This window comes from Ceratosolen solmsi, unplaced genomic scaffold, assembly GCF_000503995.2.
Source record: "Ceratosolen solmsi marchali unplaced genomic scaffold, CerSol_1.0 scaffold75, whole genome shotgun sequence".
In the NCBI taxonomy this organism is placed as follows: domain Eukaryota; kingdom Metazoa; phylum Arthropoda; class Insecta; order Hymenoptera; family Agaonidae; genus Ceratosolen; species Ceratosolen solmsi.
Genome location: NW_011948457.1, coordinates 321,895 through 373,882, shown reverse-complemented (window position 1 = coordinate 373,882; position 51,988 = coordinate 321,895). Strand labels below are relative to the sequence as shown.

Sequence of the window (51,988 nt, the reverse complement as noted above, 5' to 3'; positions counted from 1 at the left end):
GCTAGCGAGCTTGAATGGTTTCGAAGTGTTCTTCGAAAGAGCGTGAGCGTGCCCTATCTCTGCTAGAGAACCTGAATGGTACCGAAGTGTTCTTCGGGAGAGGGTAAGCTTACCCTCTCTCTGCTAGCGGGCCTATATGGTTCCGAAGTGTTCTTCGAAATAGCGTAAGTTTCCCCGACTTGTTTTGTGCGAGATGTGACTAACTAATTTATTAATATAAAAAGATGTACCTTGTAAACTGCTGACAATGTGTGGTGATTGCTGCGTAATTAGTGTCCCCTTTGATTACTATTCCATTGGCTTCACTGTAATCACTATCTAATCTGCCGATTTCCTTTTAATAATGCACGCGTGTATTCTTAACTATGCTGCCGAATGTATGGCCATGTGTCGTCGTCACAGTATACTAAAACACTGAGCGGCAATTACACTTGAGTGAGCGCAAAGTGGTATTGCAATGAGCGTCGCCACATGGCGACCTCCTCTTAAATATGCATGCAGCGGATGCAACGCCGGCAACAGTGCCGCTGCGAGTCTTTTCCAGAAAATTCCTTGTGGCGTTAGAAAATGAAGCTTCTAGACGTTTCGTAGGCGTTTTTTCTTTGTGAGATCTGATAGTATATTAGATTTCATGTCGTAAAATTTGCTCGGACTTGTCGAGTTTTGTATATAAACATTCGCCCGAGTGCGCGTGCCGGTCTAGACGCGCAAGCCGTACGCCGCACAGCGCGTATGACCTACTTTTTCTGAAATTCATGGAACTGCATCAATCCCGAACACTGATACTCTTTCAGAATCTACGTCTTCTTGGCAGTGAACAACAAGAACGTTTAACTGCATCGAAAAATCATGAGCACGTTTTCAGGTAAGCTAGAATAAATAAATTAACTATTCACGAGTATTTTTCAGATGTATCGACCTTCTCGAATGTTCAACGACCGTGGGAAGTCGTGGCAAGAAAACTGTTCCTTTTATAATAAAAGATACTTTCCCTGTTGATGAGGTACTTGAATGCTTGGATAATTTGACAGCGTGTTCCCTATATGTGGCTCTGGTAATAGCGCCCACTTCGACGCGTGCTTCCTTTAACTATTCAAGCGATAGCTTGATTAGCTGTCAACAATGGATTGATGTTGCTATGCAGAGACCAGATAAACGTTGTAGGACGTTTGAAAGTAAAGCTTTAGAATGTTCAAGAATTCTCGAAATCAAATGTTACAAAAATTCAAAAGCTGTAAGGATTCTAAATTTCCGAGTGTTCAAAAAATAATTCCACTAATCTGACTCGTCAGCCAAACGTGCAAAATCAACTTAGAACAAAAAAAAACACTAGATGTTGTTTGGAAAATGCTGGACGAGTAAAGGGTTAATACACTGATTCGATAATTAACACATATCATTATTACTGCTATTTATTCTATTTATTTCACTTTATTTCCATGTTGGAATTATTAACCATGGTGAAATTACAAATGACCTTTATATTTCTTAATACACTTGTGGCGTTGAGATATATCCTTTAGTAGAGGATAATCAATTTCTTATTCTCTGCATATACTGATGAAATTGTGATTTACTGTAAAAAGATATAGGTTATAATCTATTGAATATTGTCACTTTGGAGGTTATGATCGTTGTAGTGCTCTGATCGAACACGACAATCTTGTTGTGATTCAACACAACACGTGTGCAGTTGCTTCTAAATAATGGGTCATGTAAGAGCCTAAAATAGAGGTTATGCTGAGCTGTGCGCCACCTGTGGTGTCAACAATTGATCGTTGCTGCGATGTGCTCTTACAGTGTGGCGCAAATTGCTGTTCGTTGGAGGAAATGAAAAGCCACTGTGGCGTCTATAGCTGGTCTTGTTTTTCGAGTATGCCTGGGAAGCTTCAGTAGTCGGACCTTTAGCCGTCTGTTTTCAAAGTAAAGCCGAGAGATCAAGAATCAGTACTAGCAGTAAAAACTTACTAGCAGTGTAGCGTGATTCTTCCACAGTACTAGCGGTAAGGACTTACTTGCAATGTATCGTGAATTTTCCAGTCTCTCTTCGTTGGCTTGATGTGAAGTTCTCTTTCAATAATTCCAGCTCTTAAGTTCCTTCCTTGTCTCCAAGTGAGATTACAAGTGGTCTGGTCCTATGCAATCTAACTTTGATGAGATCAATTTCAACTGAATACTAATTCACAATCCTAGAAAGAATTTCTATTAGACTCAGCTGACGACTTGTCTCTCTGGTCTTCCTCCGCGAGAGTAAGTCGTGACTTATCCTTCAATCATGAGAAGAATAGGAATAGAATAAGCATTGGTACATTACATTGCCCGTCTTAAATAGTTCACTGACCCAGTTCCACTTGGGATCTCTTCTTCTATCAATTATCCAATCAGGGGTTGACCTTGGGCAGCACAATGGATTATGCACGCCTTCATTTCCATTTCCTTCCGGGCTCAGTCCCGAATATGCTAATCGGGAAAGTGTCGGAAAGTGGGGAGCTTTTACTCCTGGTCGCCTCTCCCTTCTCTGGGACTTGGCTAGCCGAAGGGTCTTCCTGGGCGTGGTCGATCTTGCAATGCGATCGACTAGATGCGGCATAGTTAAGAACAAGGCAAGCATTATCTTAAAAAGCCGAGTGCGCACGTGCGGGGTTTTGGGTTACAGCGAAATTTAGGAAATGTTAGTACTCGATATTTTATATATATCTGATACTCTTTCAGAATCTACGTCTTCTTAGCAGTAAACAACATATTAGTTTTAATGCACCGAAAAAGCATGAGCACGTTTTTTAGATAAGCAAGAATAAATAAGCTAACTATTTACTAGAGTTTTCCAGATTTATTAACCGTCTCGAGTGTCCAGCAACCGTGGGAAGTTGTGGCAAGATAATGTTCTCGCATTCTCGAACACCGAGAGACAAAAATATTGTCAAATGTTACATTACAGAACAATTAGACATTACGTTCTTTATTTCATCTATCGGCATTCAATATTTTTAATAAAAACCGTGCTATTAAACAATAATTTATTAAAATTTATTTAAAAATAAAATTTTAAGTTATTTTTGTACTTATGAATTTAGTTTTTCATGTAATTTTATCAGTATTTGTATTTATATTTATATCTTTAAATTTAATACTAATTTATAATAAATAATAAATAAAATTTATTTAATCTACTAGATGTAATTATGTACTATACATTCTAATACGATTGATGTGAATTTTTTTTGGAATGAAAAGGTAAATAAATAATGCTGTTTGGAATTGGAGCAATTTTCCAAGACCTTCGATTTTCGGAAATTTTATAAGCCTTCTAGTTCTCGAAGTTGTAAACATTTAACTCCTGGAATTCTCGAACGTCCTACAATGTTCATGTAGTCTCCACATTGCAACGTCATTTGAATTCTTCAACCTTCCATAGCTTCGTTTCGCCGAATTCTCGAATGTTCTGCAAATCAGTCTAGAAATTTTCTGTTTCAATTTACTTATAAATTTGTTAAATAAATAAGAAATTATTTGTTATAATATTATCTAGTATAAATTTTTATTGCAATGAGAACATAAACGAGTAAATTATTTGACTTTCTTATAAATCATATATAAAAAGATATGTAGTGGTAAGAAAATCATTTCTTTATAATATTGTATTTTATTTAAGCTAAGTGTTCATTGATAAGTTTGTTGCGTTCCTTGATACATGTAACATATATCTTTAGTATAAATTATAAAAGATAAAGACTATTTAGTAAAAAAAATGGTATGCGGTATCTTAATATGTTTGACGGAATTAATAAAATGATTATGTAATTGATTTTACAAATATATATAACATTTACAAAATCACCGTCATTTTGTTTATTTAAATATTTTTAAACTTTATATTAATTATTTCCAGTATATGGTATTATTAAAATCATAAAGCTTTGAAATTTTTATTTATTTTTCATATTTTTTATACTTATTTACTTTTAGGAAAAAATCAGATTTTAGTATTGCCGGTGAAGCATATGTATATACATCAGCAACTTCCAAATCTTATAACAGTAACAAAAAAAAAAAGACGATATCAAAATCGACGAAGATAAACACAATTTCCGTATGTATTTACTCAAATCATTATTTTTATTTCATATAAAAATGGTGTTTAAATATGACCTACATGTTTTCATTAAATTATGTAACAAAAGCTTTTGGTTTTATTATGATGAAATTTCCATCGGGTATTGAAGATAAGTGCTGTGTGATGAACATAAGTAGTACTTTGCATTCAAAAATCAGTAAATATATAAACTAGAGGTACTTCTTAAAATGAATATTGTTTGGAATTCCAGCCACAGGATGGTCAGAAGACCAAGGTGGATAGATTACACCATACCACTGATTTAATGGTGGAGAAGTGGGATGAGTGAGAGGTTAATGCCTTACTTCAGTATATCTTAATTGGTTTTAGTGACTTTTATTTATGGTTATGTTACATTGGTTGTTATTGTTACCGGTGAGAATTATTGAGCTCGTCGTGATTTTCACAGTTGGCAATAACTGTAGGGCGTCGTCCGGGTGCGCAAGGCAAGACTGCTCTGTTTGTACTATAGCAATATGGATTGTGGGGAGCATCAAACAGTATCAGCGCCCTCTTCCGTGGTCTAATAAGATCAAAATCAAATAGCAAAGCCGTAAATAAATCATAAATAATGTAAACAAATACGTATACCTTACATGGATTCCCATGGACATACGTGTAGAACTTTAACTGTTGTGACTTGCACTATTTCACGTTGACTTACTCAACAAGACTTATTTGTTTCGACTTGCAGCGCTCTTTATATACAATTGTGGAGATTTTGTTTCTAGTATTAATACCGTTGGTATTACATTGTCGAAGCTATTTCGCGTATCGGTGTAGTTTCAATTCCTGGAAATTCTGTCAAATTCTCGAAAAGTAATTTTTAGTCGATTCGAGAATCTTCTATTGTTGCTATGCGGATAAGTTATAAGGCTTTAACGTTTACCAAGAATTTTCGTAGCGAATTTTTCTTATATTACAAATTAGAATGACTTTAAATTTCATGGAATAAATTTTTATTATTGGGTGCGTCAATCCTGAACAAATATAAATAAATAAAAGCAAACAAAATAATCTGTATTTCATGTATGAAAAATTTATTCAATTAGATCTAAATATATTTAAAATAGAAAAATATTGAAATATAATAACATTAAATAAATAATAAATCTGTTCGAAACTGTTTGATTTCTTGGATCGAACTGTCAATATTTCGATAGCTTTATAATAATTTGCCGCCAGCCCTAGCGGATGTTTGGGACATCGTTAATATATGGTTTATTAACAATCACATTATTGATGAGCTGAATTCACTTCTCATAGAAGAGTGTGAACTCTGTTTCTTCGCAATGATGCAATTGCTCCTTGGTAATGGTGATGATGTTATTGCTGATGTAAGATGTATAAGATGAAAGTCGTTCCGTGGCGGCTCTGTTGAGATATATCGACTATTCCATGGCGGTCCTGCTAAGGCAGACCGTGATCAGTGCCATGGCGTCTTCACTGAGAAAATTTCACTAAGAGAGCTAGGCTTGCAACGTGTGTCCTTTAAATATACGCACGACTGAATACTTATCAACAATGCATAGGTGTTGCCATGCCGAAAGTCTTGCATGACGTCAGAGTCCAAACTTTAGAACGTTCGAGAATTGTAGGAAAACAAGGCTTTACAAATTTTGTAGAATTCAAATGACGTTACTATGCAGAAACTAGATAAACATTACAGGAGGTTCGCAAGCAAAGGCTTTAATATCATTGAGAAATTTCTGAGTCAATGTTTACGATTTCGCGAGCTAGAACGATAACAATTTTCGGAATACTAAATTTCTTGTAAAGTGCTACAATCCTGAACAATAACCATTGGGGTTTTCTCAGAAATTATAACATATATATAAGAACAGTTCGCCACGAAATTCACTCACTGTATTTTTATCTAGCATCAACCATCAGTTATAACTCAGTATAATTTTAAATAATTGTTCAGATTTATTATTGCTCAATTAAAAGTCAGTCAATCAGCTATTAATTATTCACGTATCTACATACCAGATACTAATTATAATATACACATATAACGTGTCGACTACAACCTAATAATCTAATAAATTAACAGTGACGTCAAAAAATCATAGTCCTTTAAGTGTAATATTCAAAGAGCACGAGTGCAAGTGCAGTTTAAGAATGAAATTAACTAAAGTATAACACAAGCATTTATCAACATATATGTTACAACAGTGACGACTTCACGTACATATATTTAAACAGCTACTGCTTATAACAGCGACTGCTTAACATACATCTTAGAACAGCGACAGCTTTACGTACATTATAAACAGCTATAACTTACATAATATTTTAAACAAAAAACAAAATGTTCGCAAGGGTTTACGACAACCACAGATGATATTATTCATCTCAATTAAAGGAGCAATTGTTACAATGTCACTTACACGCGATACTGTTCAAAGAAGTACAGAGATTTACACCTCGTACTGCTGCAAGTAATAAAATTCATCATCACGTAAAAATCACTGAAGAAACTTCATAGACTTAAGTTACTTATAATCAACATTCATATATATCTATAACCATTAATTATAATCATATTATTGTATTTAATAAAGGGAAAACCAAGATACACTGTGTGCAGAATTGAATAATTGCGTCTGCCTCCTCCACTTGCGAGCAATCCCCCCTACCCAACATCATTGGGAGGTTTATAGTCTGATCCCAGACAATATTAAAAATCGAGTACATAATAACTTCTCGATTTGTGAATATTAAAAATTATTGGTTTGATTGATTGTAGACATGTCTAGGCACTTGGATATACAATTGTAGGCCATTATGGAACAGAAAATTAAAAAATGAAAAAAGTATAGCCTAAGAGTTATTCTAGATACGTGCTGATAAGTAAAATAAATATTTAAAATATCAGCCTTTTCTTTTTCTAGTATTTTTATTATCAAAAGATAAATGATAATTTACGCAGAAAGCAATACCATACGTCCTGAAACATATTCCAGTACTTTATAGGATATGTAAAAATATATAATTATATTTCAATAAAATTCTTTCATTAAGTTGGCGTTTTAAAACATTTAATGAAAAAATGTATACCTAGATAATTTATATTATGTATAAAAATATAAATCCATATAAAAATTAATTGAAATATACAATTACTAAGATTTATGAATAAAATTAAACACTTTTGGTTCCATATAGTAGATAATGCATAAATGAATATAGTTGATAAAGATTAATTTTTAAAATTTACATCATTCAATTTACCTGCCATTATTTCAAAACTCATTGTAGAATTATTAAATAAACATATATAATTATTATAGAGTCGCTTAAAAGCCATTTTTAATTAAATAAACTTGATTATTGACGATATGAGTTATGTCTCTAGTCTTACATAGATAAAATTATTTTTATAAAATCTGAAGATTATATGAAAAATTAATATATTTTCTTTTTTACAAAAAATAGCTAGCCGTTTTAATTAATTAAATGCAAACATTTTTAATTCTTCCAAATGAACATTGTAAATAGATATTGCTCTAAGGATGAAAATATTTCCTGTTCAAATTAGCACTTATTGAAAATTCTAATATAAAACATTATATAATATTTAATGTTTATATAGTATAGATAGGCTTTAATAATAGTAAAGAAGTTCTTGTGAATTTAATATACTTGTAAAAAATATATTATATAAACTTTCAGATATTGATCGTGATTATATGTTGAAAATACCTGATAAAACTAACATTTGTTTATCATGTCAACTAAATTTAATTAATATAAATTTATTTACTCAGATACGAAAATAATTTACAAAAGGGAACGCCAAAAAGAGAATACAATTACATAATTGTTAAAAATTTTTATTTTTATTATTAAAATGCATTAAAAATTAAAAAATTGAATATTTTTAAGCGAAAGAATTTGTATAATTAATCTAATGAATAGACAACAAATAATTAATATATAATTTGAATCATTATAATAGTATAAAAAGAATGAAAACAATTTATCATGATATATATTTGTAATATAAAATAAAAATACTGTTCATGTAGATATTAATTTAGATCTATATCTAAGATTTAACCGTAAAATCCAAAATAAAATTTAATATAATATGAACTAATATATATATATATATATATATATATATGGTTCGAATTTTAAATAAAACAGATATTTATCGAAGAATTTATGTAAGTAAAACTATAATGCCTTCTGTTAAAATTCCTAATTTTCTGTTCCTAATATAAAAATTTGTAATTATTATTTTTCAATTTTTATTTTACTTGATCTATATGCTCCTTTATATTGTTATCGATCATAAATTAAATATTATTAAATCATTAACTTTTAATATTGCAATACTTCCAATTCTTTGAATTAAGAGTTCAAGTATTATTTTCATACTTCTTATATAACATTTTTATTAAATATTATTTTCCAGTCAGATGCAAACAATTCACTGTCTTGTACTTTAATATCTGATGGCCATATGACACCTGAAGAAGTAGAAAGACATTTAGAGTCTCGCCAAAGTTATTTAGAACTGGTGCCTGAAAAAGCACCCCCTACTGTGCCAACAGAAATGTTCAGCAATGATGTATCATTAGATAAACTAGAGTAATCTCGTCAAATTTTAATAATGTATATTTTATGCATATAAAATTAATGTGTAACTGTTAGTTGTAGTTTTGGAAATAATAATAGTACCCTATCATTATTTATACACTTAATAAAACAATGATTATATTCAGTATTTTATAATATATCTTGAAAGTTTTCAAATTTCTTTAAAAATTAATGATGTAATATATATAAACAAGTTGTTATTCTATTAATGTAACTGATTTTTAATAACTAAATAATTTAAAATTTATGTTTTTGTGTGCTTTTTTATGCTTTGCAAAATTGCTATTATAGGTCAATATAGAATAGAATAATTGAAGATAAGAAACTTGCATTCAAGTCTAAAACAATCACTACTGGTAGACTGGCTGATATTTACTTTTGCAATACAATAGCTTCAAGCATTTGCACAAAACTAAAAAGAAACAATTTTCGATAAAGCACTGACAGTACAATTGTTTTTTTGTGCGAATATAAGGGATAGAATATTCTATGCAAAAAAATTCTATTAATTTAAAATAATTGATCTATTGCAAATAAAATAATTTGTATATAACATTTATTACTTTAAAATAGTAGTAAACAATTCCACAATGTTTTTACATGCTATTATAGTCATTTGTTGAAACTATATCAATAATTTCATATCAACAATATGAATCAGTAGATGAAAGTTCTTTCAGTGCCATTAATTGTTAAATTCTGTAGCCTCTGATATCATAACCCTCAATTCGATCATGAACACCTATGTATAAATATAATTGGATTTTAGTTTTATTAAATTTTTAAAAGATAAAAAATTATGCATTATATTTACAAATGTTTGAAATCAGATTATTAACATTATTTTAATATTAATACGCAGAAATTGAAAAGTTTATTTAAATTTGGTAATAACCAACAAAATCTAGATGAATTTTATAATGTTTTCAACGCTAAAACTTTAATTTTCAATAGTTTTAGGAGATATGATAAAAATCCTATTATAATAAATCTATATAATACGAAGAAATTTTAATAACATTAAAAAACAAAATTCTGGAATTGAAACTCAAAATAAAATACTTTAAGGATAAAATAATACAGAGTATAAGCCATTATTCTAATATGTCAGAAATAATTAATATGGGATAAAATAATCAACAAGAATTAAAAATGATATGATATAATGATATGAAAGAAACTACAATATGAATTGATATTCAGGCTTAAGTTTTTTAAAATCTTTAAAATATTAATTTTATAAATTTACAAAATAAATAACAAGTCTTAGCAAATTTTTTAAATTACCTTACATAGCCTTCGATTATTATATATAAAAGATTGTTCGCATATATAATTATTGGAGGAAAAATCTCATTCATGTATAATAATATTTACATGGATAACGTTTTATAATAAAATATCCTTATCAATTACTTATTAAATTGAAATTTTTTTAATTTGTACTGTAAATTGACGAATATTTGTAAATAAATCTGTATTATTAAATAATATATTTTGTTTTACAGTACAAAAAAAGAAGGAATAAAGTAAATTATTTACTTTCTTATAATGTAGATACTTAGTTTTTTTTCAAAATAAATAAGAAAGATTTTAAAACACTATGTTAATTATTATATATTTTTATTATAATCCAAACATGAAAAATTTATTTTATATACAATTATTAAAAGTTATACAAAAATTTATGTTCTCCGATATTAGTATTACAAATAAAATATTAATGTAAATATAATCATATTATTTATCTACTAATTGAAAATACGGTAATACTGATTGAAAATAAAATGCAATTACATTCATAAAAAATTTATACTTCATACCAAATCCAATATAATAAATACTAATCTTAACAATGGCGTAATTACAAGTTTGCATACATACCTAAGAACCGAAACGATTAAAGTCTAGAAGTTTTAATTTTAAATGATTTACTAATATTTTTATTTATTTTTAAGTTGCTCAACTAGAAAACTTTACTTATCCAATTAAATACCATAGGTTTGAATTTATAGTAAATTATATTTATTTTATTTTTTTTATAAATTTATAAGACCAAAATGTTTAAATGGAATTTTGTATACTTTAAAATATATTTTATAAACATAAAATTTTTAGCATTTATTTAAGAGTAAATGTATTATTAATAATATTAACGTATATTTATATTTCTTCTTGCATGATTTAAGAATTAATTTTTCTATTTGCTCCATTATAAAATTAAGTTAAAATAATTATAACACACTGTAATCAATGGATTTAAATATAAAAAATTAAGTATCAACAATATGCTCATGGACGATATCTTTCCATTAAAAATTTGTAAAAAGCATTTATCTGTTCATATTACTTTAATATCATTACCTAATAATCGAAAGTACAGTATTAAAAATATACTACAAAATTAAATGAAAATAAGATATAACATTAATAATAATATAATATTCAAAAAATATTTATATAAAAATGACAGTTAAGAAGTATTTATTTTCTAAAAATAAGAAAATGATTTTGAATAAAGTGAAAACTTAAATCTATTGAGTTTTAGGAATGATGCATAAAAATAGAGTAAATTAATTTTATAAATTATTAATAGATGAAGAGTTATAAAAAAGAATACTCAGTCAGTAAAGATTTATTGAATTTATGGACAATGAACTATACTTTTTTATGCTTTAGAAAATTATATATAAAAAAATTGAACTAATCTTTAAAGAATTCTAAAATATATATTATTACACAAGAGTATTAATAAAAACTTTAATCTGTTTCCTCCCTTATTTAAAATAGAATTTCTTATATCCAAATGTTATAGATAGTGCTTATCTTTTACGAAGATATATATTGATTTAAATATTATATTGTGGATTATAATAATTATAATAATTATAATAATGGATTATAATATATTATAATACATTGGCATAGTTAAAATATTAAAATAATTCGTCATTTCATGGCATACTAATTGTATTTTATTTGTTACGTATAATGTTTGTATTTCATCATTTTTTAATAAGATGTTATATTTTATGATATTTAAAATTGAAAAATAATATACTATTATTATTTTAAAAAATATTTTGCTTTATTTTACTTTGAATTCTTTAAAATTTATTATGATTTCGATAACGTTAAATTTTCTTATATTTCGCGCCTTTAGAAATCTCGATGAGATGGGATCTTTACACACTGCATAATGACAATGCAATAGTATTATTAATTACATGACAAAAAGTATAATTGTTATTATGTATGTGACAAGATGGAATGCATTACAGAAAATTCAATCAGGTATATTAAAAAAATATATTAAAAAAGAATGATTAAATAAAAACATAATGAATTATTCATTAATAAATTGATTTAATAATATATTAATATATAAAACAAACTATATTCTTACCCAAATTATTATTTTGTAAATTGTATTTTTAAGATTTTTAATTATGTAAAAATATAAATATGCCCTGTAAAATATAAATTTCATATTGCTAATGTTCATCAGTTAAATAGTTATAAGAAAACAAAAGGTAATTAATTTATAAAATTTTGATGAATTTCTTTAAATTTTTAAAAATATTATTTTGTATTTATATTTTGGAATTTTATGTGGTTTAGTTATAAATCTCCTATATAATACAATGTTATTTATTATACAATTTATACAATGCATTTTATACAATTTATATTTCTACAATTTATTCAATTTATTAATGTCACAATTTAACATATCAAAATTGATTTTTTAAAATGCTCGTATTTTATTAAAAAATAGTATTTTTAATATTGGTAGCTAACTTATTTCATTTTAATATACATATTAACATTAAACGTTAAATCGACTATAATGTATTATTTCTTGGACAAATTGATTTTTTTAGTTCTTAAGTATTTGTAAATTTTTGTTTAAAATAATGAAAACAGTTTATTCAAGAAATTTCATAAATAGATTTAATTTATAGTTAATTTATAATGGATTTGCAATGCAAATTGCAAGAAATTTCATATATCATAAAAATAAAATTAATTTAGTATTGAATATTGAACAATTTTTTAAAAATAAATGATTAAATTAAAGTATTAAATAATCATTAAATAGTTAGCCAAATATTGTTTTATTGTATATATTTGATTAAAATTATTTATTATTATAATTATTTTTATAATGACATATTAATTAAAATATATTTAGTAATTGAAAGTTTATTTTTATTCTTAATAGTGTTAAAAGTATGTTTTGTAAATAAATAAAATTGAGTATTATTGATATTTTTTTAAATTTTATATTTCTATAGAGTACAGATATGGAGAATATAAAGAAAATTAATTTATTTTTGAAAAATGAAATATATCTTAAAACTACTATTAACTGTTTAATAAATAAACTAGTTTTTGTTAAAAAATTAACTTTCCCATTTATAATATATTTAAAAATTTAAAATTGATTGTTAAATATACTTTAAATTATAATATTTTATTAAATTGGTAATTATTTAATTTTATATACAATGTGTATACTTTGTAGATGAATCCTTATTCTTTGAAAATAGTCATAGTAATCATTAAAATAAAGGCCAATAATTTTTTTTGATAAAAATATAATGGTTTCAATATCACAATAAATTAATATAAACTATATATATATACAAATTCTAATATTATTAATTGTATTTTATTTTTTTATAGTTATAAAAGAATAATACAATTTATTATGTTTATTTGATTTTTTATTGAGAACAATCTAAGATTTATATAATGAACAATTATAAATGTGTGTTTAATAATAATGCAAATTTTTAATGCAAATTGACCACATCCATGTTTACAATTTTTATTAGAATTTCATTCATTTCATTAATTCAGTGATATATGCGACTCTTGCAAGGCTATTAATATTCAGTGTATCCTGAAAATTATAAACTTTAAAATAAACTTTATAAAACACCAACCAGAGTTATATTGCATTGTTTAAATTTTCATTGTCAGAAACTAAAGTTTTTACTATTGTGTTATGGAATGTAATTTAAAACATTTTATGTATGAATCTATTAATTTGTGATGGTTATTTACATTATTTACATATTACATATTTACATTTACTAAAAATTGCAGTTATATCAATTAAAACCATAAAATACATTTATTTATATATAATCATCCATATATGTGCAGCTTATTACAATTTATAAGTTATTCTTCCTATTGGAAATAAAAAAATTTTCAAATTATTAATTATTGATCTAAGATTTTCCAAAATAAGAAATCTAATAGAGAAATTGAAAACACTGATGAATAACACATATAATACAAGAATCAGCTGTTTAGAATATTGATATGAATGAGAAAATTGAAGTAACGATAATTGAATTAGTTATATTAGTAAATAATTTTACATAAAAAAAATTATAAGACAGATTTTTATTAAAATTTAATGAAATGCTGAAGTTCATTGTTGAAGCTGAAATATTAGATGTAAGAAAACTTGCAATAACAGTAGTACCATACAAAAGTGAAACAATCTTATGATAGTTAATCTAGAATTTTACAATCTCATTTTCATTTAAATCTTATGTTCAAGAGCCATATTAATGTTTACGAATAAATCTATGTAAAAATAAAAATGTGTGTAAAAGATATGACTTGAATAATTAGTGATAGGATATGCTGATAAGGAACCAGATGAATTCATTTTATATAATTTCATTGTAGTGTTTCATTGTATATGAAAAATTTAGCCAAGTATCATTGAACGAATTTTTTTAGTGCGCTTCGGCGGACTAAAATATTATATGTATTTACAACAATTTTGCAAATGAAATTATAAAAAACGATTTAAGCTTTTCTATTTTGTGTGAAATGTCACCCATATATATATATATATAAATTAAATTATATTTTATGTTTTCTTATAAATAATGTACAAATTTTTTATTAAATACATTAAAATTATGTATTGATCATTTTTCTTATTTACATTCAAACATACAATAAAAATAATTTAATTTTAATTTTTACCTTTTTTTTTAAATGTTACTATTTTTTAATATTTACATACATATGATACATAGAGTATATGCTGATAACATTTTGGTCAATTTTATGTTATCAGCAAAAAAATGAAGTAGGAAAAAGATAATGTATGGGTTATTTATTACATGTGTAATAGTATTTATTAAATAAAATGTACATAATCGGTTTACGAACTTTGCACAAAAAATCAGATGAGATAAATAATTAAACCGAGCTACTAAGCAAATGTGAGATAGAAAAAGTCAATACAAGATTGCTAATATTCAAATAGAAGTAAAATTTTTTTTTAACTTTTATCATTAATGGCTGTGAATGTATATTCTTAACATTCTATTAATGTATTATTAGTGGGTTATGAATAAATTTGGAAAAAATAAAAATAGTGTATACATAATAAATAGAAAATCATTTATGTATTATACATGAGATATCATGAGATAGTATACATGAGATTCATGTTTATTTTTAATATTAAATTATGTGCAAAAAAAGCATAAAATATAATTTATAAATTAAAATATAGAATTTATTATAATATTTTTACACGTTCCTTTAACTTTGTTACAATATAACAGCTTATCAACGAACAGTATGCCTATCATCATTTAAAGCAGACAATGACTTTTACCTCTCTATTTGCATTGAACGTCACCCATTAATCACATGCAAAGCAAATAATTTAGAGCAAAATATATGCACAATATTTAAAAAGGTAGAGCATGAAAATAGCAATAAATCTAATTATGATTTACAAAGAATAATCGAATCAAAACGATTTAATTTATTAAAAAGAAGAAATTTTGAATTTCATTATGATTTTATTAAATCGACTGCTGCAAATATTGACGAAATTCGAAAAGATGAGTTCAAAAATTTAAATAATTCATCATCAGGTAATATTTAAATTTATATAATTTTAATATTAAATGATAAGGTAATAATTATACTTTGATAATTATACTTAGGAGATATAATTTTATAACGATATCAACTGATTACTATTTTTTATTTATTTAATATATTTGTTAATAAATTGCTACTACTACCAAATAATGTAGCTAATCTATTAATAACTCAATAAATTGAGCTATTTAATTTATCTAAGTGTTTATACCTGTCCCACTTTTGTATTTCGCCTTTAACTGCTTCAATTCCAAACAGTTTGTTTCATATAAAAATACAAATCTAGAACATTTCAAACTAAAATAATGATTAGTCTACTCTACTTATTTACAATGATATAGGGCTTATTTTATAGATAAATCTGTTTTTTTTTCAGTATTAAAAAGATAAATTAATCGAGAGATAATTCTTAATAGTTTAGAAATAATGTATTTGAAAGAAAACAGGTTATAAAATCGATTATGTAGAGCTAACCGAAAACGTATCATGATAGTCCTATGTAACTACACTAATAAGCAGTAAAGTCTGGAATAATGTTATATGAATATTGAAATTGAAACTCATTTAATTACTAGACTTTTACTCTCTTATCATCTTTATTAAATGCCTTGTCCACTTGGACACGCTGCTTGCAGTTAGATACTAAATGTGTGTGAAATACACGAGTATCTCCTGAGTGTGGAGAGTTTACCTACAAATGCTTTCTGCGTTGGGCATTAAGTTTGCAGTTGGATACTGAATACGTGAGATTACGCGAGTAGATCCTGAGTGGTTGACTAGCCCATCTAGTGGTGCGCTAACCTTAAATATCCACGCGGCAGCTTTGTTAGTTGACAACAGTGTACTCTCAAATTTTATTCTACTCGTACGATTTTTATTTGATTTTACTTGTTTGTGAATAAATTCTTTTTAATCCTTTGCTTGTCTTTTACTTAAACATTTTAGTTATAGAAAATTCGAACTTCATAATTAGTCGGTGCCTGCATTTTGTTCTCTGTTTTACTTCATTTTCATAGCATAATTTGCATTTTGACTTTTAAAAAAACATATAATAGTATTTTGAATTCCGTTCATTAGATGTTTCATGACACTATTTCTAGATGATTTTGAGCAAAAAATTTCCGAAATCTAAAACGACAAATTTGCGATGTAGTTTGCCAGATGCTTTATTGGCAAGGACCGTTCTTACAATCTCGAACAAATTGATTGATTTATTAGTAGTACTAGTACACAGTTAGAGCCACAATAATTACACAACTTTAAACAGATGTTAAACAAGTTAAACAAGCAAAACTAGTATATACTGAAATGAATGTTGTATAAAAAATTATTGAATGCAATCATTCAAATAATTTTTATGTTAATAAAATCACCTTGACATTACTCATTCAAATTTCATAATTAATCTAAATTCATTTAAAATCAAATTAATAACGTAATTAATAATTTATTCCATATTATTCTTCAATACTATTATTTATATTTTTATAGTTGTGGAATTAAACGAAAATATGTCTTACCCTAGAAGAAAACAAGATGAAACTTTATTTTTTGTTACAAAACAAACAACTGCATCAAATACAAAGGAATGGCTTTTACCAAAAGATGTTATCTACAAAGGTGAAACAATAAAACAGGTAATATTTCTAAATTAAATTTCTTTATATATTCAACTTGAATTTACTATATTTTTCTGACTATATAAAATATGTGATTTTCATTTTAAATTTCATTCATTAAAGAGTAAAATTCTGAAAATTAACAGTGTTTTTTCAAATTTTCTAAAATAAAATATTAACAAATATTAAAGCATTGATTTAAATATAAAAATTTTTAATTAAGAAAAATACATATTTATTATTCAATAATGCATAATTTTATTAAATTAAGTATTCGATAGTGTTTATTATAAAATTTAACATAATATTTAATCATTTAAAACTATTTTATAATTACTTTAGGAACCTAATGTTTTAATTATTAGTTTTAGTAATTAATTTAGAGGAAAATGTCTATTTATTTATAAAATGTTTAAATAGTTGTAAGTTTATAAGCTATTAAATACTTAGTCTATATATATTTAATACAACTGCCTAAATAATAATTTGTTAGTTTGTTCGTATGTAACATGAATTAATTAATTGCATTGAATTTATTTAATAATTTGCAATGATTTCCCATATAGATTATCACAATTTAAGTTAATCTATTTGAAAATAAATAATTATTCTATTTATAAAAGGTACAGCATTTTCCGTTTTAATAAATACAGATTTCTAAATATTTTGTTGATTTAATAAAATAATGTAATAATAATAATAAAATTAAAGTATTTTTTAATGATTTTAGATTAAATACAAAACTTTTGATAAATTTCTCCCATTTTCTATTTATGGTTATTAATGTGTACTGATTTCTGTATTGAAAAGAAAGTATATTAAAGATCAAATTTATCCAATTAAATTGAAATAGAATTTAAAAGTTCTATATTAAATATTTTTTGTAGGAAAAAAATTCCTATATTTATAAGATTTCTATTATAATTTGATCTAAAGTTGAATAAAAAAAATATAATCGACTTTAAAGTATAAATATTAAATGTAAATATAACCGATATAAAGTTATGAAACATTTAAATGTTTATGTATGTTCGGAATTGAAGCAGTTAAAAAGAAATACGAATTGGGAGAAGTATAAACACTTGGACATTTACGTTATAAACACAACTCAGCGATTCGGGAAATTTCACTACGCAGAATACTCGAATATTAGATTCTAATTTCGACTAGCAATGCCAATGAACTCTCCGAGGCTATACCTTGTGACGTCACCATAAGGATCGGCATAGCAACAGGCACCGGTGCGCTGCCGGCGTCGCAAGCTTCTACGTGTATATTTAAGAGCAGCGCTTGACGCGCTGCGCACTGTACGTTTAACATCGAGTCAGTCACTACATATCTGGCTCACAGTATTTTCTACGATAAATTCAGTTTAGTGTTCATTGTAATTGTATACTTAGTATTATTATTAAGTAGTGCATCTCACATCAGTGTCACTTGCGCCAGCACGAACCGCAATTAAAATTTCAGACAATCAAGAACACAAGAGAGAACTCACACCACTACAATAGAATAATTCTCAATCTCCATAGAAGCAACCAACAACGCTACAATTTTATAATTCATAAGCAGAATAAATTAATAATCGAGCTCAGAAATATTGCATTATACTTTTCTTCCATCCCTTCCATTTATGGCTTCTTTCTTCCTAATCGCTATGGCGAGAGATTAATCCACTGAACTATTGAAATAGCAGTTCGAGCCATAAAACAAAACATTAAAATTCGAACAATGTATTAAATCGAGAACTTATTCATATGTACAATTCTTGTAAAATATTAAACAAATTCAAGTAAATTATTTTATATATTTATAATAAATAATATCACTTTTTATATAAGATTTTACTTAATGTGGTTTTTAGTTTTTACAAAGTTTATATAAACATGTAATCATTTATTATTTTCATCATCAAACATGATTAATTTAATTATTAATAAATAGATTTTCAGATTACAATACAATTTTCTCATTACAATAAACATTTACAATATAGATGTCAAAAAGAAATGGAAATCTTTTATGTTTCCTATTTTGTTTTATGTAAATTTTATTTTTATTTGTTTATTTACTTATTTTTGTGGTTATAATGAGTTATAAAAAGTAATTTTAATTTAAATGTTTTTCGGAATTGAAGCATTTTCCAAGTCCTTTGGCTCTGGGAAATTTATAAGCCCTCTAGTTCTCGAATTTTGTAAACATATTTCTCAGAATTCTCTAACCTTCCAAGCTTTTCTTTCCCGAAAATCTCGAACATTCTAAAGCTTTACTCTCGAATGTCCTGCAATGTTTTCTACATAGCAACACCTATCCATTATTGCCAGCTAACTAAGCTGCCGCGTGGATATTTAAAACAAACCAACCACGAGACACGCGCTATTCAGCCAGAGTCTAAAACATGATCTAGTCACTCAAGAGTTACTCACTTAATCACGCTCTGTCAGTGAAGCCATTACAAGGAGTACACGTTCATTTCTCCAGTGTGCGACAGATAATAAGCAGTAAAGACTGCATTATAAGAAAATATTCGACTACAAGAAGCATGGTATTAAATTTGTAGGTATACCAGAAAGATATACAAGTAGTCTCTAATAGATATACCAGGAAGGTATTCAGTAGTCTGTATTGAAGGTAACTATTACACAATTCAGCCATACTCCCTTCAATTAAGTATGCACAACTGCCAATCCTTACAAGATTAGCATGGGCTGTTAATAGCATGGCATAAGCCATACTCCTTTCCAAGGAGTGTGCACAATCCATTACTGATCCTGACAACATCATCACCATCACCAAGGAACAACGACATCGTTATGATTGAACATAATTCATACCCTCCTATGAAAAGTGAAAGTCTACACACACTGTACATCTCTACAGCCCTTCCACTTAAATCTGAAAATCAAACATTTTCGAACAAATATGAATAGTTTAATTTGAAGTTGTTTTGGTTACGAATTAATAATATAATTTATTTTTTGTATTGAAATTTTAAACTCCTAATTTCCCTAACTTAAATTTAAAAAGACATATGTTTATTATCCTTTTGTAAATTTAATTTTAAGATAGCGTTAATTTTTCTGCTAATATATCACGTATTACCAATTTATTATGTTAGTATTAAGATTTAAATACTAGCTCTCGCATAACTGCTTTTCAGACATTTGTATTGATTTATTATTTAATTCATCTAATTTCAAACACACACAATAGTATATAATATTTTGAATTAAATTAATTTTGCAATAAAAAAATCTTAATAAATTTGCTTATTTAATGATGATGAATTATGTAATTAATATTTTATTATTTTAAAGCTTTATTTCAGAATATTTTATATCTGTTCGAGAATGTAAGAATACTCCCAACTCACTAGACATCTGGAAAACTCGAGATAAGAGTTCCGGAAAAAGCAAACCCTTGATTATCTAAACAAAAACAATTCATAAACACACCCGGCGATAATATACGATCAAGAGTCTAACGAAACACGTCATAAAACATGCGGCGAGAAATTCGACGCGACCACGCCATAAAGTATCTATCCACGACAAGCCATAATACTGCTGGCATAATCAAGTCATAAAAATATAAGCAAAAAACACCTCGTCTGACATCCGAAAAAGGGATATTAAAGGCAACACTGCACGCACATGCTGTTGTCAAACCCAGCTACATGTGGCTCGGATAGTGAAGCGAGAACGTGCCAAAGAAGTCCCCCTCATGGTGGGGATGCAAGTAAGAAGCGCTCTGATTGAAGCCGCCAATAATGAAAGAATCAATTCGATTGAATACGCCCAGAAAGAGGCGCTCTGGTTGGAAATGCCAAGGAGGCAATTCGTAAAGACCGCGCGGTGGCCCAGAATGCTTTTAAGAAAGACGCCGGCAAGGCGCACAAGAGAATCCGGCAAGGCTTCATCTCCAAAGGAACGCCAAATAACAAGGGTGTAGACATACACAGTAAAGGCCAATTGAGAGGCAAAGCCTAGTCACATCCAACTCATAACATGCGCAAGATAAGTGCAAATCAAATCATACACTCGCAGCAGTGCAAGACAAGAAAAAGGGAATAAGAAAACAGTGGTGCACAAAGCACAACATAAGCATAACCTATAAGGAGCTGCTCGAGGCAAAGTCAGCAAACAATACGAGGTATAGCCAAAAAAACACAAAGCATAAACTACAAGCTGCCGCACGGCACAACCTGCAGAATTCACAAGGTAAAAGTTCCATTCCTTAATAACGATGATAATAGACAATATGCCTCACAAGGTAAAGAACTGTAGAGCGACCAAGCGTACACAATCTAGAAACGCATAAGGGGCAAGTTTAGTTCCCACAAGATAGACTTACGAGGCGCCGTACGCGGCAATAACTGCAGACTAAGATAAAGTGTCACCAAGAGCACACCTGCAGGGCTTAGAAGGTAAGCAATAAGACAATAACAAGGCAAACTCAAGCTACTGCCACGTGCCACTACACTACGAGGGTTTACGACCTTGTTCTTCTATGTGTATAACTCCACCACCGCGTGCATTACATATAGAGGACCAGAAGGTTACGCCCTTCTACCTGTACATGCAACGCACATTACAACTCTGTGGCAATAGCAATACAAAACTCAAGAACCGAAGGCATTCAAACATCAACTAGATCATTATAACACAACTACTGCAATTATCGTAATAAACTACAACAAATACCAAATCTATTTATTATTGAATACATGCACTATCCTGTCCACTTGCCCACAATCCTCCCTTCCACCATCTGGAAGTTTACACCTAACTTTAGATATTTGGCCCTCCTAGTCCGGTACGCTATTTTTAGACAATATCGCACTTATTTAATCTACTATTTGAATATAAAAAATAATTATATATTACAGATCTGTTGAAATTAATGAATTTTAAATTGCTATAACTATTTGTTAAGAACATGACTAGTATTTTTCCTCGTTGATTTAACTAGTACAAATTATTGTATTTTATACTTTTTGCAGATGCAACGTAACTCACATGTTGTTAATTTTTCAATTCGCTAGTTATTAATAATGTTAAGTTTGTTGAAATATGTGAAGATCTATTCTGCATGACCCTCGTAATATGTATACATTAAGTTTTTATTTTGAAGAATGAGTTTTCAAATTTTATAATTTCCCGAAATCATTTTAATAAGAATTGATTCATTTAATTAGTTGCTTCATAAATTTATAAATCTGAACACCCATAGAATAAATAAATAGCAAATTTATGTACGTTTTAAAAGCGTTTTAAACTAATATTGTCAATAATGATTTTAAGTATCTACATGAGGATCAAATTTATAATTAATCTAGAGAATGGATAGGTATTTTATTGTAGTAGTAAATTTATTATACTTTTCCAAAAAAAATTATATAGTATTGAAACGTAAATAATTTTTTTTCTGTTTAATTCATGTCTTCATTATAGATATTTCATTATATGTTATACATATATAAGATAGGTATCTTTGTCTATAACTATTTTACAGTTCTTTAAGTACTGTTTATCATAATTTTTCTGAAAAATATTCGATGTTATAGAATGTATATCAGTTATTGATGATTAAATATGCTATATAATCATGCTATATAATATGTAAAAATTTAATAATAGATTATATATTTCTACAATACTGAGTGCTTAATTAAAAAATATATTATTTTCTAGGGTTTAAAAAGAATTTTGAGCTGTAACTGTGGTGACAATTTTATTGCCTTTATATATGGAAATTCACCTGTTGGATTTAGTACACATTATAGTGATCGTTATGAAGAACAGAAAAATATATGTGATCATAATATATTTTATTTTTTAGCAAGATACATAAGTGGTCATGTTCGAGACAATACTGAATATCAATGGTTAAATATACAAGAACTTGAACAAATTTTACCAAAATCAACTTATACACAGTTATCTTATGTCTTTCAAATATCTCAATAAAATTATATCTGAAATGTATCATTTTTATACTTAAAAATATTCTTAAAAATAAACATAAAATTCTATATTAATAAATAGTAATATTTCTACCTATCAAAGTTATAGTTTGTGAAATATCTATAATTGAATAATTGTATTCAAATCCGTTATTAATATATGTTAATTATAAAAAAAATTTAAAAGTACAATAGTGAAAACCTGATGTTTCGAATTTATTCTACTATATTTTTGATATATTAAATAAACTTGTTAAATTTATATTAAAACATATTTAACGTTTTATTTCTTATATACTTTTTATATACTATTATAGTACAATAATAATATTTTATGAAATTGGCCAATCTAAAAAAAAATTTTATTTAAAATTTTTGATTATATTAAAATTGTTGATAATATAAACTTAGTTATCAATATTTTTTAGAGTAGTTTTGTAAATCATTTACTTTGTATAATCTTTTTTTTACAATAAAAATTTGACGGTTCATAAAAAGGTAAAATTGATTAATATATTATCAAATGAATATCTTACTGTTATAAATTTGAAAATTATTTTATACAATGAAGGAATATGGAATTCTAGTCACCCGGATTGTTAGAAGACCAAGGTAATTGGTTTAGACCGTACCACCGGTATAATGTTGAAAAAAAGAGGGGGGTGAGAGTTTAATACATCAATTCAGTATAAACGCAATTAGTTTTAGTGACTTTTATTTAAGGTTATGCTACAATTGAACATTGGTGTTACCGGTCATTGTGAGAATGGTTGAGTGACGATAGTATATCCCGAGCTACCGGACAGTATCGTCGTCCTCTTCCGCGGTCTGACCAGAGTCAAGTTACGGTGGGCGCACCATTAGCTGGCCAGCAATAAATAATATAAACAAATGAGTATACCTTGCACGAATTCTTGTAGACAAACATGTAGAAGTTTTCCTGGGTGTGACTTGCACTATTTCACTTTGACTTACTCAACAAGATTGATTTGTTTCGACATACGCTGCTCTTTATATATGGCTGCATAGATTTAGAGTTTACAATTCTGGGAAATTCTGTCAAATTGACGAAACCTGAGCTTTACTTAGTTCAAGAATCTTCTTTAGTTGCAATGCAGATAAATTCTAAGGCTTTCTTGGCAAAGGCTTTAACGTTTACAAAGAGATTTTTTCAACTTTTTAAATATTTGTATTTTTTAATTATTTTTAATTTTTTAATTGTACGAAATAAATGGATATTTCTAAATATTTTTACAATGTTGCTGATACTCTTAGTTTTATACGAAAATTGAAATTGTAATTAGAGAATTTATTAATTGGTGATCAAGAAACATTAACCATTTGAATTAATTATTGTGTAAAATTCGTTGTTAAATATATTAAAATATGTTTTATATATATATATATAATTTCTATTATGTAACATTTCCTTGTACTTTAGGGAATTATTCAAGGCTACATAAGAATAATCTTTAAATATTGAATTAGAAAATGAAATTGTTTTACTTGAAATTATCTAAAAAAAGTTTTATTTTATTATATAAAATTCATACATATAATCAGTAAAAACTAAATGAAATTTAAATTAATAAAAAATAACATACAATACTCTTAATTAATGTAATATTTTAGTTAATGTAATAATAGCTCTTAAATTTAAAATAAATAAATCTAGAATTCCTAAAATTATAAATAATGAATACAATTTATTTAATGAATCAATTAGTACGTATAGTTTTATTTAAAATGTGATGTATACTTCAAATGCTTGCGATTATATTTTTATATATAATGAACATTCTTGAAAAACACAAAGATATACAAATTTATTCATATTAATTTGTAATAAAAATAAATATAATATATATATATATATATATATATAAATATATATATCACAAGATAGAATCTTAATATGATCAATAAACGTTAATCTTTATATATAGAACATAAATGGGTCAATATTTTGAGAACAAAGTTCCTATTATGAATAAAATAATTTCGTATTATTGAAAAAATGTTGAATTTATGCTTTTTTATTACAATTTTTTCAATTATCTCTATAATATTTCAAAGATATATTCGGTAAAATAAAAAACTTAAGTTGAACTATTAAAATTAAAAAATTCTAATAATTCTTCATCAAATATATTATTCCATAGTTAGTGAAAAAATTTTATTGTAACACGTGTTGTAATTACATATAAATATTTATAAATGATGTTTTTTTATTTATTTCATCCCAATTTCTAAACTGCATTAGGTATAAATTATAATATTTAAAATTTTATATTTTAATATAATTAGATTTCTAATTACGTAGAACTAAAATAGTTACTCAATATATTTTAATATTATTCAGTTTGATATTATTAGTCTGTTGTACATGCATAATATAAAGATATAGAAAGTTAGTATAGTTTGTTAGTGTAGAAATAGCAACCACAAACAGTCGTATGCGCACGTAGAAAATTGTAATATGTAACAGGATTAGAAAGGGTGGAAGGCGTTGCAAAGCATCGTTCTATAGGGGATGATTTTAGGGGGGTGTAGACAAGTGGACCGAATAATATAGCTTGGTGAATGGACTTACTTTAGCATTCTGAGCTTTAATACAATGCACAAGGGATTACATTGAATTCGTAATTCTATCTTTAACGCTTCAATTGTCTGTTACTCGATAAAAATGATTTTTGTAAATCTGCTGAAATTGCAGAATGTCTTTGATGAAATTGAATTATTTTTAGTTTTGAGAGAAAATAATACAATTCTTAACTTCATTACTTTGATTTATTAAATAACAAATTTAGTAGATAACATTTTGAGCTTAGTTGATTACATTCAAAATACTATTGAGAAATTTTAATAGATATTCTTATATCTTTTAGATTTATATAAAATTATGTATGACCTATACTAAATAATAAATTATACAATGAAAATGTAATACATATTTTTTTAATATATAATTAGTCTTTTCAGTATAAAAATCATGATACATTATTAATTTTTTCTTTATTGTTGCAATAAAAACCAGCTTCTAAATTTGAAATCTAAAATCATTGTTATTTTATACTTTGAAAACAATATACAGTTATGAAGCTTTTTCTGAACACAAATTTTGTTTTGAAAAATTTTCTTTAAAGTTTTTCAAATGAATTTATTTCATTTTAAAAGAAAAAATTTTTAAATATCAAGTTTCTTGATTGTACTATAAAGATGCTTCTATGATAATATCTTTTTGTCTTTTCTCATTTGATAATCATTACTTGTTTACAGCATATTATATAATTATGTTATAATATTATATTGTATTCTTTTACCGCTTTTCTCGACTTGTCACTTTTTACACATTGTTTATAGCAATACATTCTATAAGTAATAGCTATTAATATCATAATTTTCACGTTGATGTTTCATTTTTTCTGGAAAAATTTTGAACCTTTTTATTATTTGAGTTAATAATAATTCATACTTCAAGACTAAAATGTATTTGCATTTGAAATGATAGTGGTGGCTCCAAAATTTAATTTAAGGTAGTAAATTAAAAAATTCTCATTGTTTCATATACCATTAAAAATATTTTATTATGATTATTATATATATATGTGTTCATCATAATCATCAAATATTTTTATCAATCACAATTATAGTTTAAACAATTTATAATTATGATAAGTTATATTATAATAACTATTTGTAAAACATTTTAGAAATCATAGAAATAGCTACTGAAATGCGTTTCTTTTTATTGGAAGAAACTTCATTGAAGCAATTTAGTATAAAAATAATTTTTTATAATTTTGATAAAATAATATTAAATAAAGGCATATAAGTTAAATGCTGTTTTTACAGTGCAAAATTGATTAGTAAAAGAGAATATTAAATAAGTGAAAGAGATTTAACAATAAAATTTTTTATACAAAAATTTCAATAATGATTTACGTAAATTAACTGATAAAATCTTTATTCATTCATTTGAAGCTTTTCTTAATATTACGTTTTATAAAGTATTAATAATTATGCAACTTTTCTGTTTGAAACATTTCTATTTTCAATAATGCAATAGTTAGTAATTTTTATTGTATAAAAAGAAAAAATAATTATTACGATCGGATAAGTCTAAAACAATCTAGTTCAAAGTTCATGTATAAAAATGGTTTGCCAACGTAAACTATTTAAAAATTATATGTTCTTCATTAATATGACGTGGTAATGAAAGTACAATCTATGATCAGATTCAAAAAGTAATATAAATTTTGAAGAGATAAAAAAATTACTGATTGCTATAATTTATGTAAGTAGCTGCAGCTATAAAATTATTACATTATAGTTATTAATTTGATAGCTCCTTCATTTTCCGTATTAAATTTTAAATTTTGTAAGAAACAACATTTTCATATCTATATTTAGTATTGAATATAATTTAATATATAACAATGTGTAAATATATTTAATATATATATTCAATATACAATTTAATATATAATATTTTCCATTATGTAGTATAAATAAATACATTAAATTTTTATATTAGAATTGAACACATTCAAATGTTTTAAAAATAAAATTTCACATATTTATATTCATATTTACATTTATTTACATATATTTAAATAAATTATCTTACAACTTTTTAAAATTAAGTAGACTAATCTTTTTTCAATATATTATTTTGAAAATTAATTTTTATAACATAATCAATTGAATAGTTAAAAACTTAATGTTTTTATTACCACTTCTATTGAATAATTTACTAAATTTGTATATTGCAAATTTATGATTATACGAAATTTTGCGACATTAATTGATATAATTATATTATTTGCTTTAATAATTTGTAAATAATTATAAATCTTACTATAATTATAAAATTACAGGGTCTAATCTCATTATTATTAAAATTTTCAAACATATCAGATATAACAACTTGAAAGAATATTAAATAGATCAAATTAAAAAGAAGAGACGAAAATAAGTAATTCTTTTTCACCTCCATCATAACATAAAGTACTTTAATAAAAAAAGTAAAAACAAAAATTTGAACAATGAAATAGTTTTGTAGAAAAGAGCATGGTTAATTAAATTAATAAATACATAGTTATAGGACTATGTAGTGCATTTATATTACATAAATGGAAAACAGTTTACATGGAAATTTTAAGTTCCTTTAGTATTTGAACATATAATTGTTTTCTGTTTCATAAACAAGAATTTATATTTCCACATTTGTAGCGCTATAACAAATGAAAACTATAACAAAGAAACAGTCTCTAGACAAAACATATATTACGTAAAAACTATTTCAAATAGAAATATTTAAACATTATAGTAAAAGATGAATTAGAAGTAACAAAAAAATATTTACATTAAATTTTGTAAAAAAATAATTCTACTTATAAAAACTATATAAAAATATATAAAAAATAAATCTACGATATAATCTTATTCAATATATTTAAAAATACATTTAAAAATCACCATCAGTCCTCAATGAGCTCTTCAGATTCTAGAAATCCTATATGCCAGGCTAGATTTTCTTTTTCTTTTTATCAAGATAATTTGCATTATTCTATTTATCTTAAATATATTAATATGAAATTAAAGTTCTTCTACATTACAAATTTTATACAATTGTTATCTAATTGCATTAATTGAATTTAATTCAATTAAATTCAAAATTTTTAATAATTCCTTAACTTGACAGTCAGTTTAATACTGCGTTGCCAGTGACATAATAAATTGAAAAATTAAAATTATATAAAAACTATTAAGTTATATATATAATATTAGATATTGTTATTGTTCAAATTAATTCTAACGATTAAACCTGCTTGAATGAGTGTTTGGACTGTATAATAAAAATGTAGATAATTAAGAGAATGTATGAATTAGAAAGAAAAATAAAGAAAACAGCTACTATATATTTATTGAGTATTGCATAAATTTATATATTTTATTTATGAAGTTTTGAAGACTTTAGAATTATTATCACTCATGTATTGAAATTGCATCTTGGACGTTATATTTTAGTAACAGTTGATTAAAAATTTTTTGGTAATGTAAAAACAACCATGACATGCGTAATAATTATTTTACGGTATCTTATTTTTAAAATTTTATTAGAGATCATTAAAATTAAAATGTGTATATTTTAAATAGAGGTAATTATTAATCTGCGTCCATAATACTTGCTTGGACTTCGTTCTACGATTACTTTGGTAAAGTTTGTCTGTGATTTACCCCCACTTCTCGTTTTTATATATTTCCCATTATTGGCCGTTATCGTAACTTTATATTATATTTCTACCCTTGTTAATACCATAGTAATCTATTTTATGAAAAACGCTTCTATTCTTTATAAAAATAATTCCGAAAACAATGGTTATTGTATATTGGTGTGAACCAATAATCAATTCTATATCAATATTGAATTGATTTATCATTCACATTCAACAATTCAGTATATATATATTAAAATTAATATATCCTACATAGTGTTAAAATATTTGAATTATTAATCAAATAAAATAAACTTTACATATAATGTAAATTATTTGATTATGTATAAACAGTTCCAAAAAAATTATCTAATAGTTATTTTAAATTTATAAAATATTTAAAATAAAATATATTAAGAAATTATACATTTCATTGTTATTTTATATTTAACATATGATTTTAATGATTAAAATATTTAAAAGGCATTGTCGTATTTTATATAAATGTTTTAAATTTATTAATTTTTATAAACGTATAATCAAAAAATTGATTAATGATATTACAAATTTAGTTTATTTAAAATAAAAATAAATATCTATTTTTGTAAAAATATTACTGTAACGTATTACTAATTTATTTTTTTATTTTTTTTAAATCATTAAACTTTTTGGTTTATGTAAATTATGATTTTATAATTACTATTAAATTTATAAATTTTGTAATTATTACTTTCTACATTATATATCGTCATTAAAATTTATTATTTATTAAAAATAAATATTGTTTAATTGTCATAATATACAATTCTTCAATTTAACCACTTATTATTTGTAGATATTGTTATAATTATATTATTTGTTTCAAAGACGAATATAATAGATTAATATAATCAGATATATTTATTAATTGTTATAAAATATATAAAAAACTTTCTTTTCATTAATAATTTAAATTTGATAGTAAACAAAATATATTAATAAACACTATTTTACTAGTACTTTATGTATAATATATTTAAAGATTTATTATAAAATTTTATTAAAAAGTAATTTTGTTTTATTGATATATAACGGTCATATTATTTAATTATAAAATAAAAACCAACATATAACCTTATAAAAATATTATTTTAAAGCTTATGTTTATTTTAAAAATTGTAACTAAAATACTAATTATATTGTAATAAAATGTACTAATTATATCGCATTTGGATTAATACTTAACAAAATTGAATAAACAAATATTATTCATATTATAAATATGTATATTAGCACAGTAAATATACATTATAATATAAACATTATAATATATATATAATATATAAGGTAACATATATTACAATTACCTTAAATTAGAAGATAGTATATCTACATTTATTTATAAATAGAATATTATAAACATTACAATAATACTTATATTATTTCAATATTGTACACCCATGTTTAAAAAGTTTTCTATAATTAATTTTTATTAAATTAAATTTTTAATAAATTAAAATTTTGACTTCTAATAAAAAATGTTATTGAACATATATTTCGATTGATTTATTATTAAATAAATTATAATTAAATAAAGTAATGAATATAGAGTATATATATTAATAAAATAATAATATTAGTATGAATACATCTATGAAATATAAGATAAAAATATTGTATTAATACAAAATTGAAATCATAGTATCTAATAATAGGGTTTCGAATTAGTTAAGAATATAACTGTTATTATATATTCTTATTCTCAATTACTTTTATAAGTATCTTAAATATGTATTTTTCTAACTCCACAGTATTTTGCTCTATGCTATTTTTGATAAATTAATATTAAAATAATCTTCTAATGTAATAAACGAAGGTGTATGTTTAATATAGTCCATATATGTATATATTAATTAATATTAAAAAAAAAGTTACAGTTTATTGTTATTAAAAGGTGATATACAATATTTGTCAGCATAAATAAAAAATATTTTTTGGTAGGGTTGAAATTTAATAAATAACAAAAAAAGAATATTTTTCATAATTAAATTTAAAAATTCCACTAATTTTTAAAAAGATAGTTTAATAAATCTATTTAACTAAATGTAACTAAAAAATAGTACTTTTTACTATATGATTATAGGTTATACAATAAATTTATAAATTAATATTAACAAATAATAAATATAAATACAAAGTGTTATTAATAGCTCTAAAAAATATGAATTTAACTAAAATTGTAATATTAAATAATTTCATCAAATTCTTTTTATATTAGTGATTAAAATTTAACAGTTTTTTATTTTATTATAAAAATGTTAATATATTATTCGTCTGAAAAAAAGTTTTATACATGCAATCATTGGATTTTATTGGCTACGTAAGATCTGCATATAATATTATACATTCATTCATTGCGCATGCGTGAGTACGAAGTAGTGGATCGTAGTAGTTATAAGGTAAGAGGCGGATACAGAGGCGGAGCTTATTCATTTGACTGTTCATTGGAATCATCCTTCTACCCAGTATGATCCTCCTCTTTGCAAAAGGCACAACCCCTCCATTTGACTGGTACAACTCTATGCCCCCCAGGGTAGTTTGTTAATGCGCCAAGGATCAGGACGGACTGCTTTGCGTGTATTTGTTTTCAATATATTTGTGTTTGCATACTTTTCTATATAGCCGATACTGAACTAACAATATCAGTATAAGTCGAACTACGACTCGAACAAGATATTCTATCTAAACATTATATTCTTTAATTATCTTCTATACAAATAAACATGAATAGCTAAAATAACGATTTTATTGAAGTTAATAAAAATAACTTAGTTGATTTTAGTGATATAAAAAATAATATATTTTTTTAAGAGTGAAATAAAATAATATCAACAATTTATTGTTAAAAACATCACATATGAATATGTATGTAACAACAAAATATCAACAATTAAGGTAAATTCATTTCACTGCAAATATAAATTTATAACTTCTAAAATTCTAAAAGAATCAATGTCAATAAATGTATATTTTATTTCTTCACATTATTATATGATTAAACTATATGAAAATCAGCTTTTAATATGTTAAATTTTTCATAAATTCTTATCAATTCATTAATAATTTCGATTAATTAACATAATTAATAAATAAAGTAAAATACTTTAATAACATTACATATTAAAGAAAATGTCTTTCATGAATGTGTATTGAACAGTTGCATAGTGCACTAATGTTAAAAAAATTTAAATTAAACAGATAAAATATGTCGTTCAATTTTCTTCTAATGAATAATATATTTCTAAAGTATTAGAATATTTTGAAAATATTATATTATACAATATAAAAATTAGCTATATGAAATAAATAACGAAATTTTGCAAGAATTAGAAAATAATTGACCAATATTCAGCTTAAAATTTGTTTTCAAAATTGAAGTTTCAAATTTGATAAAAAAATAATCAATTTTTAATTTTATAAATACATAATATAAATGTTCAAATCTTTTACATATGATTTTTGGTATATTATTAATTTGTATTTGAAAAATATTAATTGTATTCTAAACATGCTATTTTAATATTTTTTGGCAAAAATAACATTTTATTTGAGATTGATCCAAATCAAAATTTATGGTCAAAAGTAAAACATAATTTATTTAAATAATAATATTTTACGTTATTACGTTAATTTACGGTACGCCAATTTACGTTACCAATTTTAAAGAATTTAAGGTAATAAAATTAACATTCAATATAAAACAAACATTATTTTACATATTAAGGCATTTAGGAAATAAAAATAATCGTTCCATTTATTTTATAAAATAAAATTGCACAATAAAAAAATGTTTATTTTGTCATTAGTAAAGATTCGATGATTCATAAAAAATTTAATCCAAAAGAAAATACGAAAATTTATTGATACGGTATTAGATGAAATAATCATAATAATTACATACCAGCAAAAATTTATCATCAGACAATGTGTATACATATATACCTCATTGGTATATGACATATTTTTTAATTAGAAGTAAAAAATAAATAAAACCAAAAGTTATTAACATATCAGATGTATACATGTATTTAATAACAAATTTATTGTGATAAGATATTTTTTTAAACAATTTTTATTAAATTTTATTTCATATTATACGTATTTCATATGTATCTCATATCAATGTTTGTTTTTATGTTAATGTTAACAATTTCAATAATTTTTAATTTTAATCTTTTTCAAATTATTATAGATTTGCCTTGAATTATGATTTACATTATCTTTATTCATTTTTTAATAGTATTATAAGTTAAATTATTTAATTTATTTAGTTAATAATAAATTAAAATGTTAAATATCTTTTTTTATTTTATTAAAAAATATTTGTTCGATAATTATTTAAATTTTTAATATTAACTTTCCAAACATCAATAATATTATAAATATTATTAAACTTGAATTTTAAAGATATTAATCACACAATAATAAAATATTGTATTTATAATTTTATGAAGATTTATGGAGAAATATTTTTATAGAATAGTGTCTATATTTCGTTAAAAATATTTATTTAATTTTTGAAAAAACTGAGAATGCATGAGTGAATATTGAAATCTACATAATTCATTATAAGAATGATTTTCTTAATAATATAAATTTTGTATTTTTACATATCGTTAATCAAATGATACATCAAGGAATCAAATATATATAAATAAATAATTATTCAAATTATTCATTTTACAAGATATTATGAAATTATTATACCTTTGTTATATTTTTACTCTGTTATTATTAGTCTTTTTTAATTTTACATTACAATAACTCATAAAAAAATACACATTTTTCATGTATGCAATATTTCATATATTTTATAATTCTATAAAATTATTAATATAGATAAAACAATGTGAAATGAATACATCCAAATATGAATACAAATATGTACTTTTATAATACTTGTACAAAAATTAAAAATTAGATTTAATATTAAATATTTCAAGTATATTATTGATTTTTTCTATAAAACCATAAATCCCTATTTTGATTAATATATTTTCATCGCTATTTATTATATTAAATAATATTATATTTACTGATTATAAATAATACATATTTTATATCAAGTTTTTTTTTAAGGAATGCTAAAAAATAAATTGAATTTTATAAGATAGTAAAAAATACCGTGTTGACAAATAATAAATTAATAGGCAAGTATATGTCTTTACTTAATACGGAACTAAATTGAAATCTTTCGTTTTGGCGACGGACACTGTTGTAACCGGAGTGCTCATACTTAATTCTATTGTTCGAATGCTTAGCATATCAACGTATATAGATATATTGAAATTATATATACATCATGTATTTTTATTATTAATATTTATTAATTAATTTATTTTATCGTTTCTAAATCAAAAAGTAATGCTTACAAAATATTTAAATATAATTAAATGTAATGTATATAATTGTTCTATAATATTAGTAAAATGAATATTTCAGTTTTACTTCTAATTCAAAATCTAACATTAAGAATGTAATGTCAGCCAGCCTAATATAAAATTGAAACAAAATTATTACTACGATATTTTATTACAATAACATAAAAAAAATAAAATGAAACCAAGTTCAAATATTAATTATTGTTAAAATCATGTATATTACTTCATTCATTAAAGCGCCAGAAAAAATTTTTTTTATGATAATTTATATATATATATATTCATGATATGATATACATGTTCGTAATAAAAAAGATCAATTCAATTAAAGATTTTATATTTTCTTTAACAATGTAATTTATAGAAATTTAATCATATATAAATATTTTAATTTATTAAAAATTAAAATGGCGGTAAATTTATATACCAACTTTTTAACTTAATTTTTTTTTTCTGCAAAATGGCAAGCATTTAAAGTTAGAATATTTTTATAATATGACAATGCACGTTAAAAATATTTTAATTTGAAATTTAATTAAAAAATTGTTTAAGGAAACAGACTGAAGTGCTACAGTTTGTAATATATTTATTTAACATTTTGAATAAATTGAATATAAAACAATTAATTTTATGTAAAAATAAAATATTATTTTATGTATGTGATAAATAAAACCATTAAACCATTAATAATGAATATAAAAGTTATACGAATTATAAAGTCATTATAAATGTAATTATATAAACATAAACAAGTATTTGGCATCTATTCTTCCATCATACTTTGTTAAATATTTTCTTTTTTTTTTTTGATTAGTAATTCAAAATAATTAAAGTGTTTAAATTACTGTTTCTTAATTACTTTAATTATTTTAAACTGTAAATTACTTTAATTTTTAAATTCTGTAATTTTTTTTACATAAATTATTTAAGATATCATATTCATTACGGATACAATATTAGTAAATCAATTTTTGAATTAATTATCTGTAAATCAGATTAACCTATATAAACTTTATATTATAAATTTTTATATATTATACTATATTTATAGATAATACTATATATACTACTGTGTTTATACAGCCATCAATCGATTCAATACACACTATTCTTTGCTCTTTTTGTATGTATTTCTTTAATATTTTCATTAAATTGATTTATAATTTCATTTTTAAAGTTATATACTTTTTCAATCTAACATATTTATAGTTCTAGTTATATATATATATATATATAATATATATTAATGTATTTTGCGATTTTTTAATGAATGTTCAACATGCTTATTAATATTCTTACTTTATTACCATATGTTCAATATTTTTTATTCCAATAAATATATGGATAATAAAATAATGTAATTAATGACATAATAATAATTATAAATAATAATTAATTATAATCTTATTTTATAAAACTTTTTTTATAAATTAAGATTCTGAGAATTTTTTAATTATAATTATAATTGATATAAAAATGTTTGAGTCATTATTTTAAATTTCAAAGTGGAATTTTATTTTTTCAATATTCGATGAAGTGATCTGTTGGTCTTAGCATAGAATTTAACTTTCCTAGAGAAAATTTATTCTTTATTCAAAAAAATTTTCGTATTAAATATATTATTCTTATTTTTTACGCAATAATGATCACTTATTAATTATTTTAACGTAATTTCTTCTTAATATTTTAGTCTCTCTACTACATTGATTTCCATATCGGTTTACTTTCGTTTATCATTTATATTGAACGAAATATTCACGTCGTATTTAGTTGAATAAAAGTCAATTTTTAACTTTTATTTATACTTTAATTTCTCGTTTTTTAATTAAAAATTGAAAATTAAAATTCTTTAATTAAATTTTTAATTAATAATATAATTTAATTTAATATAATAAAATATAAAATATTTGACTATACCTAAATTTTCTTCAAATACAAAGCTGCTGCAATTATGTAAATATAAACAATTAAAATGTCATACACTCCGAGCACTTTTTTGTAATGAAAAAATTAGAAAATTATTATTCTTATTTAAATTTTACTCTTCATCACTTCTATAAACATTCTGAAAATTTATGAATTATTGTATTTAAAATAAGTTATAATATAGTTTGACTTTTAATTGACGTATAATTTTTTGTACAAAAGTCAGGAAAAATATTCTAATAAACATAAAGAGTATGTATTAAGTTGATTTTGAACATCAATAATAAAGACACACTTTCTATATTTTTCTAAAATTCTATATTTGCAAGTACTGCTTCATTTTTAGATCACTAATTGGAAACACCTCTTAATGCTGGGTTTTTCTGTGAATACTATGATAGCTATTTATGATAGAATTTCTATAATAATATCAGAACTTACACTAAAGTGATAGGTGCATAACAAATATAGTACCTAAATAGAGTGTATTAATTTATAAAAATTCCGAATAAATAAATAAATAAACAACGACTTATCTTAGAAAATTTTTAAGTATGTTTAATTTTATGATGAAAGTAAAATTATATTTGTTTTAAAGTATAGGCAATAATAAAAAAAAATTATTTTTTATACAAAATGTCATTAACCAAATTTTTTAAAAGCTGACAGGTATTATTCGAAAATAGATAATATTATGTTCCAATCTTTGTAGATTTCTGATATACTTAGAAGAAAATAATTTAGAATACTATAATAATATTAAAAAACATATATTATTTAAAATAATATCACGCGAAATCAATTATGAATTATGCGGAATCAAATTATATAATTCTACGGTTTGAAAAAAAATATTATTAAAAATGCATATATATACGTTGTTATTGTTACGTTGCAAAATATAAGAATAAATTAATTAATAATATAAAATTTTTTTTTATTTTGATTAAAATATTATTAATGTTCATAAATTATATTTATCATGTATACAATTTATAATTGACTGAATCAACTAGAACAAATAAGTTCTAAATTATAATGAACAATAATTAATTAAAAAAAAAGAAAAATAATGAATATAATACATATAAATATAATTTTCTGAAATAGTTAATAATAAATTAATTAAATAATTAAATATATATACCAAATTTGAAAAACGGAATTAATAAACTGAAGTTACTTAATTAATGAGAGTATCTAATGAGATTAGTATCATGGATTCGTGTCAACCACAGTATTCAAAAGTATCTTTTCAATGAAGTATAAATAAATGAAAATAGTATATGTACACATCAATAATTCTATGAATTTAATATAAAAAGTAATAAAAAATTAGAATAATATTAATTAAAAAAAATAATATATGAGATGGCCATTTATTAAAATTATATTATTTAAAGTACGTAAACAAAATATTTTTATTTAATGTGGTTAATAAATTATTTTTACAATGAGCAAGAATGTCAAATATGAAAATTTAAAGATTCAACTTCAAGAAAATATTCAGAGTTTGATTATTTTATAACGCTTATGTTTAAGTTTGAGACAGGAAAATAAACGAGAAAGAAATATTAGCATAATCACCTGTTTTTGAATTTTTACTTTTCATTGCATTGCCATAATCTTTTTGTTAATGTGTATTCTTCCATAAAATTTAAATAATATTATATTTTTTAGCGTTTAGTTTTATTTTATTTGAACATAGTTTATATTTTTAGAAAAAACATTTAACTTTAACTATTCATATATTTAAAAAAATAATACAAACAACTACCATTTATTAGTAGAAATACATACAATCAATACAAATACACACAAACGCAGCATTAATAATATTTTATACAAACTATGTATATAAAACAAAACTCCTTTTTAATTTTTAGTATTGTTAATACTACCTATATAAACATATTTAATATAAATGATTCCATCATTTTGAAATACTTTAATGATTAAAATTTTTAATATTTTTTAAAATAATTCTACTTTTAATTTATTTATTTAGAATTTTAACATTTAAATTTTACGTAAAACTGCTTCTCTGTTGCACTTTATTCTGATTTTCTTTGTTTACATTTATTTATTACAATTCTATTCAATTTTTATTATACTTACTTTATATCTCGCATTTAAATACGTATCAAGAACAATGTCACCGTTGATTTAATGAATTAACATAGATTAATATTGTAATGCGCGCATGCATTCTCGTGACAAGGAAAAGCATCCATGTTGAAATATAATAATTTCAAAAGAAGATCATAGAGTATAAGACAAAAGAACAACAAAAAGTGACAATCTGAATAATTTTCTGTAATTCAATATTCAGAAAAAGTTCAAAGTACGTAAATCAAATGATCAACGAATATTAGGAAACCATATGAGATGATAACTAAGAAAATAAGACAAAAAATATAGTCGACGTTATAACAATTTTACCTGTTTGATATGGACACATACGCATACAAAATTACCTTCGTTTACACGCACATACGCAGTCTATATACCTTTAGCGATTGGATACTAATTTCAACATATTATTCTTTATATTAAATATTTAATATTTATTAAGTTTTAAACTTCATTTAACCTAAATTTTTATTATTGATTTTTATTTTTTTTTTAAATATTTTTCAAATTTGCAGTTTGCATATCCGAATATCTTTTATATAAATATGTCTGTCTTATGAATTTCTTGATTCTTTATTAACTTATACATTGCAAAAAAAGAATTTTGAAGCTTGTATCTTTATATATAATATATTAAAATAATATCTAAATTACTTTTATTAAGTATGTATAAATTTAACGTATTTGGACATTTATTTATATAATATGGTTATATCGTTTATGTAGGTCGAATCATTAAACTTTTTTAAATACTAGAATAATATTTAATAAATAAATCAATTAAAGTTATTGTTTGTCATTATTATATATTTAAATTGTTATATGTTCAAAATATTTTTATTTTGACAATTTAATTATGTTTACTTTAATGAGAGAGATTATACGTCTATATACAATTACATGAGATTTATCAATTATAAACTTTGCTGTATTTTTTGTTATCGTTTTCCTAGTACAGATTTTCCATACAATCATTTTGTAACATTCAACATGAGTATTACTTTCATCATGAATCGACTTTGGCTGAAGTTTATTTAATTATATTTTATTATTTCATATTATATATTAATATACAATTTGATATGTTTCATTAGGTAATTTATTTTCGATATAAATCACTTTGAATTTAAAATAAATATAAAATGAATATATACATAATATTTTTAATTTTTAACAGATTAAAATAATAAAAATATATATTATCCCTTCTTACACTAATAGTCTCGTCAAATGTATATTTTTTCTAAATATTATATTATATTATATACATATTTATATCATAATAAAATACTTAAAAAGAAATCAAAACTAAAAATGATCTTACAATTTAACATTTATTCAATAATAAATTAATAATGATTATTAAACTTTTTTTATCAATATATTTTACATTTATCATTGATAATTTGCAATTAATGAATAATATTTTTATAAATACCCAAAATTGGAAATAAATTAATTTATCAATTAATGTATTTATTGTGATAGTATTTAAAAGTTTGTATTTTAGTATCATTCCAAAACATAGTTAAACTTGAAATCCTCATATGTAAAGTAATATAATTTAAGTTTGTTGATACAAATTATTATTGGTATTGCAAAATGCGAGAAACGGTAAAAAAATTATATCAATTATTATTATAAAATTATACAAATTACTTTGCAAATTACTTGGAAGATTAGTACAATTAGAGAAGAGATATAGATACATCAACAAACTTTAATTTTTTAAATAATTAAGTTTTAATTTTATAATTGATATAGTTTATTTTTTATTAAAAAATATAATGTATCACAAAATTAAACAATTAAATCAAAATAGCTTCGAAGTTTAATTCTGTGTTTCTAAATATTCTAAAAATGAATACCTTTATACCTATAATTCATATTTTCAAAATTTATTATGGTAGTTACTATTATTAAAGTAATTTTATTTCTTTTACAGCGTGAGTTAAAAAAATAAGATATTTTTAAAGAATATATAAATTTTTTTTTAAAGACCAAAAATATTTGAATAAATTTTATTTTAAATAATTTCATAATTATATAGCATAATTAAGATTATATAGAAATTCATAAAAGGTAAATTAAATTATATATCATATTTATTTAATAACTTATTTCTTTTAGTTTATTGGGCTCTGTTCTCTCTCTTTTTATTAATCGGAATATTATTAAGTTATTAAATATGCTGCTGTAAAATAACATTTATCTTACAATTATTCTTGCGTTTAATCTATTATATAAAAGTGGTAGGGCCAGTTGTACTGATAATAAAAATAAAAAATTTAATTGTTATGCACACCAGTATTGCAAACATATTAATTTGAATTAGTTTTATCAATCTACGCCACATTATTCTATTCATCAAAATTATAATTTAATTTGTTATTTTTTTCTATTATATGTCATATACAGCAATAATAAATTTGTTTTGTTATAGTAGTAAAATATATAATATTGAAGCACCACCCAAATATATTATTGAAAACATTACATTTTAGATATTAATGATACCTGTAGGAGTATAAGAATTAATTAGTTAAAAGTATTCAATATTTTTATCTAGTATAACCGGAATGTAATAAAAAAAGAAGAAAATTAAGAAAAATACTTACTGGTCTTCCTTTATCATAATTCTAGGAAGTCAATTTCAATACTCTCTTTCCTACTAATTAAAGAAGGTTGAAAATTAAAAATTATCTATTAATCATTAATCTATTAATTTATTAAATATCTCTTAATCTAAAACATCTATTAATGCATTCATTATGATTTCGTTAAAAAATTGTTCTTTTAATCAAAATTATATGGTATGCAATGGAATATAAAAAACAAATTTTATATTATGTTGAATAGTAACAATTTTACAGAATTAAACATTGAAAAAAAATGTGTTATTGTATGATGAAAACTCTTATGATTGCATTATCTATTAAATATAAACTATCTACTATATAGGTTAAAATGTAGTGAGTATTAAATAATAAAGTATTATTATGAAGCAATATTTAATAAAAAATATATACAATATAAATTACATATATAAAGAATTAGCGAGAACACGTTGGAAAATACAGAAGTATTAAAAAATAGAAATATATAATGAGATCAATACAAAAAATTAAATATAAAAAATTAAAAAAGTCTTTAAATTTCTTCTAGATAAATAGATTTAATCGAAAAAATTGAATAGACGATATTCAAGTATTTTAATATATTCTTACTTCCTATATTCCTATTAACTATATTTGAGTATGTTTTACACATTAAAGTAAAATACGAATCATAATAACTAAAATTAGTTTATCTTCTTAATCTTTTTGCAGCTACATGGTCTGCAGAAATTCATGAAATTAATGTCATGACTTTCTGCGAAAGATTAGCAGGATCATCCAGCAGAGAGACTCCTATTTACCAAATTTGTTACAGTCGGATCATCATTATTTCAATTGTCAATGTTTCATTGGTATTACAATCCATCCTAGCAGCAGTCTTAGTTCAGACAGGGTGAGTTAATAAAATCTAAAATATTAGATAAGCAATTATAAAATAATGAAAATACAAATATTAATAAATTGCTGTGGCAAACGTACACTCATTAATGCAGCGTGATGGTTCGAATATGAGCGCAGAATGGCGCGAAGTTTGATTTGTCGACACTCGCGCTGTTTGTGTGAGCACGTCCGTAATTGAGGTTATGGTTGTAATGTAGTGCAACACATGTAACTGTTATTACTTGAAAATATGCTCGGATCATAGCAAGCGTACCTTAGTCCTAATATTGGCGTACTGCAATAAATTCAGATATAAGTAACAGTTTGAAGGGCTTTTACCTCATTAAGGGTACTGCTACGTGTTGCGTCTGCTATGAGCGTTGAATGGCACGCTGTGGATTCATAAATGTCAGACTTTGAACTAAGGTGAGGGTAAGGCCGGCAAGTTTCGCGTCAGTTGATGCGACCTTGACGACGAGTTTGGACTTATTCCGCACTGTCTCTCTGGTGAGAGCCTCTTCGTCTTTGGTTACTTGCCGATGACGTAAATTCTGAATCTTAAGTTTTAATTGATTATTGTTGTGGTGATAATACTTACGAGGACTAATAGTAAACTTTCCTTCGGACTCCGATAAGGGGACATATGTCTTCTGTCCTTAACGACTTGTAATGACCGTTTTCTTGAACTATGTCAATAGACTTCTACTTTTTATTTGAATAAGTACTGTATCAAGAGTGTTTGAATATTGAAAAATGTGCCACTTAAATACATTTGCAGGTCACGAACTTCACTTGAACCACTTCCCTTATTTTTCGTCCAATCAGAGACTCCTCGCTTATAGAGCGAGGGCAAGGCCTCTCGTGGCTTCATAGTTAATTAAGGGCGTAGTCATCTCTTGGTGTTCACTGCAAGAAGAACTCTTGTTGCCGCAGATGCACCTGGCGACAGCATGACAACTTGTTAACAGCGGGGGGGGGGTCGCTGGTACATACCGCTTGAAGTAGTTACCGAGCGGAGCGAATTCGTACAGATGCCTAATGAGTTGGGTTTTCTCATGTTTATTGTCTTATTTTTTGTTTTATGACACTATTGATAGATGGTTGTGAACAAGAAAGTTTTGATATTTAAAAAACAAATTACGATGTTGTTTTGCCAGCTGTTATATTACATTGAAAAAAGGTCTCGCAATCTGGAACATTCTTAAATATTGGTAAATTTAAGAATGACGAAATTGTTGATTAATTGATGAATCAATAGATAAAAGAAATAGAAGATTAATTAAAATAAAAAAATCAATTATCTTAATTAGAAAAAAGAAAGCAAAATACAAGTATTATAAATGACGAGTAATTTTTTCAATTCATTATCAGTAATTAATCATTATCTAATCTATTATTTTAAGAGAAATAAGGCTAATACAAATTCTAATTTTATCAGCAAAAAAAGATAGAAATAAATTATCGTTATCATCTACAATTATTTATATTTAACTTATCAGATAACGATAATTATTAACAAATAACATTAAATAAATTATTGAATTACATTATAAGTAGAATACAACAATTACAACAACAATATAAAATTGTTACAAGATTACTCTAAAAGTATATAAGTATACGTATCTAATTATATTGATCACTATGTATATTGAATGTTGTTTGTTTTTAAGTAAATTTCTTTTTATAAATATATTTGTCCCTTTTTGTCTCTTTCGCTCTTTTAGAAAATTTTTTTACACTTGCTAAACAGTTCTACTAAGAACATTTATACATATATAATAGTTTTTGTTATTCACGCTGTTCGAGATTCAGAGAATCTCTTTTTGGGGAATTATCATTTGGGGAAAATTCCAATGCCTATCATTTCAAGGAAATTATTCAACGGTTGTAAATTTAGAAAAGTCGGTACATTAGAAATTATACACGTGCACACTCACTTTCATTGTTCTTCGCACCACAGGCGCACCCATTATTTCTAGCGCAATGATCGGCCCTTTGTTGTCAGCATCAATCTCCTATGCTGCAATTAAATGGTGTTGATCCTATCTTTTTGATATTAAGAAAGCGCCAGTAGACTTTCAATCATTGACGTAGTCAGTCATGTATTCACGCACGAAGACTACTCGATCATACGATAGAAAGAAGACGCATCAATTCTCCTGCCTGCAATTAAAAGGTGCTGATCCTATCTCGTTCATATCAAGAAAACGCCTTACGACATAAGACATACTCCCTGATCAGGAGCGTGCACAATCATTGCTGATTCCTGCAAAATCAGCAACGATTTATCACCATCAACAATGAACATTCGTAATAGTGAATTACTCATCACGAGATCAAATCAAGGCTACTGCATAACTGTGCGTAAACAAAGTCTGTGCTTAGTTATTGCCAGTCCTTACAAGACTAGCATGACGCTAGTATTAATAGCACAAATCAGACTCACTAATAAGGAGTGTGCATAATCAGTTGTTGATCCTTACAAGATCAACAATAACATGATCATTATCAAGGAGCATCTGGAGTAGACAACTTATTCAACACGAAGCAACCACAACGACGTGATTGAATATAATTGTTACTTTTCCATAACATATAAATGCAACCAAACAATAGTGTAACTGTAAATAAACCATATTTTTCGATGAAGCGCATACCGTATTTCTACAGCCCTTCCACTTAATTCTTTCCCAAGCATCCGCTAGGGCGGGCGGTAAATTAAAGCTATTGAAAATTGGCTATCGAATATAGTTCGAGCCAAGAAATCAGACAGTTTCGAATACATGCTTATTGATTGATTTTAGACGATCTTTAAATATTAGATCCTTGTCTGGGATCAGACTGAAAACCTCCGTTGGATGTTGGGTGGAGGTATTGCTGGCAAGTGGAAGGGACAATGCAATTATTCAAAACTAATTGTAGTATTTCTTGTCTTACTTTTTATTAAATATAATAATATAATAAATAATTAATGATCATGAAGTATATGAATAATGGTATGATTGAATTAAATATATGAAGTTTCTTCTATATTTTTACGTGTTGATGAGTGTATATCCTTTTCGTTGTAAAATGAGTAGGTGCTATCATAGTATGCGTTAGAGCCGCCGCTATTTGTATTATGCGTTGGTACCGCCGCTGATATGTGCGTTGGTGCTGCTGCCGATATATGCGTCGGTCTAATCCATGAGCATATATAATATTATTTTTATGTTTTCACTCTTGTTTTATATTAGCACTAGCGCGTTATTAGTTTGAGTTTAGTTTAACGGAATTTAGAATATAGCGTCGTTATTTATTTCTTAGATTATTTACTTAGTTGATTATTACGTATGTATACCGCTACAGTCAGTGATAACTGTAGAGAAAAGCTTGAAGATGAATAGTGCGCTTGTTATAATGACTGTGTAATTGTTACTAGACTGAGGCAAGACTGATTGCTGCGCATGAAGCGCAACCCTTAAATATTATCGTACTATTTCTTAACGCCGGTGTTTGTTGCCATGAAAGTATTGGTCATGACGTCAACAGGGCATAGCCTGGAACGTTCGTTGCTGTTGTTTTGTTTAAATAACTGAATTGCGCGTTCATAACACTCCCACTTTCGCCTTTCAACATTTTAATCCGTAACAATCCCAGTATTAAAAATCCAATCATATCCTAATTTGTATTTTGTAAAATCATGAAATTAAGGTGGTTCCTGAATTTCATTTCTGAGAAACTGTCAGTTTTTATAGAACTACTTGGTTTCATTGTTCCCTTATAATACGCAGTAGTTTGTCATAACTTTCAACCGTCTTTACTATATTACTCTAATTTAAATAAACTTTTTAAACAAACAAACAAATTTTTAAAAAAATTTAAATAAACTTTTTAATTTAAAAAAAAAAAAGATATTTTTTTAAACTCAAAAAGTTCATATAATGAGTCATGCGAAAATAATATTGAATTTCAAAACGTAATAGAATTTTATACGGTTTTATAGAATTCTTTATATAGTTTTCATCCCAATAATTACTATATTAATATACGACATATATTTACATTAATCATCTTTATGTATTTAACATTTATCATTATATGTATATATTATATTATTATGTATCTATAGTTATAAAAAACTTTAAAACATGTAAACAATATTTGTAGATAGAAGTTACAAGGACCTAAAATACCAATTATAATTAAATTATACAATTGTATTTATTAATGCTTTATGCATTCTCAACAAATATTATCCTTAAATACGGCTTAATAATTTTGTATTTTTTAATCCATTGATGGAACTACAATTTTTTTATTTGCACTTGATAATATGCAAATCCCTTTCAACGAGGAATATATTTCATTACATTGTGAAATACATGTTAGTGTAAGAAACATAGAATATAATAAAAATAAATTTAATTTAAAAACTCAAAATGTGAGAAAGAGTTTCACAATATTTACCAGTAGTTACATATTAGTAAGTATTTATAATAAAGATCGATTAAGCGGTAATCTTCGAGTATTGACGATAAATCTCAAACCAATACTATTTTGTTAGTTAATAAAGTTGATAATAAATTGAGGTATTAAGTTTTTCGCTATTTACTTGCAAAATTTGCTTTCCGTTACTTAGTTACAAATTTAAGGTAACCAAAAGATTAAAATATTGTTACATACATCCACAGAATTAAAAAAGATAGATAATAATAATAATAATAATAAATTAAATTAAAATAAAATAATAATAAATTATTCTCTAGCTAATAAATATAGAAAGATATAAATAAGAAAAAACTAAAATTGTTGTAATTATTACATATATTTTATTTCTATTAAATCCTAAATGCAGTTGCATACTATGTTATTAATTCATAATTTTATCATTTGTTCTTGTTTTTTCTATAATTCTTTTTTTTAATTCATTGTTTAAATTTATTTTTTAATTTTTAATTAAAATTCTTTTAACAATGTTTTATTTAACATGTTCTAATAATTTTGTTCAAAAATAGATTATATATTTTTTATTGTTTAGTTCTTTTACTTTTCCTTAGTTTTTTTTTACAATAAGTTTAGTCTTTACTTCAAAATTCTATATAACAATTTTGTTCTTCATATTTATAATAGTTGTAGTTTATTAGCTCAATGCAAGTTCTTCGCTGTATTCATTAGATAGTTCCATGATCTATTTTTTTAAATTTTTATATTCTGAATTTTCGATACAATCTGAACACCCATAATTTAGGTTCTTAGGTCATTCCTATTTAAATTTCATAAAATGTCTCGCGTTGCTAACTTATTTTGCATTCTAGTGCTCATATGTCTTCATTATACGTTTCTGTCGCTCACCTTATTTTATTAGTAACCAAAAATAGTCTCTATTATTCGATGTTTTTTATAATGATTATTAGTACCCTTTTTCTAAAAGGTTCTATAGAATTATAAACTCATAGTTATAAAATGAAAATGTATAAAAATATTATTTCCATACTAATTTATTCATATCGGACTTTTTCTATCATATCTGTCTCTTTGTCATTTTTCCTATATTATTTTATTAAAAGTTGGTTAGTTCTAGAATATTTTGACTTAGATATAACTGTATATAAATCCAAGATATATAAACTATAGGTAATTGTATTTCATTTCAATTTCATTACATCATGTACGTTTTATCAAAAAATAATGAATGTATGATATAACTCATATCTGTACATATGGTTATAATCAGAATAGTGTATAATACGTTTTAGTTTGTGTTTGGATAATCTAAAAAAATAAAATATTGTTTAAACTATTTAATTCATTTAAAAATGAATATAAATCGTTTATTAATAATTTTCTTCCAATTTAAAAATTTTAATTAAATAAATTATTATAAGTTTAAAGAATGAATTATTTAATAAATGATAAAAATATAATAAATAAATAAATGATAATCATGAACTATGTAACTAGAAGCAATAAATATTTAATAGATAAATATAAAGCATTAAAATAAAAATATAACAAATTTTGATAGTAAATATAAAGCTTTCAATGCCTAATAGAGCCTCCGAATATGATTCTTTAATGATAAAATTTCACCTTATAACTTTTTAATGCTTGTCAAGATCACTTACTATAAGTGAAGGTGATTCCTATTTACTATATATAGTTTTTTAATATTATTATATATATAATATAATATATATAATATACTATATATACTCTTTATCATAGTTGAATTAAATCATCTTCTTTAATTGTGTCTACGCTCTTCAATACTACTACATTTTTTAAAATACAATATTCTTCGATTAGATTTTTTCGTTAAATTGAAGTAAGTGAGTATATGGTATGCTATGACATATCATTACTTTTAAATGTTTAACAACGATGATATGATAATAATTTTTATGTTCGATATATAAGTAATCTTTGTTACATGATAATTTAATGATAAAATTTTATATTTATTAAATTTCATTCTTACTATATACATATATATATATATATATATATATATATATTTTAATATTAAATAATAAATTTTTTTATTTTTACAGAAAATCTTGGTTTCATAAGACAATCAATCATATATGAAAATATTTTTGAAATAATACGTAAAAAATAATCAATGGTAAGACATTTACAGTATATTGTAATATAAATGAAATACATAATAACTTAAGTATCATGAAAAAAATATTTTAATTCGTTACTTTGTAATTAGATAATGAGTTTATTTTAGTAATTGTGACTACGATTTAATTTAATTTATACCATATACATATACTTAATTTATTTACTAATAAATTTATGAAAATTTTCGGAATTTTCTGTTATAATAGTTTTGCTAGGATTAATAATAACAATTGATATATTTTAAATATTTATTTTTCTTAATGAATCTTATGTAATTTAAATTAAGAAGATTATTTTCTTCTATCATCATTAAGCAATGTATGATGTAAAATTATATAATCATATAATATAAAGTATTATATAATATTGATAAGTAACTAATTTATTTTGTACTTATTTATGATTTTAATAAGAGTCATTGCTATACAAAAGTTAACAACATTAAATGAAAAAAGAGATTAGATGATAATAATTAAAATGAAAATGAATATATATATTTTAAAAGCAAGTATCGCATAATAAAGTAATAGAAAAACGACGGAAACAAGAGATATTGACTATGTTCTTGTGGAAAGATATAGAGCTATTTATTGTAGCTCTAACAAATTAAAAATATATGAGGATAACAATGGATTAAAATCGTGTAAAGGACTAACATGCAGAGCGTAAAGGAATAACAATATGAAGATTAAATAAATAATATTAAATAAATAATAGATAAAAAATAAGATTAGTTAGAAAAGCGCATAACAGCATTACAGGAAGATATTGAATATTATTTTATTTTAGCTAATATGATATTAATTTATGATCAGTACTGTTCGAGAATGCGAGACCTTTTCCTTTTTTTGTCAATGCAATAAAACATCTGGCAAGTAACATCGTAAAATTTGTATTTAGATTTCAAAACTTTCTTGCTCGAAATTATCAAGCACTAGTGTCATAAAACATCTGGAAAAACAATACAATAAATACGGGAAAAACAATACAATAAACACGGGAAAAATCCATAGTTAGATATCTGCATTTTCGTTCCGCTCGGTAACTACTTCAAGCATTACTGCAAGCGGACCTTCCTTCCCCTTCCCGCTGTCGACAAGTTGAAATGCTGTCACCAGATACGTCAGCGATGCCCCTCCTTTTCGCTGCCTACATGCTGTCGCATGCGGCAGCAGTAATGAGAGATCTGCTCATCATGAAGACTCAGAGACGACTAGGCCCTTAATTAACTCCGAAGCCAAAAGAGGCGCTGCCCTAGCACTATAAGGGAGGAGTCTGATTGGACGAAAAATAAGGGAAGGGGTTCAAGACAAATTCATGGTCAGCAAATGTATTTAAGGGACGCAATTTTCAATATTTATCACTCTTGATATTATTCTCTTAATATAACTCTTGATATTTCTTTCTTAGTAGTATACTCTTGATATTTCCTTCTTAGTAGTATACTCTTGATATTTCTCTTTTAGTAGTACTCCCTCAATATAGTATACCCTGAGATATTTCATACTCAGTTAAGTTTAGTGAAAGTCCATTAACACTGTTAGTGAAACAGTAGTCACAAGTCCTGGTGGAACGATGACATACATCGTATGTCCATTAACGCAGTTCAAGAACCGTTACATGTTCAAAAGGAGCGACGACTTACACTTCTTCGGATTGTCCATTAACACGTTCAAGCAACAGTAGTTACCCGTCCCAGAAAAACGACGACATAAACCCGTATGTCCACTAACGCAGTTCAAGAAACCGTCGTTACATGTTCAAAGTGTGTGACGACAATCCGCACATCAGAGTCCGGAGACGAGTTAACAATTAGTCTTCGTAAGTAGTATTATTACTACAATAATTACATATATATTGAGATTCAGAGTATTACATCGACAAGCAACTAAGTGCTACAAAGCTCCTCCTAGAACGACAGTGCGGAATAAATTCCAGTACGCGTCGTCAAGTTCGCACCTGCAAAAAGGGCGTCCCTTCCGGCAACCATCACCATAGTTGAAGTTCGGCAGCTTATTAAATTAAGCAACACACAGCGCGAGTGTCGACGAATCAAGTTTCGCGCCACTCTGCGGTAACATTCAGTCATTACGCTGCATAGATTACTGTACGTTTGCCTCCGCAATACATTAATTCAACCCAAGAGTTGATCTATAATTAAATAGTAATAATAGTCAACCTTGTGAACAATAAATAAAAGAATAAAAAGTAAATACTTCAGCCACAGTTATATTGTATTATTATTATATCCCTTCCACTTGTGACCTTTCATCGCTACCACACGACACCTGTGGTCTCTGAGTTGTCAACGGCATCAAATTGTATCTGTCGTACCGGCCTTGATAAAACAAGTCGGAACGACGAGTTGCATTTTGTACAAGTACAATTGTAATGAATGCATTTTGTTATTATATACAATTTTTACTCGTGTTATTTTTGTGTTCTGACACACTTCTCTACCAATCTAATTCTTTATGAATCATATGGATCAGACTAAAAACCTCCTTAGATGTTGGGTGGAGGTGTTACTGGCAAGTGGAAGGGGCAATACAATTATTCAATACTATATGCAGTGTTTCCTGTCTTTCCTTTATTAAATATAATAATGTAATAATGTTCGGAAAATAATCCCACAATTTGACTAGTCAGCCAAAACGTGCAATAATTAACGTAGAACAATAAAACCCACTAGATGTTATGTGGGGTTGCCGGGCAAGTAAAGGGTGAATGCACCGATTAATAATTAACACATGTCTTTATTATTTCTGTTTATTTGAATTGATTTACAAAAGGGTGAATTACAGACGAACTTTATATTTCTTGATAATCTTGTGGTGTTGAAATATATTTACTATGAATGAAGCAGGTTATAATCTATTGAATATTATCACTAAGAGGTTATGGTGATTGTAATGCTCTGATCGAACACTG

At 24.6% G+C, this 51,988-nt stretch overlaps 4 protein-coding genes across 5 annotated transcripts in view; 3 read left to right on the top strand and 1 right to left on the bottom strand.

Annotated features, from left to right (window-relative positions):
* Positions 1-8,791, top strand: part of LOC105366819 (uncharacterized) — a 17,112-nt gene extending 8,321 nt beyond the window's left edge. Inside the window, exons 4-5 of the mRNA XM_011505386.1 lie at positions 3,967-4,090; positions 8,541-8,791. Of these exons, the coding sequence (XP_011503688.1) occupies positions 3,967-4,090; positions 8,541-8,720 (304 nt within the window). The 3' untranslated portion in view covers positions 8,721-8,791. The remainder of the gene's footprint in view (positions 1-3,966; positions 4,091-8,540) is intronic.
* A 6,730-nt stretch (positions 8,792-15,521) lies between these two features.
* mRpL46 (mitochondrial ribosomal protein L46) lies at positions 15,522-23,287 on the top strand. The gene is made up of 3 exons (XM_011505384.1): positions 15,522-15,651; positions 17,153-17,298; positions 22,974-23,287. Exons 2-3 carry the CDS (start codon positions 17,173-17,175, stop codon positions 23,247-23,249), a joined length of 402 nt encoding a protein of 133 aa, XP_011503686.1. The 5' UTR covers positions 15,522-15,651; positions 17,153-17,172; the 3' UTR covers positions 23,250-23,287.
* A 19,089-nt stretch (positions 23,288-42,376) lies between these two features.
* On the bottom strand, positions 42,377-43,313 carry LOC105366825 (uncharacterized). The gene is made up of 4 exons (XM_011505396.1): positions 43,230-43,313; positions 42,823-43,068; positions 42,542-42,577; positions 42,377-42,470 (listed from the first exon to the last, which is right to left on the bottom strand). Exons 1-4 carry the CDS (start codon positions 43,311-43,313, stop codon positions 42,447-42,449), a joined length of 390 nt encoding a protein of 129 aa, XP_011503698.1. The 3' UTR covers positions 42,377-42,446.
* A 5,704-nt stretch (positions 43,314-49,017) lies between these two features.
* Positions 49,018-51,988, top strand: part of LOC105366817 (LIM/homeobox protein Awh) — a 14,485-nt gene continuing 11,514 nt past the window's right edge. The window contains exon 1 of one of the 2 annotated variants that reach the window (XM_011505383.1): positions 49,018-49,052. Coding sequence is in view for 1 of the 2 variants with exons in the window: in XM_011505382.1 (XP_011503684.1) it covers positions 49,050-49,052 (3 nt within the window). In the remaining variant the exon portion in view is untranslated. The remainder of the gene's footprint in view (positions 49,053-51,988) is intronic. The other variant, XM_011505382.1, reaches the window with a different exon arrangement.

What these genes read in the sequence shown, in the direction of transcription:
- mRpL46 (XM_011505384.1), top strand. Translation starts at nt 17,173, where the DNA reads ATGTCTTACCCTAGAAGAAAACAAGATGAAACTTTATTTTTTGTTACA. An exon ending in AAGGTGAAACAATAAAACAG is followed by an intron (nt 17,299 to 22,973) that starts GTAATATTTCTA and finishes ATTATTTTCTAG; the next exon opens with GGTTTAAAAAGAATTTTGAG.
- LOC105366825 (XM_011505396.1), bottom strand. Translation starts at nt 43,313, where the DNA reads ATGAAGCCACGAGAGGCCTTGCCCTCGCTCTATAAGCGAGGAGTCTCT. An exon ending in ATCCACAGCGTGCCATTCAA is followed by an intron (nt 42,578 to 42,822) that starts CGCTCATAGCAG and finishes CGCGCCATTCTG; the next exon opens with CGCTCATATTCGAACCATCA. An exon ending in ATCACGCTGCATTAATGAGT is followed by an intron (nt 42,471 to 42,541) that starts GTACGTTTGCCA and finishes CTAATATTTTAG; the next exon opens with ATTTTATTAACTCACCCTGT.